Here is a 71,859-nt window from a genome sequence, read left to right as displayed (position 1 = left end):
TTTGTTTTAAAGATTTTATTTACTTATTTGACAGAGATCACAAGTAGAGAGAGAGAGAAGGGGAAGCAGGCTCCCCGCGGAGCAGAGAGCCCGACGAGGGGCTTGATTCCAGGACCCTGGGATCGTGACCTGAGCTGAAGGCAGAGGCTTAACACACTGAGCAACCCAGGCACCCCAAAAAGAGGATTCTGTTTTTAAGTTTCTTTTCAAGGAGTGGAAAGACAAAGAACGGGGTTGTAGGGAGCAGCCCTGAATGACCAAGTACAGATGACATGACACTTGACCAACACAGGTTAGAACTGCATGGGGTCCTAAGCACTGGGTGGCTCAGTCCCTTAGGCGTCTGCCTTCGCTCAGGTCATGAGCAGGCAGTTGAGGCGACAGCTGCTTCTCCCTGCCCTCCACCTGACGCTTCTCCTGCTTCTGCTCCCTCTCATCCTGTCAAATGAATAAATAAAAATCTTAAAAAAAAAAAAAAAGAACTGCATGAGTTCCTTTATACCTGGACTTTTAAAAATAAATACAGTACCTTAAATATATTTTCTCTTCCTTATGATTTCAGTAACATTTTCTTTTCTCTAGCTTAATTTATTGTAAGAATACAATATAAAGGGGCACCTGGATGGCTCTGTGGGTTAAGCTTCTGCTTTCAGCTCGGGTCATGATCTCAGAGTCGTGGGATCGAGCCCCGCACCAGGCTCTCTGCTCAGCGGGGAGCCTGCTTCCCCCCCTCTCTCTGCCTGCCTCTCTGCCTACTTGTGATCTCTCTCTCTCTCTCTCTCTCTGAAATAAAATCTTTTTTAAAAATAAGAATACAATATAAAATACATGGAACATATATGTTATCAGTGAGGCTTCTAGTCAACAGTAGCCTATTAGTTAAGACTTGGGGGAGTCAAAAGTTCTGTGTGGATTCTGAACTCACGGGGTTGGCATCCCTAACTCCTGCATGTTCAAGAGCCAACTGCACAGTGAGGCTGCCGCAGCCCTAATTTGGATGAACGGGGTAAATGAGACTCGCTGCAGCATGCCCTCCCTTTACGGTGAAATCTTCCTGTCAGTGCAGTCTTGGCTCTTTCTCTAGGACACACTAGATGCTCAATCAAAACATTCCTGATTGCTCTCCAGTGAACTGAAAAGCTTGATGGAATCAGAAGAACCCACGGAGATGAATGTAATTCCCTGGAAGGAAGAGGGGTTCAGGATGAAACAGAGGTTCTTAGGAGGCTGATCTAGTTTGCCTCCCAGGCTTCTGTGGATCAGGGATTTTAAAAATGTATTCAACTAGCGGGGGGAAATATAAGAATCATCAGAAACTTTTTCCCCTCAAAGTTTATTTTTAGTAATCTCTATATCCAATGTGGGAATCAAAACCATGACCCCAAGATCAAAAGTCACATGTTCCTCCTACTGAGCTGGTGAGGCGTCGCCACCAGATTTTTCTTAAAAGTAAATGTAATATGAATGCATCTACCTTACCAGATTTTAAATGTGTTACAAATAGTGTACAAATTAGACTTTGATGTGGTGTTCAATGACTCATTAGTTGCATTCTATGCTTCAGTGTCCTCGTATGTAAAATGTGGATGTCAACCTCACGGGACTGCTCTGAAGAGTAAATGTGACAATAAATTCGAGAATGTTTTGTCAGTGCTCTTCAAAAAAAACAGTGTACTTAAGTAACGATGATTAAAATGAAGCACTTTTGGGGGCACCTGGGTGGCTCAGTGGGTTAAAGCCTCTGCCTTCAGCTCAGGTCATGATCCCAGGGTCCTGGGATCGAGCCCCACATTGGGCTCTCTGCTCTGCGGGGAGCCTGCTTCCTCTTCTCTCTCTGCCTGCCTCTCTGCCTACTTGTGATCTCTGTCAAATAAGTAAATAAATAAATAAATAAATAATGAAGCACTTTTGGAGTATCAATGAACTGTGTCAGTCACAGGACTAGCAGGAGCCAGTCTCCCGTGGAACACCCCGAGAAGGAGACCACTGACAGAGAGAGTCTGGGGTGGGGGGCACCTGATGTTCTGGGTAAAGTTCTGTGAAGGACTAAGGGAACATAAACAAGAGGTTGAGCGTGGTTCAGCCACCACTGCCCTCCCGAAAGTAGGCAGGGAACAGGAAAACGGGACCTTCAATTTAAAGCACCTTCCCAGGGGACATTGGAAATGGCTCCTGGTTTTGCTGTGACAGAAACAGTTCAGACTAAGCCCTGCTAAAGGCGTGAAGCCTTTTCTTTCAAAAACTCAGTAAGTCTGACAAGTTGCATCTCCAGCTGGGCATCTTCCAATGGGTCAAAGTGCTGCAGCGTCCTCTTCTGGCTCATGGTCCAGCAGCCCACCAGCGCCGCTGTGGCATGCCTCCATGCTTGAGTCCTCTAGCTTCCTGCCTCCCCATGTCAGGGCAATGACGCAGCAGATGGGGAGCCCACACTCCATGCAGTCTAGATCCTTCTAGACTAGTTCTAGTCTAGAACCTACTATTAAGGTTCAGGCTGTGTTACAGAGCACTTTATCTTCCAAATAAGGCCGGGACAAGGGTGAGGCAAGTGAAGCATAAGCAAATTCCATAATCAAGATAAACAATAATTTAATACAATATTTTTAAAAATATAAGTTAACAATGGAGAATATACAATGAACAAATAAAATTGTTGAAAAAGACGAGATGGGTATTACTGAGTTTTCCTGTGCTTCAGGCTGAGGTGGCTGGGCAGTCGTGCTGTGCTCAATGAGGCCCCTTCACCTGCTACAAACCTTCCTGGCCTCTAGGGGTAGGTTAGGTGGAGCAGAGGTCAGGGACTGGGAGTGCCAGTAATAGTTACATTCCTAATGAGTCTGTCAGGTGGGCATTTTATTGTGGTATAGACTTCTATGGTTTCATTGTATCAAAATTTGTCTATCCATTCAACTGTTGGAAATTTTAACTGTTTGCTCTTCATATATTATCAGTAAAAATGTCATGACTATTTTTTGACATATAATGTATTATTTGTTTCGGGGTAAGGTCTGTGATTCATCAGTCTTACACAGTTCATGGGACTCACCATAGCACATACCTCCCCCAGTGTCCATCACCCAATCGCCGCATCTCTCCCATCACCACCCCTCCAGCAACCCTCAGTTTGTTTCCTGAGATTAAGACTCTCTTACAATTTATCTTCCTCTCTGGTTTCATCTTGTTTCATTTTTCCCTCCCTTCCCCTCTGATACTCTGTGTTGTTTCTCTAATTCCTCATATCAGTGAGGAATACAATTGTCTTTCTCTGATTGAATTATTTTGCTTAACATGATACCGACAGTTCAATCCACATCATTACAAATGGCAAGATTTTTTGGATGGCTGCATAATATTCCATTGTGTTTAACTACCACATCTTCTTTTTTTTAAGATTTTATTTATTTATTTGACAGAGATTACAAGTAGGCAGAGAGGCAGGCAGAGAGGGAGAGGTGGGGGGAAGCAGGCTTCCCGCTGAGCAGAGAGCCCAATATGGGGCTCGATCCCAGGACCCTGGGATCATGACCTGGGCTGAAGGCAGAGGCTTAACCCACTGAGCCACCCAGGAGCCCCTATCTACCACATCTTCTTTATCCATTCATCTGTTGATGGATATCTGGGCTCTTTCCATAGCTTGGCTATTGTGGACATGGCTGCTATAAATATTGGGGTGCACATGCCCCTTCAGATCATTACATTTTTATCTTTGGGGTAAATACTCAGTAGTGCAATCACTGAGGGGTCATAGGGTAGCTCTATTTTCAACTTTCTGAGGAACCGCCATACTGTTTCCCAGAGTGACTACACCAGCTTGCATTCCCACCAACAGTGTAGGAGGGTTCCCCTTTCTCCGCAACGTGGCCAGCATCTGTCATTTCCTGACTTGTTAATTTTACTCATTCTGACTGGTGTGAGGTGGTATATCACTGTAATTTTGATTTGTATTTCCCTGATGCCAAGTGATGTTGAGCACTTTTTCGTGTGTCTGTTGGCCAACTGGATGTCTTCTTTACAGAAATGTGTGTTCATGTCTGCCCGTTTCTTGATGGGATTTTCTTTGGGTGTTGAGTTTGATAAGTTCTTTCTAGATTTTGGATACTAGCCCTTTATCTGATACGTCATTTGCAAATATCTTCTCCCATTCTGTCAGTTGTCTTTTGGTTTTGTTGACTGTTTCCTTTGTTGTGCAAAAGCTATTGATCTTGATGATGTCCCAATAGTTCATTTTTTTGCCCTTGCTTCCCATGCCTTTGGCGATGTTTCTAGGAAGAAGTTTCTGCGGCTCAGGTTGAAGAGGTTGCTGCCTGTGTTCTCCTTAAGGATTTGGATGGATTCCTGTTTCACATTTAGGTCTTCCATCCATTTTGAGTCTACTTTTGTACATGGTGTAAGGAAATGGTTCAGGAAATGGTCCAGGAAATGTTTCGTTCTTCTGCATGTGGCTGTCCAATTTTCCCAACACCATTTGTTGAAGAGACTGTCTTTTTCCTATTGGATGTTCTTTCCTGCTTTGTCAAAGAGTAGTTGACCATAGATTTGAGGGTCCATTTCTGGGCTCTCTATTCTGTTCTATTGATTTATGTGTGCTTTTGTGCCAGTACCATGCTGTCTTGATGATGACAGCTTTGTAATAGAGCTTGAAGTCCAGAATTGTGATGCCACCAGCTTTGGGTTAGGGTTAGGTTTAGGGTTAGGTTGTAATTTGCTCCAATATACCTTTTGCTCCCCTCTCTCTTTCTTCTTGTGGGATCCCAATTGTTCTCATATTATTTCATCTTATGGTATCACTTACCTCTCAAATTTTCCCGTGGTCCAGTAGTTCTTTGTCTCTCTCTTTCTCAGCTTCTTTACAGTCCATCATTTGGTCTTCTGTATCACTAATTCTCTCTCCTGCCTGACTTATCCTAGCAGTGGGAGCCTCCATTTTTTATTGCACTTCATTATTAGCCTTTTTTATTTCAACATGGTTGGATTTTAGTTCTCTTATTTCTCCAGAAAGGGATTCTCTAGTATCTTCTATGCTTTTTTTCAAGCCCAGCTAGTATCTTTAGAATTGTCATTCTGAACTCTAGTTCCAACATCTTACTAATGTCCATATTGATGAGGCCCCTGGCAGTTGGTACTGCTTCTTCTTCTTTCTCTTGAGGTGAGTTTTGCCATTATGTCATTTTGTCCAGAGAAGAACAGATGAATAAGAGAAAAAAATGCTAAAAGTGTAGCAATGACCCCAGAAAAATATACACTAAACAAATCAGAAGAGACCCAAAACCAGGGGGAAAAGAAAGGGGAAAAAGAGAGTATGATCATGTTGGTGAATAGAACAGAGCCACACATTAGATTTTGGGTGTATTTTGGTCTGTTCGAAGAAACTGCCTCCCAAAATTTAAAAAAAAAGAAAACTTTTATATATACAAAAATAAGAGCAAATATGATGAAAGGATGGAATATGACTGTAAAGATTAAAATTTTAAAAGGTTTTTTTTAAAAGAATTGATAAGTTGGTTGAAAAAAATCAAAAAAAAAAATAAAAAGGAGAGAATGTGATCAGGCAAGAGACTAGAACAAAGCTGTACACTAGATTTAGGGTATATTTTGGTCTGTTGGAAGAAATTGTATCCCAAAATTTTAAAGACTTATATATATACAAAAAAAGGTTAAATATAATTGATAGAATATGACTGTTAAAATGAAAATTAGAAAAGATATTTAAAAAGGAATCGATAAGATGTTGACTGAAAAAGGAAAGAAAAAATACCAAAAAAGAAAAAAATAAAGAAAATTTTAAAAATTTAACTTTGAAAAACTAAATCATGGGGAATCATGGGTAAGAAGCCATGAATTCTGTGTTGCTTTCCCCTAGCTCTGGAGTTCCGCAGTTCTCATTGATCAGTGAACTTGGTCTTGGTTGGATGTCCTTACTGATCTTCTGGGGGAGGGGCATGTTGCCGTGATTCTCAAGTGTCTTTGCCGGAGGCGGAACTGCAGCACCCTTGCCAGGGGCCAGGCTAAGTCATCTGCTCGCATTCGCTCTCAGGAGATTTTGTACCCCGGGCGATTTCTGTACCGCTTTGGAGGACGGGAACGAAGATGGCGGCCGCCTAATCTCCCACCCCGAGCCAAGAGCTCAGGGCCCCGCTCCTCAGTGCGCCCTCGGAGAAAAGCGCTCAGTCCCTCCCGTCTCCCTGGTCTCTGGCCGCGCTCCGAGCTCACCTGGCCTGTGACCGAGCATTTCTGTCTCTGGCGCACAACCCCATGTGAAGTCTCCAAACCCAGCAGACTCCTGCAGCATGCTCCTACACTGCTCCTCCTTGAAGCCCGGAATTGTGATGTTGAAGTCTCCCAAGATCTGCCATTTGTGGGGTCCCTGCTCGAAAAGCAGTGGCCCAATTGTGCCTCGGATCACAGTTTAAGGTAAGCCCAAGCTAAGAACCGACTCCTCGGCTCCATCTCTGGAGCTGGCTTCCCCGCTCTGATACCCAGCAGGTCTGCCACCCTCAGACGCCCCCAGTCTTTAGGTGACCCCAAGAGACCCGAGAGCACACTGTCCCTGCAAGGGCTCAACACCCTGCTGAGCCACTGGAGCAACGGCCCTCAGTGGAGCAGACTTCTAGAAGTTCTGATTCTGTGCTGCACTGTTGTCACTTGCTGGAGCCAGCTGATGGAGGCCCTCCGTCCCCACCCCTGCCCCCATGGTCTATCTTTCCATAGATTGCCTCAGATTCACTATTCCGCATGTCCTACCTTCCAGAAAGTGGTCGCATTTCTGTTCATAGAATTGCTGCTCTTCCTTTCTTCAACCTCCCATTGAGTCTGGAGGTGTTCAGAATGGTTTGATAACTATCTGGCTGAATTCCAGGGACCAGATGGAATTTAGATCTCCTACTCCTCTGCCATCTTGCTCCTCTCCCTGCCATGAATATTCTTGTGACATTTTGGAGTGAACACATGCTCTCACTTCTCTTGGGTATACAGCTAGGAGAGGAAAAGCAGAGTTATAGTCATATGTTTAGTTTTCTTTTTTTTTTTTTTTAAGATTTTTATGTATTTATTTGACAGAGAGAGATCACAAGTAGACGGAGAGGCAGGCAGAGAGAGAGAGAGGGAAGCAGGCTCCCTGCTGAGCAGAGAGCCCAATGTGGGACTCGATCCCAGGACCCTGAGATCATGACCCGAGCCGAAGGCAGCGGCTTAACCCACTGAGCCACCCAGGCGCCCATATGTTTAGTTTTCAAAGCCGCCAGCTTTCAAAACTGTGCGAACTACCACCTTGACTCACTTGGAGCTGGACAGCTTTGTGGGTTGGTGAGGTCTCTTTGCATTCCAATTCCTATCATTTCCAAACTCCTAGAGATGTTTCAGTGCTACTTCTAGTCTCTGGCTCATCTGAGGACAGTACCCCAGCCCTGCTTCTCTCTCACCCTCTGCCTACAATGCTGTGGAGTCTCTCAGTTCTCCTGACCCTTCTCCCATCTTTTCTAGTAGAATGATCTGAGTGCCTGTGATGGTTCTCTTATGGGGGGGGGGGCGCATAGGGAAGGGATAGTGTGTTCCCAGTTCTCTATCCCTCCCTCAGCCAAAAGTCCAGAGGGCTTCTAAGGGATATCCCTCAACTATTGCCCTGTCCACCTTCCTGCCTTCAGTAGTATCCACCTTAAAGGAGGACCTTGACATGATTTTTTTAAAGTTTTCTCTACCAAAGCTTCCATGAAGACCCATGGCAAAGAGTTGGCTGCACACTCCTTCAGAGCGGGGGCTTTGGGATTCTTTTTTTTTTTTTCTCCTTTCTTTTAGGATTTTATTTATTTGACAGCAAGGGGATTGGAGAGAGCACAAGCTCAGGGAACAGCAGGCAGAGAGAAAAGGAGTAGAACCCCCAATTACCAAGGATCCCTATGCGGGGCTCAATCCCAGGACCCTGGGATCACAATGCCAAGCCAAAGGCAGATGCCTAACCAACTGAGCCACCCAGGTGTTCCCAAGAGGCTTCAGGATTCTAATGTGTCACCCCAGTCCATAGACAACCATCTGCTTGTCTCACCCCCATATGCCATGCTGGCCCTCTTCTCTTCCTGCATTTCACTGAGAATGAGAGCAGCAACTCTCCTTTTCTTACATAAAGTGTTCCCTACTCTCTACTGCTATGTTCATTTGGGCTTGGGTTCTGTTTTCTAGGAGGCTGTAGATTATCCAGTTTAACCAGAAGCTGAACAACACAACTGATTCCTGAAAACTGGGTTTATGTCCAGTACAAGTCCTACTCTATTTGTAATTCTAAATATTTGCCTGAAAGTTATTTTAGCTTTCATATAGAGGCAAAATCTCCAAACAATCGAACTTTTCTTTTCTGCCCTTATCTCCAATTCCTTACTTTCTTTTCACATATTGGCTAGAATGTTCATACACTGTTCAAAAAGTCATGAGCACCGGTGTAATTTTCTTAGTATATAATATAAAGTGTGTGTATACACACACACACACACACACACACACACATATACCATTAAGTGCAACATTTGTCAGTTTTTGGAACATACTCCTTGCAAAGGTAAAGGACTTAATTTCCATTCCTAACTTAATATTTAAAAATAACCTATGGGTACTAAATTCCATCAAATGTGTTATTTCTACACATTGAGATAATCATATGGCCATCTTTTAAAATCTGGAAGTGTGGATACTTTTATGGAAACATTTTCTATTATTAAATCCCCAAACATCATAATGTATTTTTATAGGGTCACATTCCACTGAATATAACAGAACCAACTCTCTTCCTACCCAACAAAAGAAAAGGAGGATTAAACAAGACAGCTCATTTCCCCTTACAAAGCAGATACTTCAGTGCTGGTGTTAAGGGGCTGGTATACCAGATAGCCCTACAGCAGACGCCTTCTGTCTTCCTGAGGCACCAGGCTCTACAGTGGCTGCTCAAGTTCCAAGCACCATGTGTGCTGTGTATTGAAGCGAGGAATGATTACAGGACACTGAGAGGCTTTCCTCAGCTCTCTTCTTGACAACCTTCCCATTAGACACTGTCAGGAATCTCTAACTCATTACTCAGAATTTAGCAGTAAGATCATACTTTGCTACAAAGACAGTGGAGAAATGTCGCTTTTAGGCTGGGTGCTACTGGCATTATGAAAAGTATAGTGATGGGGCACCTGGGTGGCTCAGTGGGTTAAGCCTCTGCCTTCGGCTCAGGTCATGATCTCAGGGTCCTGGGATCGAGCCCCACGTCGGGCTCTCTGCTCAGCAGGGAGCCTGCTTCTCTCTCGCCCTCTGCTTCCTTCTTTGCCTCCTTGTGATCTCTGTCTGTTATATAAATAAATAAAATCTTGGAAAAAAAAAAAAAGGTCTGCTACACTTACTATTGTCATTACTTTAAAAAAAGAAAACCACCACGTTATTCATTTGTTTTGCTATAATAACATTAAGTTTATTTTCTGTGATGTCCATAAATATGAATTGCATCATTTATCCCCCACATGTCAATTTTTGGGAAAACCTATAAAAAGCTAGTTATTGTTCCTTGACTTTTCCTGAGAATTAACAACTATTGCTAGAAGTCTCTGGAATTTCTTTCTGTTCTGCAACTGGGGGAGGGTTAGAAAGACTGAGTAGATTTTCAAGCCAGGGATTCGAATCTTTACTTTTCCTTTTTGTTCACTAGTTATGGGTCTATTCATTTTGTTAAATTTCAAACTTTTTCTTTTCTTTACCCAAGGCAGGGCTCAAACCCACAACCCTGAGATCAAGAGTTGCACACTCAAAAGACTGAGGTAGCCAGGAGCCCTAAATTTTCTTTTTCACTTCAGATTAAGACCTTAATGTTAGCATTAGCCTTTCCCACAATATTTCATTTCTGTCTTCAACATTATGTCACCATTTCTGGCATCTACTGGGTAACATGTTGCATGTGGATTTGCCTCACACAATCAGAAACCTTTAAAATCTAACTGACACGGGGTAGTAGTACACTGAATGTAGACTTCCTCTTAGGTATTCACTCTTTATTATGTGTGAATCTTCCTCAGAACATGTATGACAAAACACATATTCATGTTTTCCAGATTTGGGGGATATACTTTACAAATACTGGCATTCTTTCTTTATACAACTTTCTCTTCCCTTCTGTGAACCATCCTTCTACACTCTACGTATCTTTAGACAGGCTCTTGTATAATGAACTGAACATAATAAGGACCAGACATTCAGAAATCACTAAATATCTCCTCCAAAGAAGCAACAGTCTCTTTGGGTAAAAGATGGGATTCCCTCCTGAAGTACAGAGTAGAAAGTGGAGGGTGTTTTCAGATATACTTGTGGTTTGGAACAGTCGTATTCCTCCAAAACAGTCCTAAATGCTATGGCCTCAACTCTTTTTAGGTAAATGCTCTTTCATGTACACAAACTGGTGAGGAAAACGGACTTTGTAAGAAGGCAAGTGGCAGAATGACTTTTTACTACCCTGACTCTCCAGCTATACAAACAGGCATTGATTACCTTGGAGATGCCACAGGGCCGCTCCAGACCACCATGATGAAGCAAATGAAGCAATAAACTGAGGCAAATGAATTTTTTTTTTGTTACTCAATGCATACAAGTTATGTTTACACTACACTGTAGTACTGTAGTGTATTGGGAGTGCAAAAGCATTATGTCTTCCAAAAAAAAAAAAAAAAGCAACGTACACACCTTATTTAGGAATATTGCTAAAACATGCTGAGCTTTCAGCAAATCACAAGCAGTAATGAGAGGTCAACATAAGAAGTAATGAAAAGTGAGGAATATTGCCAGAATTACTACCATGTGACACAGAGGCATGAAGTAACAAATGCTGTTGGAAAACTAACCCACTGGGTCAATGCAGGGTTGCCACAAGCCTTCAGGTTGGGGGTAAAAAGCATTCCCTGCAAAGCACAGCCAATGAGGTGTGCCTGTACACATCTCCACGGCATCACGTACATGTCTGCCTGAGACACATACCGGGGACTCAAATAAAAAGACAAGTGCGCTAGAGTTGTAAAGTGACAATAACTAAAGCTACCATGGGTAGTCTATATAAAAGGAACTAATTAATAATTGCAGGAAAATGTTATCAGAAAACAAAAGTTGTTTTCTTTCTGGTACTTAAGGAGTCCATCAGAAATCTGAAATCTGGAATGAATATCTTAGCCTACCTTAATGATCATGCCGACTCCTTCGCAGGGCACCACGAGTGATGAAACCACCATGACCCCCTACGCTCAGAGATTATCTTAAAGAAAATCAAGATGTTCTAACTGCTGGGGGCAGAACACATTCCAGCTACACAAGCACCCGATTTGGCACTATACCCACGTATGTAACTAAAGAAGTCACTGCCAGGCCCACTTACAAAGGCTACAAAGTAGTAGGGAAGGTTTGTAGTATTGAAATGGATTTTTAATAAATCATATCATTCTAGTAGCAAGTTGTATTTGTTAAAAACAATGTTGCTATGCAAAGTACAAGTTCCCGGACAATGGCGTGTATCTACCTAACTTACCTCTCATATGTGACATTCATAGGTAAAATGCCAAACTACACAAAACTCACACAGTACCAAGGAAGATAACATCTAAATATCCCTGTAGGTCTTTCAATGTATTTCTGGTTATTGTGATTGCATTTATTTACTTGGAAAAATATATATATTCCATTTTGGACATGCCTATCATTTATAGTTGAGGTTTTCTCCAACCTTTTCCTAACAATTTGGAACATGTGGAACACAATTTCCCTCACAATAATTTGTAAAGGAAATTGTTTTCCAAATTAATCAAAATAACAGTAAGGGGAACCTTTCTATTGAGACTTTTGTTACCACCACATATTATTAATTTTTTCATGGAAGTTAGACTTTCCTATATCAAGAACTCCCCTAATTGATAGTATAGTTTCTCCAAAGTATGAGCTTCTGATACATAAAGTATGTGTGATTTTGATAATTCTGCCATTCGTTGGTTTCCATTTTTCTCATTAAAATACTGTTTCAAAAAATCCTCCTGTTTAATACAAATTTCAAAGCAGTGTGTTCCATATTTACTTGTTTTATGAAACTTCCTCTTTGCAAATTTATCACAGTAAAAAATTTATCATAGTAAAAAAAATAACTTTCCAATATTCACTTCATTGTTATGGTTCCTCATCTGTACAAGCTTTAAAAAGCATATGACTTAGGGCACCTGGGTGGCTCCGTGGGTTAAAGCCTCTGCCTTTGGCTCAGGTCATGATCTTGGGGTCCTGGGATCAAGCCCTACATCAGGTTCTCTGCTCGGCGGGGAGCCTGCTCCCCCCGCCCCGCCTGTCTACTTGTGATCTGTGTCAAATAAATAAATAAAATCTTAAAAAAAAAAAAAAAGGTATGACTTGCTGCTGAAAACTTCCATGGGGTTCACTTTCATAACATTCCTGTGTGCATTTACTGGGGGTGGGGTGGGGAGGGATGTGTAAAAAGCAGCTTTCTGTGGGTGTCCCTGTCCATGCTGTGCATTCACAGGTTTCTATTCAGTATTAGTTTCCTGGTGTACAATGAGATGATCTCATGGAGTTTCTCTTCTATATGAATTTGCTGGTATTTCCTATGAGTTGACTTTTGGAAGAAAATTTCTTACATTTAACTCATCAACACGTTTTTCGTCTACATGAGTTCTCTGATGCATAATGAGCTGTGACTTCCAACAAAAGGCTTTTCCACATTCAGTGCATTTACAGGGTTTCTCTCCTGTGTGAGTCCTCTGATGCGCACTGAGGATAGACTTCTGAGAGAAGGTTTTCCCACATTCATCGCATCCATAGGGCTTCTCCCCTGAATGAGTTCTCTGATGTACAATGAGCTGAGATTTCCTAATGAAAGCCTTCTCACATTCACTGCATTCATAGGGTTTATCTCTTGTGTGCATTCTCTGATGTACAATGAGCCGTAACTTTCCACTGAAGGATTTCTCACACTGGCTACATTTATAAGGGCTTTCCCCTGCGTGAGTTCGCTCATGTACAATGAGTAGTGACTTCCAAATGAAGGCCTTCCCACATTTGTTACATTCATATGGTTTCTCTCCTGAATGAGTTCGCATGTGTATAATGAGATAGGACTTGCTACTAAAGGCTTTCCCACAGTCACTGCATCCATAAGGTTTTTCCCCTGCATGAGTTCGCTGATGAGAAATGAGCTGATCTTTCCTGTTGAAGGCTTTTCCACACTCGCTGCATTCATAGGGATTTTCCCCTGTGTGGATTCTCTGATGCACAATGAGCTGTGAATTGAAACTGAAGGATTTCCCGCATTCACTGCACTCATGTGGTTTCTCTCCTGTGTGAGTTCTCATATGGATAATGAGGTATGACTTGCTCCTGAAGGCTTTGCCACACTCACTGCATCCATAGGGTTTCACTCCAGTGTGACTTCTCTGATGCACAATGAGCTGCGACTTCAAGCTGAAGGCTTTCCCACACTGATTACATCCATATGGTTTTACGCCAGTGTGTGCTCCCTGATGTACAATGAGCTGCGACTTGAAAGTGAAGGCTTTTCCACATTCAGTACAACCATACGGTTTCTCCCCTGTATGGGTTCTCTGGTGTACAATAAGGTTTGACTTTGTATTAAAGGCTTTGCTACAGTTGCTGCATTCAAAGGGTTTCTCTCCCGTGTGAGTTCTCTGATGTATAATGAGCTGCGACTTCAAACCGAAAGTCTTCCCACAGTCACTGCATTCATAGGGCTTCTCCCCAGCATGGGTTCTCTGGTGTGAAATGAGCTGGTATTTCCGACTGAAGGCTTTCCCACATTCATGGCACTCATACGGACTCTCTCCTGTGTGGATTCTCTGATGTATAATGAGTTGTGAATTGAAACTAAAGGCTTTCCCACAGTCACTGCACTCATGGAGTTTCTCGCCTGTGTGAGTTCTCATATGGATAATGAGGTACGACTTGCTCCTGAAGGCTTTGCCACACTCACTGCATACATAGGGTTTCATTCCTGTGTGACTTCTCTGATGCACAATGAGCTGCGACTTCAAGCTGAAGGCTTTCCCACACTGGACGCACCCATAGGGCTTTACTCCTGTGTGAAGCCCCTGATGTACAATGAGCTGCGACTTGAAAGTGAAGGCTTTTCCACATTCACTACAACCATAGGGCTTCTCCCCTGTATGGGTCCTCTGATGTACCATAAGGTTTGACTTTGTATTAAAAGCTTTCTGACATTCACTACATTCAAAGGGTTTCTCTCCTGTATGAATTCTCTGATGTATAATGAGCTGTGACTTCAAACCAAAAGTTTTCCCACATTCACTACAACCATAGGGTTTCTGTCCTGAATGAGTTCTCTGGTGTGAAACAAGCTGGTCTTTCCTACTGAATACTTTCCCACACTCGCAGCACTCATAGGGACTCTCTCCTGTGTGGATTCTCTGATGTATAACAAGTTGTGAACTGAAACTGAAGGCTTTCCCACAGTCACTGCACTCATGGAGTTTCTCTCCTGTGTGAGTTCTCTGATGGACAGTGAGGTAGGACTTGCTGCTGAAGTCTTTCCCACATCCCTCACATTTGTAGGGTTTCTCTTCTACATGAGTTCGTTGATGCACTGCAAGGTAGGACTTACTGCTGAAGGTCTTCCCACAAAAACTGCATTTGAAAGGTTTTCCTTCTACATACGTTTGTTGGCATATGAGTTGTGACTTCTTGTTGACAATTTTTCCAGATTCATTACTTTCACTGTATTTTATTCCAATAACAGTTTGCTCATGTTTAGAATGGGGGAATGATTCCCTATATGCATGAAACTCATTAGGATCATTCTTTCCAGTGTGATTACTATTGAAATCTGTATTATATTTAAAACTCATTCCGCGTGTGACGTATTTATGAAGGTTTTGTCCTGAAGAAACATAATTTGTACTAAGAAGGCACAGTTTTCCAAATGTAGTACATTCGTAGCCTTTTGCCATACTTTCCAGCTTGCCTTGATTTTCCTGATGCCATTCCATACGATCAATTTCCCCGACTTTTTCTAGCAATGAAAACAGTTGTCTGTTAGAAATAACATGAACATTGCAGAGCATAAAATTACCTTAAAAATGCCATGTCAAGAGAGTATACTTTTAGTTTCATATATCGGCTCTGAATATAAGTAAAATCTCAAGTGTAAATGTGCCAAAACTCCTGGCCAGGGAGAACAAATAAAACGAAAAATGAAGATAGACACAGAAATCTGACAATGACTCGGGATGGGTTTTAAGTTTTAAAATGTTGGTAAAGAAGGTAACATAGGCACAAGTAAAAATAAGAAAGATAAACCAGTTGGAAGGCATCTCAGCATTATACTCTTTCAACAAATAATTGCTGAATCCCTATTATGTGCCAAACACTGTGCTGAACTTAGAAGAAACTCAGAAAACAATGCAAACCAATTTACAGTCCTCTTGGGAATGAAGTTCTACTGCATACCCAAATACGTGAAAATAAACGCACAAGAAAAAAATCAGTGTGATGTTTCAGAACACTGAGGACAAGCAGCAGGGAATAAAGTTTCCAGAGAAACCCCAAAAACTGTTTTGTATAAAGGATCAAAGTGAGAACAGCATCTGTCTTTAATCTAATGACATCAGCATCATTAGGGAACAAAACACAGAGCATTCAGAAGCATAAACCTCTTCAGAGACACAGGTCTCCAATTCTATGTTACATGCACTTTCACAGGAAGCTTCTCAAAGAGGTGCTCCAAAAAAACAAACTAAGAAAAAAGATGACACAGAATAAATACGGAAAATAAAATCTAAAAGGAGACTCCAGGATAAAACACTGTAGTACAGCCTGGGTATGAGGTCAACTAGGGTCGCTGAAGCACATCAAGGGACAACAAAGTGACCTCATCAGGAAGAGACAGAATCATTAATGCAGCTGAACATAGCACAGGGGTTCGACAAATACACGAATGGTAAGAAGAGAGAAAACTCAGCAGGCAAATAGAACTCAAAAGAAAAAGATGATGTGTGAACAAAAATTAGCCATTGCATAGCTGCATGATTCACCTGTGAATAGGAATGACATAGTCATAAAGATGTAAAAACTGAAGACTGATCTAACAGGAGTCCCCATTCTGGGAGAGCAGCCACAGCGAATGCCACGTAGCAGGCTCCAGCTCACAGTGCACGGACACCCTGGTTGGGCAAGCTGTGCAAGGACTTCCTGCTGTGGCAGTGGCCTGGTAAGCCCTCGGTTCTGCTCTCTGAGCACAGTTCCCTTTTCCGTTGTCTTCTGCGGCTACACTCAAGATGGTTGTTTGGGGCAGGGAGGCGCCTGGGTGGCTCAGTAGGTTAAAGCCTCTGCCTCAGGCTCGGGTCATAATCTCAGGGTCCTGGGATCGAGCCCCATATCGGCCTCTCTGCTCAGCAGGGAGCGCGCTTCCCCCTCCCCTCTCTCTCTGCCTGCCTCTCTGACTACTGTGCTCTCTGGCTGTCAAATAAATAAATAAATAAAATCTTAAAAAAAAAAAAAGGATGGTTGTTTGGGAGAATACTATTCTATAGCTTCACAATCTGAATTCTGTCAGTACAAATGGAATTTCCAGGGATTACTGTTGAACCACAGCCAGTAATCATCTTCAATCATGGTTAAATAATATTTAAGCATAGAAAATTCTGTCTTCCATTCATTGGCTTTGGTATCATTTCCTGATTTCTATAATTCTCTGAAATTTCCCTTAAGATACCAACCATAATATCATTATCTGCCATTATTGTTGCAAAGAGAATGCTCAACAGAAAATGTGTTAAGGTTTCCTAGGAAATCAAGATGTCAGAGCTGTGGCTAACCAGGGGAAGTAGGAGGGTTATGGTTCCAGCCACAGAAGGGTTACCGGGTAGAGTGTTAGGACAGATTTAGTGTCCATGAGCTCTGAAAGTCTACAGGGATAAGACTATTAGCCAAACACATGAGCAAATCTGATTTCCAGGCAAAGATTTATTGCTCTCTGGCCTATTTTCTTCTTGATGGAAACATCTCTGAGTTTAGAACCACAGAACAGCCAGTAACACTCCCTCTCAGGCTATCATGATAACCCAAAGTTCCCATGAAAGTCCAGAGTTCCCAATGTTCATTTCTCAGGGCATCTAGGAGAAGGTAACTCCCCCACTTGGGAACTTGTGCTTGGGAAAATACAATTTGGAGACTGTTCACAAAATGAAGAGGGATCTGATTTGAGAGGCAGGAAAACCTGGAATGAGATATCAAGGTCCTCTGATCTGCCATCTCCAAGCCCGACTTGCTGCCACGTTCTGTTCATGCTCTTTCCCATCTGATGCTTTGGTCAGCATATTATACTTGAGGACGTCTAGATTGGGTCTACCATTCTCTCCTGGTCAGCCTCCAAATACTTGACATTGTGCCCGAGGACCGAGTCCTGGGTCTTGTTGCTGCTCCACTGTCTCATTCTGGCTTTTGGGTTCTGTCGTCAGCAGGGTTCTGTTCACCCTGCCCCCCTCGGTGTTCTATTCCCCAGGAAAAAGCCCCTTCATCCCTTTTGGCTCTTTTTTATGGTATCCGCTTCCGTATTTCAAAATAACCAGCTTATTCTACTGCACAGTGATTTTTCCCCCAGTGATGATTATTCAGAATAACAGCAGGGCGAGTTCATTCTCCTTCACCACCCCCTTCTTCCACACTCCCCAGGATACACACACTGTCTCTTCTTATACTACTGAAAGTTATTTCATTGGGGTTAGCTCAGTCTTCAGGTTTTTTTCAGTGTTTTCTACACTACACGTGTCTCTCCCACTCTGGACTTGTCTGGCTGGTTGTACATAAATAACTTATCTTTAACTGCACGTTACCAGATGTTACCTGTGAACGAGGATCCAAGACTTCCACTAATATAGCACAAAAGGGAAACAGGAATGGTGGAATATGTTTGAAGATGTACAGACTGGAAGGAGAGTCTGACTGGAAGCCGCCCGGCCAAAGAGGCAGATGAAGGCCGCCAGCGCCGCCTCCTGACTGGCAGAAACCTGACTTTTCCTCCAAACCCATCCTTAAGGCCATGTGCTTCACTCAGGGAAATGGGGACCCTTCTCCATTGCTACCTCTACCCCCACCCCAGAAGATGAAGCACCACTTATCTGAGCCAACAGTGCCGGGCCCATTTCCCTTGCCAGAGTCTTCTGCAGACAGGGACCTGGGATAAAAACCTAGCCCACCAAGCACAAGTTTGCTGAGACTTCCTGGAATAGGCTTTACCACCTGATTGGAAAGAAAGAGCCATGTGGGAAAAGCAGTTCTTCTTGTTCTCCCGGCCACTGGCGTATCTGCAGGTGTTGGCTGGAATGGTCACAGCCACCAGTGCCCAGGAGGGGAGTGAACCTGAAGAAAATGCTGGGGTACGCAGAACGGCAGGGCAGAGATGGCCCTTCGGTGACTTACCGCATCGCTTAGTCAACCCTACAGCTGCCCCACTTCAGGACTTTCTGTGATGTGTCGTAATAAATAACTGCTGTTTCATAGGCTGATTTAGGAATAATCAGAAATGCAGCTGAAGCAATCCTAATACAAATCCTAATACAAAGACTAACGGATCCATTACGCCTGTGACAGAGCAGCCACGTCAGGGAAACCTATCCTACAGCAGTATCAAGACGAACAAAAGGAGGAAGATGTGTACGTTTGGTTAATAAATAGAATGATCAAGAAATGAGATACTGGGGCGCCTGGGTGGCTCAGTGGGTTGGGCCTCTGCCTTCGGCTCGGGTCATGATCTCGGGGTCCTGGGATCGAGCCCCGCATCGGGCTCTCTGTTCGGCAGGGAGCCTGCTTCCTCCTCTCTCTCTGCCTGCCTCTCTGCCTACTTGTGATCTCTGTCTATCAAATAAATAAATAAAATCTTTAAAAAAAAAAAAAAGAAATGAGATACTGGCCTTGTTCTGGGTGGGAACTGGGACCATGGGGGCCTTAAAAGACTTCTTCTTAGAAAACCAAAATATTAAGAGATATCAACAACCCTAGTGAAGAAAATTGTGTATAAAGGAGATTTACGCTGACTCTCCAGTGCCAAGAGAAAGAGCTAGAAGCAGAGCAGAAAGAATGAAGAATGAGAGAGGTGAGAAGAAAGTTCGATGTAGCTACTGAGCAATGCAACAAACAATTCCAGTTTCTGAAAATGAGACAAAGGAGTGGCACATGCAGGGAAGATGCCCGGTACCAAAGGCCAGATGAAACAGGGACAGGCTTCCAATTACCAAAAGAGAAAAATAGCTCAAATCTTCAGAATGGATGTCTTCCAAGGTTACAATATGTAGAAAAGTAGTGACTATGAAAAGTGCCTTTGGACTGGACTCGAAGGGGAGAACAAGAGAAGCCAGTAAAGCATGGAAAGAACATGCACTTGGTCATGCAGTGTGTGAGTGGGTTCCGTGGGTGTCCCATGAGGGAGGCGGAGGGCTCGAGAGAGGGTAACTAATAACCAGGGGGCAGGAGTGCACTTGGAAGGGACAGTGATGACTTCTAGTAGATCTGAAGGACAGGGAAGGACACTGGGACTATGGTTGTTGATTGTAAGTGTAAAAGATTTTAAAAATATAGTTTAAAAGAAAGAAGGTAGAAGGAAGAGTGAAAGTCACACCAAGAGAAATACAGAGAAAAAGCCTGTTCAACTGCATAACAAAATGAGTCTACTCTCCTGGGAAAGTATGCAGGAAACAGAGAATGCCACAGAGAAAGAGATGAACTATGAAAGAATGGTTATGAACAAGACAGAAAGTACAAACATGAGGTGAATGTCACGTCAGAATTCACATCAATTCTGAAAAGGAAGAAAAGATCTAAATATCCTCATTGCTCACCTGGATGGCCTTGACTTGGGATTTGGGCCAGCATCATCCACGGTTCTTCTTGTTCCAACGTGAAGATGATGTCAGGTTTGCTGTCTTGATACCCTATGAATGGAAAATCACAAACAACCTGGACCAAAACTACCTCGAACCCTGTTCACGAAGGGAGAAAAGTCACGAAGTTCACGAAGGGGATAGAGTTTTGAGGCAGCATGATAAAGCTGCCCTTCTGTCCCATGGCAAAGTTTTCAACTAGCATATTCCGATGCCAAAAGGGGACTAAGAAAATCTGGCCTTGAAATATAAATCCCAAATCACTAAGAATTGCAAAAGCCAAAAGCCACCCAGCTTTCAGCAACCAAGAAGGGGAAGCCTGGAGGTTAGACACAGTCCTTTCGGGGAGGGAGTTCCTACCCAGGGACACCAGGTTGCTGTAGTTCTCCAGCATCACACTCCGGTACAGGTGCTTCTGGGAGCGGTCCAGCAGCCGCCACTCTTCCCAGGTGAAGTCCACAAACACATCCACGAATGACAATGGTCCCTGAAAGAGCATATTCCTATTCAATCTCCAATTCTTTCCTGAGTTTCTGGGAAACAACAAGCTACCTAGGATGTCCATTGTTTATATTCTACTTTGTGAAGAAAGCAAAAATTTATTGAAAACATTCCATCAATGTATATTCAATCAGTCAGCCTTTCGCTGAACATGCGAGAAGAGCAGGCGCCAGAGAGTGAGCGAGGTCCAGGTGACAGAACTTGAATGAAGGGACATCTGGGTGGCTCAGTCATTTAAGTGTCCATCACTTGATTTCACTCATGTCATGATCTCGGGGTTCTGGGATCAAGCCTCGTGTCAGGCTTCACGCTCAGTGGGGAGTGTGCTTGAGGATTCTCTCTCCCCATCTCCCTCTGCCTCTCCCCCTGCTTGTGGGCTCTGTCTCTCTCGCAAATAAATCCTTAAAAAAAAACTTGAATGAAACACAATCCTGTCCACAAGAAGTGTTCACCACTGCAGAGAAAAGCGAACTTAAACATCTGTGAATGCAACTGGGACTCAAAGAAGCTAAGACAAAAGAACACACAGAGTATAACAAGGGCACAAAGACGGAAGCAGCGATGCTACTCATTATAGAGACGTCTTCGAATGTTTATCCTAGGAACCATCTACACACAATAACCAACTGTCCCAGGTTACCCAGGACTAAGGGATTTCCCTAGACTTGGGACCTTCGGTGCTAAAGGCAGACCAGCTACAGGCCAACAGGAACGGTGGGTCACCCTCCTTCTGCAACATGGCCTTAGCTCCAGCTGCCCAGTATTCAAAAAGTGCAGGTGACATAAAAAAGGATGAAAGACACTCCTGCCCGAGAGAAGCATTTAGCATTGCAGAAGAAAGAAAAGTTTAAAACATACAAACACAACAGGAGATTAGAGAAGCCAAGATGAACAACAGAGAGAGTAAGACAGGGGCACAAAGGAGGAAGCCAGCAATGCCTCGGGACGTGTCAGGCTGAGTCTGTGAAGGTACTGCGAGAGCAGCCACTGTGAGAGAAGACGTGCCAAACCTTCAGTGGCAAGAAAGCGCAAAAGCTCTAAGCAGGAGCCAATTTGTGGGGCAAATGATCTGAATAAGAAGATAAACAGATGGCAAATAAGCATATGAAAGGCATTCAACATCATATATCATTAGAGAATTGCAAATGAATCACACACCATTACACGCTTATTAGAATGGCTGACATTGTAAAAATAGTAATACCACCACCAAATTTCATGAAAGACATGAACATAAACATCCAAGAAACTCAAAAGAATCCAACAAAGATGGGCGCCTGGGTGGCTCAGTAGGTTAAGGCCCTGCCTTCGGCTCAGGTCATGATCTCAGGGTCCTGGGATCGAGTCCCACATCGGGCTCTCTGCTCAGCGGGGAGCCTGCTTCCCTCTCTCTCTGCCTGCCTCTCTGTCTACTTGTGATCTCTGTCAAATAAATAAATAAAATCTTTAAAAAAAAAAAAGTCAGAACTACAACATTTAAAAAAAAAAAAAAAAGAATCCAACAAAGATGAACTCAAAGGAATCCATGCCAAGACCTACCAATTTTTCGACAAAGACAAAGAGAAGATCTTGAAAGCATCAAAGAAACAATTTGTCACACACAAGGGATCCTCAGTAAGTTTATAATCAGATTTCTCATCAGAATCTTTGGATGCCTGAAGGCAATGGACCCATATATTCAAAGAGCTAAAAAAACCAAAATTGTCAACCAAAAATCCTGTGCCTGTCAAAACTGTCCTTCAGAAGAAGGGGGGGAAATTAAGACATTGCCTGAAAAACAAATGGGAGTTTATTACCCCTAGACTTGCCTGAAAGAAATGTTCAAGGGAGTCTTACAGGTGAAACAGAAGGACACTATAAAATAATTCAAAGCTGTATGAGGATATAAAGATCTTAATAAAGGTAGATACATGGACAATGATAAAAGACAGTATTACTTTAACTTTGGTTTCTAACCCCACATTTTGTCTTCTTACATAACTATATGAGACTAAGGCATTTAAAATAATTTATTAGCTTGTGTTTAGGGGCATGCAATGTACAAAGATGTAATTTTGTGACATCAGTCACCAAAATGAGTGGGGTTAGAACTGTAGAGGAGCAGAATCTTTGTAGAGTAACAAAGTTAAGCTGGTATAATTTCAAATAAGAATGCTATAATTTGGGACGCCTGGGTGGCTCAGTTGGTTAAGCGGCTGCCTTCGGCTCAGGTCATGATCCCAGCGTCCTGGGATCGAGTCCCACATCAGGCTCCTTGCTCGGCAGGGAGCCTGCTTCTCCCTCTGCTTCTGCCTGCCTCTCTGTCTGCCTGTGCTTGCTCACTCTCTCTCCCTCTGTCTCTGACAAATAAAAAAAAAAAAAAAAAAAAGAATGCTATAATTTCAGGAAGCTGAACATAATCCCTGATAACCACAAAGAAAATATCTATATAATTTACACAAAAGGAAATAAGAAAGGAATTTAGATATTTAACTACAAAAAGGAAATTAAACACAAAAGAAGACAGTAATATAGGGACTGAGATACCAAAAAAAGCTATAAGGTATAGAGGATTCAGATAGAATGAAAGAAATAAGTCCCTCCTTATCAGTAATTACTTTAAGTGTAAATTGATGAAACTCTCATATCAAATACAGAGATTGGCAGAATGCCTTAAAAACCATGACCCAACTATAAGTTGTCTAAAAGAGACTCACTTCAGATCCAAAGATAAAAAAAACAGATTGAAAGTGAAAGAATGGATAAAGATCTTTCACACGAACAGTAACCAAAAGACAGCAGGGAGGGTAATACCACCATCAGACACAAGAGACTTCAAATCAGAAAAGGTTACAAGATGGGGTGTCTGGGTGGCTCAGTTGGTGAAGCATCCACCTTGCGCTCAGGTCACGATTCCAGAGTCCCAGGATTGAGCCCCACATTGGAATCCCTGGTCAGCAGGGAGTCTGCCTCTCCCTCTTCCCCTCACCCCATCATATCCTCTCTCTTACACTCTCTCTTTCAAATAAATAAAATCTTGAAAATTAAAAAATGGTTATGACACCAAAAGAGACATTATATATTAAAGATTTAACACCACAAGAAGCTATAACAATTATAAAGTTATACATGTAATAACAGATTACTGAATTATATGAAGCAAAAACTGACATAATTGAAGGGAGAAAGTTTTATAATGATAATTGGAAATGTCAACATCCCACTCTCAATAATGGATAGAACAATTAGACAGAAGATAAGAAAACAAAACACTAAACACAGCAACTAGATCTAAGAGACATATGCAAAATATTCTACCCAACAAGAGCATATACATATTCTTCAAGTGCACATGGGACATTGTACAGGATACACTATGTGTCAGCCCATAAATGAAGTCCCAACAGATTCTAAAGACTAAAGATCAGGGCACCTAAGTGTCTCAGTCGGTTAACCATCTGACTCTTGACTTTGGCTTAGGTCATGATCTCAGGATTGTGCAGCTGAGTCCTGTGTTGGGTCCACGCTGGGCACGGAGCCTGCTTAACATTCTCTCTTCTACTCCCTCTGCCCTTCCCTTACCACTCATGTGTGCTCACTCTCTCATTTAAAAAAAAAAAAAAAAAAAAAAAAAGATAAAGATCATACAAAGTATTTTCTCTGACCAAGTAGGATAAAGTTAGAACTCAGTAACAGAAGGGAAAACATTGAAAAATCACAAAATCAGAGAAATTAAACGTATCTTAACCAACAGATCAAAGAAGAAATCAAAAGGTAAATTAGTAAATACTTATTAGATCTGAATGAAAACAAAACCCAACATACCAAAATTCATAGGATGCAACAAAAAGCAGTGTTAAGGAGAAATTTTACTAGATGAATAAAGAGTACACTAGAGGAAGCAAAAAACAGATTGGTGATCTGGAGGACAGAGTAATGGAAATCAAGCTGAACAGCAAAGAGAAAGAAGAATAATGCAAAATGAAAGAAGACAGGGAACTCAGCAACACCATCAAGAGTAGTTAACATTTGCATTATATGGATCCCAGAAGGAAAACACAGAGAAAAGGAAGCAGAAAATTTATTTGAAGAAATAATAGCTGAAAACTTCCTGAATCTGGAGAAAGGAACAGAAATCCAGATCCAGGAGGCACAGAGAACCCCCAACAAAATCAACCCAAGGAGGTCCACACCAAGATGTGTAGTAACTAAAATGGTAAAAAAGCAATAGTAAAGCAGCAAGAGGAAAGAAAGCAGTTAAATACAAGGGAAACCCATTAGACTATCAGCGGATTTTTCAGCAGAAACTTTGCAGACCAGAAGAGTGTGCCATGATGGGCGCCTGGGTGGCTCAGTGGGTTGAGCCTCTGCCTTCAGCTCAGGTCATGATCTCAGGGTCCTGGGATTGAGTCCCACATTGGGCTCTCCACTCAGCAGGGAGCCTGCTTCCCCCTCTCTCTGCCTGCCTCTCTGCCTACTTGTGATCTCTCTGTCACATAAATAAATAAAATCTTTAAAAAAAAATAAAAAAAGGAGAGAGAGAGTGCCATGGTATATTCAAAGTGCTAAAAGAAAAAACCTCCAGCCAAGAATACTCTATCCAGCAAGCCTATCATTCAAAAAAAGAAAGATAATGAGTTTTCCAAACAAAAGTTGAAGGAATTTGTGAACACTAAACCAACCCTACAAGAAATACTAAAGAGGACACTTGAGTGGAAAGGAAAGACCTAAGAAGGAGTAAGAAAAGCAGGAAGCAAAAAAGCAGTATAAATAACCATCTCTATAAAATCTGTGAAGGAACTCACGAAACAAAAGGATGTGAAGTATGACACCATATACCTAAAATGTGTGGACAGGGGGGAGGGAAGCAAGGGTTCAAACTTAAGCAACCATCAACTTAATACAGACTGCCATATGCGTAAGATGTTATATTCAAACCTAATGGTAACCACAAATCAAAAACCACTAATACGAGAAAAAAAAAATAAAGAGAAAGGAATCTAAGCAGTATCACTAAAGAAAGCCAACAAGCCATGAAAGACAGCAAGAAAAGGAACAGAAAAGAACTATATACAAGTGAGAAATGATGGTAAGTACAAATCTAACAATAATTACTTCCAACGTAAACAGACTAAATGCTTGAACCCAAAGACACAGAGTGACGGAACGGGTAAGAAAGCAGTCCCCATCTATGTGTTGCCAGTAAGAGGCTCATTTTTAACCTGAAGACACAGACTGAAAAGGAAGGGCTGGAAAAGCATTTCTCATGCAAACGGACATCAAAAGGCCAGGGTACCAATACTTACATCCAGACAAAACAGATTTTAAAACAAAGACAGTAATAAAAAAAAATAATAATAATAATGACCGCATATAAGCACAAAGGGAACAGCCCAACAGGAAGATGTAGCTACTGTAAACACGCACACGGCAGAGTGGCACCCAAAGGCACACAACCGTGAGGAACGAACAAGCAGAGTCATCAACAAAAACACGGTGACAGGAGGAGGTAACTTGCATCAACAGACAGAATATCCAACAAAAAATCAACAAGGAAACAGTGGCTTTGAATGACATGTTGGATCACACGGATCTAACACATATATTCAGAACATTCCATCATAAAACAGCAGAAAACACATTCTTTTCAAATATACATGGAACATTCCTCAGATAGAGAACATATAAGGCCAAAAAACAAATCTCAACAAATTAAAAAAGATCAAAGTCATACCATGCATCTTTTCTTTTCTTTTTTCTTTTTTTCTTGAGAGAGAGAGCACAAGAGAGTGCATGAGCTAGGAGGGGCAGAGGGAGACAGACTGTTTTTGTGGGGTTTTTTTAAAGATTTTTTATTTATTTATTTGACATAGAGAGATCAGAAGTAGGCAGAGAGGCAGGCAGAGAGTGGAGAGGGGAGCCGGCTCCCTGCTGGACAGAGAGCCTGATGCGGGACTCGATCCCAGGACCCTGAGATCATGACCTGAGCCGAAGGCAGCGGCTTGAGCCACCCAAGCGCCCCAAGACAGAGACTCTTAAACAGGCTCTACACCCAGCACACAAGCCCAATGCAGGACTCAATCTCACGACCCTGAGATCAAGACCTGAGCCAAAATCAGGAGGTGAACACTCCACTGACTGAGCCACCCAGGCACCCCATCAAGCATCTTCTCCAACTACAACGCTATGAGACTAAAAACCAACCACAAGAAAAAATCTGGAAAAAAAAAAAAAAAAGATACATGGATGTTAAATAACATACGAGTATGCAATGAATGTGTCATCCAAGAAATCAAAGAGAAAATTTAAAAATATATGGAGAAAAATGAAAGTGAAAACACAATGGTCCAAAATCTTTGGGATGTACCAGTGTTGTTCTAAGAGGGAAGTGTATATCAATACAGGCCCCACAAGAAACAAGAAAAATCTCAAATAAGCAACCAAACCTTACACAGAACAGAACTAGAAAAAGAAAAAAACAAAATCCAAAACCAGTAGAAGATGGAAAGTAATACAGATTAGAGCAGAAATAAATGAAATAGAAACTAAAAGAGAAAGAGAGAGGACTCAAATAAAATAAGAAATGAAAAAGGAAAAATAATAACCAACAACCTAGAAGAAATGGATAAATTCCTAGAGATATATAACCTTCCAAAACTGAATCAGGAAGGGATAGAAAATTTGAACAAAAAACTCCCAAGAAGCAAAAGTCAAATGTCATTCTCAATGGCCAAAGACTGAAAGCTTTTCCTCAAGATAAGGAACACGGCAGGAATGCTGGCTTTCACCACTTCTATTCAACATAGAACTGAAAGTTCTAGCCAGAGCCATCTGGCAAGGAAAAAAAATAAGTCTTACAAACTGGAAAGGAAGAAGCAAAATTATCTCTGTTCACAGATGATATGATCCTATATGTAGAAAACTTTAAAGATTAAACACACACAAATGAGTTCAGCAAAGTAGCAGGCAGCATACAATGTCAAAAATCAGTTGCCTTTCTACACTTGAACAATGATCATTCTGAAAAGCAAATTATGAAAACAATTCCATTTATAATAGCATCAAACAGAATAAATGCTTATCCAAGGAAGTAAATGACACAGAATGAAAACTAGAGGGAGCCTGGGTGGCTCAGTGGGTTAATAAGCCTCTGCCTTCGGCTCAGGTCATGGTCTCAGGGTCCTGGGATTGAGTCCCACATCAGGCTCTCTGTTCAGCATGGAGCCTGCTTCCCCTTCTCTCTTTCTCTGCCTGCCTCTCTGCCTACTTGTGATCTCTCTCTCTTGCTCTCTCTCTCTCTCTGTCAAATAAATAAATAAATAATCTTTAAAAAAAAAAGAAGAAAACTAGAAAACTTTGCTCAAAGAAATTTTAAAAGATATAAATAAATGGAAACATTGTATGTTCATGGACTGGAAGGCTTATCATTAAGATGTCAATGCTACTCACAGTGATCTACATATTAGTATAATCCCTATCAAAATCCCACTGACACTTATTTTTTGCAGAAACAGAAAAGCCCATCCTAAAACTCACATGGAATCTCAAGGAACCCTGAAGAGCCAAAACAATATAGAAAAAGAACAAAGCTGAAGGACTCATGTTTCCCTATTTCAACACTTACGACAAAGCTCCAGTAACAATAGCAAAGTAATACTGGCATAAAGACTGACATACAGATCAATGGAATAGAATAGAGAACCCAGAAATAAACCCATGCATATATGATCAAATGACTTTTTTTTTATTTTAAAATATTTTACTCAACAGTTAATACTGATAATAGAAAATAAAACCCCTTGTCAGAAGAGTGATTTTAGTTTTCACATCCATAATTATTCAATGGTCAAATGATTTCGAAATGGTGTCAGTACCACACGATGAAGAAGGAAAACATCTCAACAAATGCTGCTGGGAAAACTCAATACCCACAACAAGAATGAAATGCAGCTGGATCCTTACCTAATATCATACGTAAAAACAAACTCTAAAATCTTAGCAAGGTTTTCTGTAGCTATCCACAAGCTCTTTTATAGTTAACATGGAAAGGCCGAGGGAAAAAAATTAGCCAAAACAATTCTGAAGAACAAAGACGAAGTATCCCCAGTAGCCCATTTTAAGATTTCCTATGAACTCAAGACAGTGTGGTGCTGGTGGAAGATCAGACACAAGATGAATGAAACAGCAAGCAGAGCCTAGAAACAGACCCATACAAACCTTGTCTCCTGTTTTTTGTTTTGCTTTTTTTTTTTTTAAACAAAGACATAAAAGCAATTCAATGTATAGAGGAAAATCTTTTCAACAAATGGTGCAGGAACACTTGCACATCCATAGACATAAAAAATAAACCTCAGGGGCACCTGGGTGGCTCAGCTGGTTAAGAGTCTGCCTTTGGGGGCGCCTGGGTGGCTCAGTGGGTTAAAGCCTCTGCCTTTGGCTCAGGTCATGATCCCAGGGTCCTGGGGTCAAGCCCTGTGTCGGGCTCTCTGCTCAGCAGGGAGTCTGCTTCCTCCTCTCTCTCTCTCTCTGCCTGCCTCTTTGCCTACCTGTGATCTCTGTCAAATAAAATAAATTTTAAAATCTTAAAAAAAAAAAAAAAAAGAGTCTGCCTTTGGCTCAGATCATGATCCCGGGGTCCTGGGATCGAGCTCCGCCATCGGGCTCCTTGCTCAGCGGGTAGCCTGCTTCTGCCTCACCCTCTGCCCACCACTCCCCCTACTTGTGCTCGCTCCCTGTCAAATAAATGAATGAAATCATTTTTAAAAATTTTTAAAAAGTAAACCTCAACACATAACCCAACCCTATACAAAATTTAACTAAAAATGGATCATAGACTTAAATGTAAAAGCTAAAACTATAAAAGTCTAGAGAAATACAAGAGAAAATTTGTGTATTTTGGTCTGGGTAATAAGATTTTATTTTTATTTATTCATTTTGTTCAGCAGACTTCACTCCCAATGTGGGGCTTAAATTCATGACCCAGAGATCAAGAGTTGCATGTTCTACCAACTGAGCCAAACAGGTACCTGGGCAATGAGATTTCAGATATAAACTCAATCCATTCCAAAAAATAAAACTGAGAAAACAGAATTTATCAAAATCAAAATACTTGGTCTGTGAAAGTCGGTGTTACAAAAATGAAAAGACAAGCCAGAGACTGGGAGAAAACATTTACACATACTTTTCTGATGAAACACTTGAATCTCAAATAGGTAAAGAACTCTTAAAAATCAATGGCAAGAAAACAACCCAAGTAAAAATTGGGGAAAAGATCAGGCACAGAACAGATACTTCACCAAAGATATTCAGAGAGCAAAATATTAAAGACACTCAATAATACTAGGTATAGGGAAATGCAATTTAAAACCAAAATGTAAAACCACCTCACATGTACGAGTATGACAAGTTTCACAGACCTGACAATACCAAGCCCTGGCCAGGACGAGGAGCAATAGGAACCCTCATTCACTGCTGCTAAGAGCACAGAATCGCAAAGCCACTTTGGCAGACAGTTTTTTACAAAGATAACTACACTGTTACCATACAACCCAGCAACCATGCTCCTAGGTATTTACCCAGCTGATGGGAAAACTCATGTTTACATAAAAACCCACATGACTGGACCCTGGGGAGGGTGTGTGCTATGGTGAGTGCTGTGACGTGTGTAAGCCTGATGACTCAAAGACCTGTACCCCGGGGCAAATAATACATTCTATGTTAATAAAAATAATTTTTAAAATAATAAAATTTTAAAAACCCATAGATGAATGTTCACAGCATTTGTAATCACCAAAAACTGGAAGCATGTGGATATCAAGACTTACTATAAATAAAGACAGTGTGAGGCCGGCACAAGGCCAGAAAAGCAGACCCTGGAGGGCACGGTGGGATCGCTCGCGTCCAATGGCAACACAAGCAGCCAGGGGCACTGCCGGGAAGACCAGTTACCACGGAAACCAGCGTCCAGAACCGAAAACCATCAGAACAAGAAGAGGCCTGCAGAGGTCTAAGGCTGATTAAACTCCTTTAACGATTCATAATACATATTCGAGAGCGAGAGAGAACATGGAGTAGAGGGAGGGGCGCAGGAGGGAGAGAGAATCTTAAGCAGCTTCCGTGCTGAGCGTGGAGCCTGACGCAGGGCTCAATCCCACCACCCTGAGATTGTGACCTGAGCCAAACCTGAGTCACTTAACCTGCTGAACCACCCGGGCACCCCTGGTTAAAGTGCTTGACAAGGGAAGATTTTGCCACACACCGCCAGACTCCTCAGATGCTGACTCGTTCATGTCCGAACCTATCAGAAAGGCAACTGCCTCCGCAGGCTCTGCCCAAGTGACCTCTGAGCGGAACAGCCTCTCCACAGCTTGAACACAGTCAGAAGCACGTGGCAAGAGAGACCAGACCGGACCATGTCCTCAGCCCAACTCATGGACGCTCGTGGACAGACTTCGCATTTGGTTTGTTCAGCTCTTACCCCTTGCTACCTCTTGTTTGTTGAGGGACTTTGTACGATGCTTTGCTCTGTGTGATGTGTCCAAAGCCACATTAAGTGAAATAGCATTGAGTTTGAAATCCTGAACTGCTTCACGATTTTGTTAACCTTGTTCTGTAACTGAAGAAACCAGACACAGCTCATGCGTACCTTCACAGCACGCTCGTGACACCGACAGAATGGAAGAAAGAGTTAGGAAACCAAACCATACATATGGACGCCTGACACATGACAAAGGCGGCACTGCTGGGCCAGAGGAAGAAACCAATCGCTTCACTGGAATCAGGACAGGTGGACAGCTCTGTGAAAAAAATAAATCTTGACTTCTACTCACACGAACATAAAAATTCACTCTAGATATATTATAAATCTCAATGTGAAAGGTAAAATAATAACAAAGAAAAACATCTTCCTGAGCTTCAGATAAGAAAAAAGCACTTAAATTGGACACAAAAAGCACACGCAATAAAAAATGTATAAATCAGAGTAAGTTAAAATGAGAAATATCTGTTCATCAAAAGAGTACTAACAGAATGAAAAGGGAAGCAAAACAAAAAAATATTGAACAAGAGTTAATGCTATTCATACTGAAATATTTAGATGAAGCATGATGATATCTGAAATATATTAAGAAATGCACCAAAAATAAGATGGCTTAAAGGATGCAAAGAGAGACAGAGACAAAGGCAGATACTGTGATAGTGCAGGTACAGGAAAATGTCAATGGCAGATTCTGGGTGACGGGTACACAGAGGACCACCAACATCCTTTCAACCTTGCCCTCTGTTTGAAAATTTCTGTAACACAGTATTAGAGGTAAAAGAAACACCCCGAGTAAAATTTGAAAATGGATTTGGTATCAAGTAAGTTTTGAACTTTCATGTGCATGAATCACTGAATCCTATGAAAATGAAAAGTCAATTATAACAGGATTGAGGTGGGACATGGTATTCTGCATTTCTTTCTTTTTTTTTTTAAATTTTATTTATTTATTTGACAGACAGAGACACAGCAAGAGGGAACACAAGCAGGGGAATTGGGAGAGGGAGAAGCAGGCTTCCCACAGAGCAGGGAGCCCGATGCGGGGCTGGATCCCAGGACCCTGGGATCATGACCTGAGCCATACCCAGCCACTTACTGACTGAGCCACCCAGGTGCCCCGATATTCTGCATTTCTAACAAGCTTCCAGAACACAAAAAAATCCATGTAAACCAGTAAGAAAAAGACAGAAAAACCAAAGGCAACTAAATGTCACATAAGAATGACAAAAGGTATTCATTCTCTTTAGCTAGCAGGAAATGCAAATTAAACCCATAAAGAGACACCACCACCATACCACCACAACAATGGCTCAAATGCAAAAGACTAACAATAGAAATTGTTGGCCAAGAACTTGAAGCAAGGGGAACCCCCGAATACTGCTCTCCTAGCATGAGTTGTAAATAGAAGAGGACGGGTATTTAACGAAACAAAGTGCTTACTGAGGAACAGAAGCAGTAAACCAAGACAAACCTGCCACACCCGGGTGGCTCAGCAGGTTAAGTGTTTGCCTTTGGCTCAGCTCATCATCCCAGGGTCCTGGGACAGAGCCATGGAGCCTGCTTCTCCCTCTGCTGCCCCCCCTGCTTGTGTTCTCTTTCTCTCTCTCTGACAAATAAATAAATAAAATCTTAAAAAAAAAAAAAAAAAAGACAGAGGTGTCACACCATTAACATCAACTAAAAATGCATATATAGCAATAACAATACATATTTTGTGAACACATACAAACAAAAGAAATCCATGGAAAACAAAGTAATCTGGGGGGTGGGGGGGGACTGAAATTGACTACGGGAAATCAGAAAATATGTAAATAAAGACAGATAGGGACCTTATACAGACCTCGATGATAAACAGACTTCAAACTAAAAAGTGATTAACTTAGCCCTCTGACGTAAGGAACCCCATCCCTCCCCAACCAAAAAAAAAAAGAGAGAGAGAGAGAGAGAGAGAACTAAAGAATAGCAGGAGTAAACAAGCCGACAACTCACCCGAGGCTGGGTGGTTTTTGGCTGCTCCTGGGAAATAAACAGCCACTCTAGAACCTGCTCTGTCCTGTGATTCTTGTGTCTTTGCCAGGGTCCTCCAGGGAGAGGCCGGTGGTCAGGGGTCTCTTGACCCAGGACGGCTTCCTGACCTTGCAGCTCTCCGGCTCTGAGGCATGAACTCTCTTGTTCCTGGAGAGGTGGGACCTGCGGGCACAAGAGCAAACTCACGTTAACGACCAGAACTGCCCTAGGCCCCAACCTCAGTCTCCTGTGCTGGAGAACACACTCACAAGAGGCCGGGCTGGATGTTCTGCCCGCTGTGCTCACCGTCACTGTGGGGCGGACCCCAGTGCAGTGACGACAGTCCTTGCCCCACTTCTGCACACAGGCACCCAGGAGCCCCGAGGTTGCAGCAGCCCCCCTAGGAGTTGAACAACCACAGGCGGTCACTCAAATAGAGAGCAACGACCGCGCTTAGGCCGGGCGTATGCAAGCCACAGATTTCAAATGAGCCACACTGCGTTAGAGTCTCTTCCCTCGTTATTTAAATGCCCATCAACAAGTCACTTCCTCTCTCACGCGGAGTCTTACTTTTTGCTGCGGTGAGAACACTGGCACAGGGTGGCATGAGGTAGCAGGGCAGTTTTTTATTCTTCCGAAAATTCCCAACGAATGCAGACGAGCCCAATCACAGTGGTGCAGGAAAAAGCCCACAGACGTCCACACCAAACCAACACAGTCTAGGCGACAAAGTTCTCCTCACAAACATCAAGATATAGGCAGAGGTGACCTCAGAGCACAGGACAGATCCCAGGAGAAAAGAGTGAACGATGAGGAAGATTCTGATGGGCCACACACTGCAGATCCCCAAAGTCACCAATAATGTGTGCCCCCAATCGGAAGACAATCCCGAAGTCACTAAGTGACCAATAGCACTGTAGCCACCTAAGCACATGGGAATTTGAAAAATGATTTGCAAACAGTCCTTTCCAGACACAAAGATCTTCGCTCTGAGGGAAAAGTGCTAAAAATCACGCCCAAATTGCTCAACACAGAAGATTAAGGTAGTGAGGGGAATGACAGAGAGACAGAGACAGAAGAGGGGAGGGGAGGAGAGGGGAGGGGAGGGGAGAGGAAAGGAGCAAAGGGGGAAGGAGGGGAGAAGAGAGGAGAGGTCCAAACAACTAGAGGGAAAAGACAGAGAAGGGAAAAGGCTACCAGACAGTAAGAGGGAAGGATTCAGATCTTATTCCAGAAATTAACCACAAAATACGTAAATGTGAAAGAAATACATTAGAAGACAAGGCATGCTGAAGGAAGCAGAGGGCTGGAGGCCAAATAAAGGGCTTCCTGACAAGGCGTAGCACTGAAGTATGAGTTTGTTTCTGTCTGCAAAAGAATCACTGAGAAGATGAAGTGGAACAGTAAAAATGGTGACTTCTGCAGGAGGGACAGAACGGGGCAGAAGGGGTAGAAGCAAGTCAGTTTCCACTTCTGAATCATGTATAAATATCTTACATAATCAAAAAGAGGCAGGCGATCCCTAAAGCTGCAAGTAAGTGTCAACAAATATGTATTTATCAAACTGAAAACAAAACTACAAAAGAATAATTTTTCTAACTGATCTTTAGATAAAACAAGCTACCAAGACAGACTGAACTTCATTCAGCATCCTTGTTAGTAAAAACAAATTATAATTTTAAAACCATTCTACGGACACTGTAGGGTATGACAGTTCTATTACCATTATTAAGAACAAAGATATCTGGATTTAACAGATACATTCATCACATCCCATCGTAAACAGCAGATACACACTCTCTTCATATGCACATGGTACAGTCTCCCGAGCAGATCACACAGTCGGCCATAAAACAAATCTCAACAAACTCAGAAACACTGAAGTCATTCCAAGCATCTTTTCTGACCACAATGCTATGAAACTAAGAATCAACCAAGAAAAAAATTTGGAAAAAACACAAATATATAGAGATTAAGTAACATATTACCAAACAAGGAATATGTCATCCAGGAAATCAAAGAGAAAATCAAGAAAACACATGTAGAAAAAAGGAAAATGAAAACACGGTAGTCCCAAAGGTCTGGAATGTTTTAAGAGGAACGTTCATAGCATTACAGGCCCACCTCAAGAAACAAGAAAAATCTCAACTAACCAACCATACACCTAAAGGAACCAGAAAAAGAACAAACAAAACCCAAAACCAGGAGAAGGAAGGAAATAATAAAGATCAGAGCTGAAATAAATGTAAGAGAAACTAAAACAAACAATGGAACGGACCAGTGAGACAAGGAGCTGGTTCTTTGAAAAGATCAACCAAATTGATGAACTTTTCACTAGACTCACCAAGAGCGACAGAGAGAGTGACAGAGAGAGGCCTCAAATAAAATTAGAAAAGAAAGGAGAAATAATAATACTACAGAAATACAAAGGCTTATAAGAGAATACTATGAATACGTGAATATGAACATTATGCCAACAAACTGGACAACCTGGAAGAAATGGATAAAATCCTAGAGACATACAACCTCCCAAAACTGAATCAGGAAGACACAGAGAATCTGAGCAGACTGATTACCGGCAATGACACTGAATCAGTGAGCAAAAAACTCACAACGAACAGAAGTCACCTCACCAGCAGCCTCACGGGTTAAGTTCTACCAAACATTTGAAGGAGAGTTAATATCTGTTCTTCTCAAAGTATTCCAAAAAAGAGAAGAACAAAAACTTCCAAATTCATTCCATGAGGGCTGCATTACCCTGATCCCAAAACCAAATAAAGACACTACAAAATAACAGGAACTTGGGGCGCCTGGGTGGCTCAGTCTGTTAAGCATCTGTCTTTGGCTCAGGTCATGATCCCGGAGTCCTGGGAGTCCCTGCTCAGAGGAAAGCCTGCTTCTCACTCTTTCACTCTGCCTGCCTGTGCTCTCTTTCTCTCAAATAAATAAATAAAATCTTAAAAAAAAAAAAAAAAAACCAACAACCCAGGAACTACAGGCCCAGGAATACAGATGCAAAAATCCTCAAGAAAATATCGGCAAACCAAATCCAACAATACTCTAAAAACATCTTTCACTACGATCAAGTGGGATTTATTCCTAGGTTGCAAGGGTGGTTCAATTTTCACAAATCAATCATCAATCAACACGAAAAGATCGCATCAACAACAGAAAGAATAAAAACCATATGATCATTTCCACAGATGCAGAAAAAGCATTTCACAGAGTATAACAGACATTCATGATTAAAAAAAAAAATCACGGCGCCTGGGTGGCTCAGTGGTTAAAGCCTCTGCCTTCGGCTCAGGTCATGATCCCAGGGTCCTGGGATCGAGTCCCGCATCGGGCTCTCTGCTCAGCAGGGAGCCTGCCTCCTCCTCCTCTCTCTCTCTGCCTGCCTCTCTGCCTACCTGTGATCTGTCTGTCAAATAAATAAATAAATAAATAAAATCACAAAGTAGATTTAGAGGGAACATACCTTAACATAAGAAAGCCATATTTGAAAAACCCATAGCTACCGTCATACTCAAAGGTGAGAGAGCGAGAGTTTTCCTCCTAATATCCGGCACACGACAAGGATGTCCACCTTCACTACTTGTATTTGAAGATTTTATTTATTTATTTGACAGACAGAGATCACAAGTAGGCAGAGAGGCAGGCAGAAGGGGGTGGGGAAAGCAGGCTCCCCGCTGAGGAGAGAGAGCCCGATGTGGGGCTCGATCCCAGGACTCTGGGATCATGACCTGAGCCGAAGGCAGAGGCTTGACCCACTGAGCCCTCCAGGCGCCCTCACTACTTATATTTAACACGGCACTCAAAGTCCCACCACAGCAATCAGGCAAGAAAATGGAGTAAGAGGCTTCCAGACTGGTAAGGAAAAAGTAAAGCTTTCACTATTTGCAGACGCCATAATACCATGTAGAGAAATCCTAAAGACCGCACCAAACACCACTGGAACTGATAAAGGAATTCAGAGAGAAATCCACTGCATTTCTGTACACTAATAATAAAGCAGCAGAAAGAGAAATTAGAAAAACAATCCATTTACAATTGTACCAAAAAGAATAAAACACCTGGGAATAAACTTAAAAAAGGAGGAGAAAGACTTGTACACTGTAAACTATAAAACGCTGATGAAAGAAACTGAAGACGACACAAATGAAAAAGTGTTTCACACCCACGGACTGAAAGAACAGATGCCGTTAAAATGGCCACATGACCTGAAGCGATCTACAGATTTCATGCAATCCCAATCAACGTACCAACAGCATTTCTCCCAGACCGAGAACAAATAACCCTACAATTTGTATGGAACCACAAAAGGCTCCAAATAGCCGAACAGTCTTGAAAAAGAAAAACCAAGCTGGAAGTATCACAATTCCAGACTCACGTTCTACTACAAGCTGCAGCAATCCAAATGGTGTAGTACTGGCCCCAAAACAGAATAGATCAACAGAAAAGGACTGTAAGCCAAAAACAAACCCAAGGTTACATGGTCAATTAATCTCTGATATAAGAGGCAAGAATATGTAATGGAGGGGCGCCTGGGTGGCTCAGTGGGTTAAAGCCTCTGCCTTCAGCTCGGGTCATGATCCCAGGGTCCCGGGATTGAGCCCTGCATTGGGCTCTCTGCTCAGCAGGGAGCCTACTTCCCTTCCTCTCACTCTCTCTGCCTGCCTCTCTGCCTACTTGTGACCTCTGTCAAATAAATAAATAAAATCTTAAAAAAAAAAAGAATATGCAATGGAAAAAGAAACTCTGTGACAAATGGTATTGGGAAGACTGGAGGGCAACATGCAGAAGAATGAAACTGAACCACTTTCTTACACCACACACAAAAACAAACGCAAAATGGATGAGCGACCTAAATGTGCACCTGAAACCTCAAAAATCCTAGAAGAGAACACAGGTAGTAATTTCTCCAATATCAGCCAGAGCAACATTTTTCTAGTATGTCTATCGAAGCAAGAAAAACAAAAGCAAAAACATACTGCTGGGACGTCAGCAGAATAAAAAGCTTCTGCACAGTGAAGGAACAGTCACAAAATAAAAGACAACCTGCGGAATGGGACAAGATATTTGCAAATGACATATCCAGTAAAGTGTTAGTACCCAAATATATAAGGAACTGATATAACTCAACACCCAAAAACAAATAATCCAATTAAAAAATGGGCAGAAGACATGAACAGACATTTTTCCAAAGAAGACATGTGGATGGCCAACAGAGAGAGGAAAACATGTTCAACAGCACTCATCAGTAGGGAAATGAAAGTCAAAATCACAAGAGATCACCTCACACCTGTCCGAATGGCTAAAATCAACACAAGAAATAACAGGTGTCGGCAAGCATGCGTGCGGTAATTACACTATGAGGTATCTACCCAAAGAATACAAAAACACTAATTTGATAGGATACATGCACCCCTGAATTGATAGCAGCAGTATCTACAATAGTCAAAGTATGGAAACAGCCCACGTGGCCATCAACCGATGAAATGGATAAAGATACGGTGTATGTACACACACACACACACACACACACACACACAGGAATATTCATCAGCCATCAAAAAGAATGGAATTGGGCGCCTGGGTGGCTCAGTGGGCTAAGCCTCTGCCTTCAGCTAGGGTCATGCATGATCTCAAGGTCTTGGGATCAAGCCCCCATCGGGCTCACTGCTCAGCGGGGAGCCTGCTTCTCCCTCTCTCTCTCTGCCTGCCTCTCTGCCTACTTGTGATCTGTCTCTGTCAGATAAATAAGTAAAATCTTTAAAAAAAAAAAAAAGAATGAGATCATGCCATGTGCAATGAGACGGATGGAGCTGGTGAGGATGATGGTAAGCGAAATAAGGCAGAGAAAGACAAATACCGTATGATTTCTGTCATATGTGGAATTTAAGAAACAAAACAAAGGAAGAAAAAAAAAGAGACAAGCCAAGAAAGAGTGTCTTAGCTACAGAGAGCCCATGGTCAAGAGAGGGGGCGGTGAACCAGGTCAGGGGACTAGGCGTACACTTCCGCGAGGAGCGTGCAGCGATGTGTGGGAGTGCCAAATCACCACCCTGCACGCCCGAAACCAACGCAACATTGCACGCTAACTACACTGGAATTAAAACGGTAACTTCATCAAATAAAAACAAGATACCTAGCATGGGACAAAAAAGATGCAACAGTAAGTTAAACACTTGTACACAAATGTTTGTTGCAGTAGCTCATTACTGGAAACAACCCAGATGTCCACCATTGATGATCGGATAAACGAGATGTGGCCTGCCCAGCAGAGGCCACGGAGCCACACCGAGGAATTAAGTACTGATAAACGGTACTTAATTGATGAACCCTCGGAGAGGAAGTGCCCAGCAATTAGCTTTTTTTTACTGTAATTTAAGTGTCTGAGGCAAGCTTTTCATTGTCAAGCCATCCAGTTTGAAGACACTCATCTTGGACCAACACATCGCCAGCTACACCAAAAGGCGAAGAACAGGGCTGCCCCTCCCAATGACATCCCCCTTTTGGAAAGCACTGGGTGACCTAGATAAGTGCTCGACGGAGTGACCCTGGTTTTCCCTTTCTGAGCTCTAATTCCCACCCATATATTTTAAATTCACCAATAAAAAGTGAACCTGCAAAACACAAGGCACCCCACCCTCAACTCCAATAAAGGCACAAGCCCAGGCCTGAGTGCACACTTCCCCGCCCCACAACCTTGCTGTCTGGCATACCATGCGCCCTCCAGGGCTTATGAACCTCCAGGACTTATAAACCTTGTTTTTCCGACATTCCCTGACGGTTGCTGACAAAACGCATCTTGCCATCATAGGACGAACCTCAAACACCAGTCCAGCCGCAACTCTGCCTCCAGTCGGAAGTGTCTGGATGCTCACATGGGCCTAGGGAAGTGCCGCAGGCCTTCCTACTCTCTAGCATCACGACTGACAGGTGGAAACCAATGCAAAGCAACCCTTGAAAACATCATGCCCAAAGAGGCCAGACAGAAAAGGCCACATACAGTATAACTCTACGAAATTGGTAAATTCAGAAAAACACAAAGTAGATTAATGGTTGCCAAGGAAAAGGGGGAAGAGGGAAGAGAGAGGGACTACAGTTGGGGACAGTTTCTTATTGGAGTGATGATAATGTTTAGAATTAGACAGCGGTGACATGTGTACAACTCTAAACACTAAAGGTGACCAAGTTGTACATTTTAAGAGTGAATTTTCCAGTACATAAATTATGCTGCAATGAAACTTTTATAGAGAGTCTGTAACTTCAGTGACTTTTATTAAATTGAAGGCCTTGCGGGAACCCTCTCTGTCCGGCTGGCGCCGACGCGCCCTGGATACTCTGCGCGCTCCTCTGAGCCGTCTGCAGCTCCCACGCGGCTCTCACCCTGTTTCTGTGTCTAAGGAACTGCCTCTCCTGGCGGCTCCTATAAATGGGGCCATACCCTGAACTGTGTCTGGCTTGTTTCACTTAGTAGAATGCCTTTGAGGGTTATTCTCGTCATAACACAGACCCACAGTGTCCCCTTTCCTGCTAACAGTAGCCCATTTGGCTATGCATTCCCCAGTGACTCGACACTGACAGTTCTGAGCTCCTAAGAATAACCCTGCTACGTACATTTACCTCCAAGTCTCATATAAACATCTCTTCCTTTATCTTAGATAAATTCCTAGAGGTCAAATGGCTGCACCGTATGACAGATTTGTAGATCACATTTTCAAGAAATTGCCAAAATCTTTTCAAAGTGACTCAACCACTTTATATCCCCACCAAGTCTATAAAGACCCCAATTTCTCTACTTTACCTTTCAGCTTAAAGCCATTCCACTGGGTACAGATGGCACCTCGTTGTGATGAAATCTGTATTTCCCTGATGACTAAGGATGGAAAGCATCTTTTCGTGTCTTACTTGCCATCTACAGATCTTTGGTGAAGTGTCTTTTCTGATCCTTTGGCCATTTTTACTGAGTTGTAAGTGTTCTTTATATATTCTGAATACAGTCCTGTACTAGATAGACGATTTGCAAATATTATGTCAGAGTCTGTGAATTGCCTTTTCATTTTCTGAATGAAATGACTTTGAAGCACAAAAGTTTTTATTTTGATGTAATAGTCCAATTCACAACTTCAAAAGCAGAATCTACATACAAGCTTTCTCTTTTCTTTTGGAGACTGATGGTATTGGAGGTATATCTAAGAACTTTGGCTTGACCCAAAGTCACAAATATTTTCCTACATGTTTTCTTCCAGAAGTGTTACAGCTTTAGCTCTTAAATTTTAAGTCTATGTTCCATTCTGAGTTCATTTTTTTGTACTGTGTGAGGTAAGAGTCAAAGCTCATCTTCTTGAAAAATTTTTAATTTTGGTAAAATACACATAACATAAAACTTATCTTAAGCATTTTTAAATGTACAGTTCAGTGGAATTAAATACATTCACAGTGTTACAACATCATAACCACCTCTGACCTCCAGAAGCCTTTTCATATGTAAAACTGCATCTTCTGGGCAATAAACCCTCATTGTCCCCTCCCCCCACCCCCATCTCTGGCAACATCACTCTACTTTCTATGAATCTGACAACACTGAAAAACTCCTATCAGTAGAATATCTGTCCTTTTGTCACTAGCTCATTGCACCAAAGATAATGTCCTCAAGGTTCATCCATGCTGCGGCACATAGCAGAATTTCTTTTTAAGGCTGAATTGTATGTCGTGCATATCCGTATCAGCACACATAGAGACATACACATTTTGTTTATCCATTTATCTTTCAGTAAACACTGGGTTACTTCCACCAAAAAAAAGTAATTTTAGAACAGTGAAAACTCCATAATTTGAACTGGAAATACCAATATGAACCATACTTTTTCTCCTTTCAAAGATTCCTAGGTCTGCCTGGTGAAACCACCTAGAAGCAACAACATTCTGGTCTTCATTGTGGTCTTTGAGCACATTAACCTACTAAAAGGGATCAGATTTCCAGGAGGAAAACCTGATTCCAGATTTGGACAGGAAATAATCAGATGAACCTAGAATATCCTGCTTGGACCAAAAGCCAGGAAGCCAGGAAGCCAGCTAAGACTGAAAGAGTCACCTCAAGAGAGCTCAGGACCGCGCAGAAGAGGCTCCTCCGGCCACAGCTGGGACACCGGAAGCCTCTGGAAGAATAAGGACTGCAAATGGCTGAAACTAACGGAACACCACAAGATTTAGGAATTTCTTAATCATACTCAAGTTAAAAAAGGAAAAAATCCTATAAAATCTCACTGCTGTCACCAGCAGAGGTAACTAAGGCACCAGCTCCCTGGTGGCCCCTGGCGCTTAATGAGGAGGACTTGAGCATGCACCCTGCTGTCCCGACACGGGTTCACGTGTAAGCCAGCCTCTGGCCGTCCTGCAGCCGGGGCTCACATCCAACCCCTACAATGGGAATACACCTGTCCTCAGCCGTACTCAAAAGCAGATGGGAAAAAAGCAAAACTATATGCACATCTAGAGTAAAATACCTTCATTCTAGGCCTTAACTTTTTCCTTCAAAGAACTTGTTTCTTCTTTTTTTTACTTTTCAAGACAGAGCGTGTGTACATGTGTGAGCAGGGGAAGGGGCAGAGGGAGTGAGAGAATCTCAAGCAGACTCCAGACCCCAGACTGCCCAGCGCAGAGTCCCACGCGGGGCTCAATCTCGAGACCCTGACATCATGGCCTGACCCGAAATCCAGAGTCAGTCGCTTAACTGACTGAGCCACCCAGGCACCCCACTTGAGAATTTCCAAGTACAGTGACCAGCACTAAGATAACGAAACTTTGAAAAAACAAGAGGATATAAACAAACTAATGAAAGTCAACACACAACAGCGAGAATACCTCAAAGACAACAGCCAATGAACGGGCTCCACGGCCACTGATCATAGAGCGTGCACCTTATTACATTCAAGATGAAGGCAAACTTTATCATTTGGCCAAGAATTAGACAAATGACTTAACAAGCATATTTGAAAAAGGAAAAGAATTAATAAAAATGGATGGGGCGCCTGGCTGGCTCAGTCGGTTAAGCGTCCCTTGATTTCTGCTCAGGTCATGATCTCAGGGTCCTGAGATGGAAGCTGTGCGCAGGGCCCCACGCTCAGTGGGCAGTCTGCTGGAGCGTCTCTCCCTCTCTCCCTCTGTCCCTCCCTCGCCGTGTGGATGCACACTCACTCTCTAACAAATAAATCTTAAAAAAAATAAATAAATAAATGGAAAAAACTTTTAACCAAAATATTTTTAATAGCATGTCAGAAATAATTAATTAAAAGACAAATTATAGGAAATTATCCAGAAGGCACCCATTAAGTTAAAAAAAAATGTTAAAGCAATAAACAATGTGTATAATGGCCAAACCTCTGTGAGAGAAAAAATACAAAGGCAAGAGAGAAGAAAAAACAAACACAAAACCCCAGATCAAGTACAGCAGATAGAAAGCACACAGTGAGATGGCAGATTTAAACCGAGACATATCGGTAACTGCATTGATCATAAACAAAGTGCATCGTTTAAAATAAAAAGAATGACTGATGAAAAACAAATTTATGCTGTTTTAAAAAGGCACATCCATGGGGCGCCTGGGTGGCTCAGTGGGTTAAGCCGCTGCCTTCGGCTCGGGTCATAATCTCAGAGTCCTGGGATCAAGCCCCGCATCGGGCTCTCTGCTCAGCAGGGAGCCTGCTTCCTCCTCTCTCTCTGCCTGCCTCTCTCCTGCTTGTGATCTCTCTCTGTCAAATAAATAAATAAAATCTTAAAAAAAAAAAAAAAAGGCACATCCAAAATACAAAGACTGAAAAAAGATACAAAAGTGAAAGTAAATAGGATAACTTCGTTCATGGAACTTCCTAAACAGATTAACCACTTGTAAGTAGGAAACCTATTGATTTCTAGACTAATTTTGTACCAAGGTACCTTACTGGATTCTCCTCAAACTCTTCCCACTGCAACAGAACAACTTCCTTAATTCTCCATCACGGTCCTCCTGCCTCCTTCCCATTTCTGCAGCCGACTGCCGTTCCCATCGCTCTACTCGTCATCTTCTTTCCCTCCCTAACACACGTACACACCCACACTCTGTTCTGGAAATGTTACCAGTAACACCCACCACCACAATCATCACTAAATCCAATTTCAACTTCTATGACCTAATGTTACTTGACCTCTGTGGGACATCTCACATGGCAACGGGTTTTGAGGTTTCCTTTTCTTAAACTCTGGAACACAAGTCTCTTCTTTACTCTCATCTCTACTGGGCTCTCAGTATTCAGCCCCTCTTCTGCAGCCTTCCCTTGCCAGTTCTCTGAGAACTATCCCCAGTCCTCTTCTCATTCTACACACTCTCCTTGAGCTAATCTGGCCACACCTGATCAGTGTGGCCTGTCCAGATCCTGCTCTTGAGACACATGCTTACTCTTCTGCCCACCAACAAGTACTGGGTCCAATCCATCTAAAGCAGAAATCTCCACCCACCTCCCTCCCACCAAAAATAACTCTGATAGACTTCCCTGACTCGGGGACTGCTACCACTCCCAACCCAGGCCCACAGAGCAGAATTCCAACAGTCACACCCGCTCTTCCATCTCCCTCACAACCAGCACCCAACTAGTTACCAAACCCAGTTGCTTCTGCCCCCCACCCTTTTTTAAATTAATGTTTTCTATATATTTGACTACCTTATTCACTTATCTTATTAAGGTATAGTTGATACCCAATGTTCCATTAATTTCAGGAGTACAACACAGGGATCTATCATGTCATGCTCACCATAAGCCCAGCTACCATCTACCACCTTACAACATTTTTACAATACCACCGAGAACATTCCCTATGCTGTACCTTTCATCCCAGCGACTTGCTTCTGCCTCTCTACCATCTCTCTTTTCTCAAAACTACTAATTTATTTAAACCCTTATCTTCTCCTGCCTACTTCAGACTATTCCAACCAGAAGTCCTTCAGGAAATCACTTCAATAAATCTCTCTTCCCTAGAGAATAAAATCCAAGAGGTTTTTTTAAGATTTTATTTCTTTATTTATTAGACAGATCACAATAAGCAGAGAGGCAGGCAAAGAGAGAGGAGGGGAAGCAGGCTCCCCGCTGAGCAGAGAGCCCAATGCGGGGCTCCATCCCAGGACCCTGAGATCATGACCTGAGCTGAAGGCAGAGGCTTAACCTACTGAGCCACCCAGGCGCCCCTAAAATCCAAGTTTTTAAGGTAATCCTCAAACCCCTCTATGATCTGGTCAGCCTGTGGCTCTGGCCTCCTTTCTTATCATACATTCCACCATCACCTACAAACCTTCAAACTCCACATTTCAGCAACCCTAAAATGATCGAAGTTCACCAACAGACCGAGGCATTTCAAGACTCTCAGATTTGCACGTTGCTTCCTTTTCCCAGGCTGACCTTCAGTCCCTTATTCACACTCACCTTCCAAACCTCAGTTAAGAGTGTCTTATTAATCACCCAAGCATTTCTTGAAGGACCCTCATCTCCAAAACTGACCCTGTGCTGTGCGTCCCCATGTACTTCCGCAGCCTGTTCGGAGTACCTACTGTCATTGTCCCTATGGGTTTCCTTGTCCACCGGTCCCACCAGACCTCTGCTCTCACAAAACAAGGGCAGGAACAACTGATCTTTGCACTCTTAGCACCTGCCCCAGGACCCAGCAAGCACAAGACAGTAAAAACTGTTGAATAATGGAATAAACGAGTTCAGGGTACAAAATTGGCAGAAAAGAGACGGAAAGTTTAAATTAAAAGTCTGATGACAAGAAGTACTTCTGGACGGTCAAACACGCTCTACAGGAGTGTCTTGAGGCGGAGTGGGGAGCGGGGACGCACGAGAAACTCCCACCCCGCGGAAAATGGAATGTGTACACCTTGGGGCTCAGGAAGAGCTTTTCAGAAAGGAGAGAAAAAGCGCTACTCACCCAGATGGCCGCTGTCCGGACCCTGGTGGCCATCCCCACGTTCGGGTCTATGCGTCCCGCGGGTGGCGGCAGGACCCTAGGGCTGCCGGAGGGGCAAGAAACGTGAAGGAGGCGGTCTCCCCGCCGCTCCCACCCTCACGCCGGGGAAAGCCTCCCGCCCCCACGGAGGGAGCCCGGCGGAGACGCCTTCCCTCTCGGAGCCCCGGGGCTCCCTGTCTCCCACGCCGCCCCCTTCCCAACACCTGCGCAACCGGGTCAGGAAACTGTTCCAAGTCCGGGCAGGGGGATGTGAGGTCAGAAGAGTTTCTACCGTCCCGCCGCCCTGAAGCTGAAGCGACTGGGCGCGTCGGGCTCCACTAACCCCTCAGCCGCTGGCCGGGGGGACTTGGGGGGACGGGCCGCCTCTACCTCCCGGATCTGCAGTCCCATCGGCTCTGGTCTCCCTTTTGAGTTGGCGGCGCCCGCCGCGGGTGTTTCGGCCACGGCTGTCGAGGCAGATGTGGTCAGCCACCTTCTGCTCGGGTCACCGCAACGGGAAACTAACACACACCACGAACCGAGGTTCTCTAGGCCGGGCCCAGCCAATGGCGGCCGTTAGGGACGCGCAGGAAACGCGTCGGTGCGACCTCAGGGCCGAGCGAACTACAACTCCCAGAAGTCCCTGCGGGAGCTCCCCTGGCACGGGGCGGGTGGGCGCCCTCCCAGGGCCGCGGGCACCCAGAACGCTGCGGAGAGAAGCTCGGGTTCTTGGCGTCCTGGCGGTGGACGCCCCGGCCGAGTCTCTCAAGGCGGCGGAGAATTGCAGTCGTGGGCAGCATTAGCGCAAGGAGGGAGTGGTATCAGCGGAGGTGAAAATGTTCTAGGTATGGACATTGGGGAACGTTTGTGCTATGGTGAGTGCTATGAAGTGTGTAAACATGGCGATTTACGGACCTGTACCCCTGGGGCTAATAATACATTATATGTTAATAAAAAGATAAAAAAAATTTTTTTTAAATGTTCTTCGTTCTCTGCTTTCCCGAAATGGGGACTGTCCAGATTTACACGATAAAAACTCAGAAATTCATAATAACAGGTTAACATAAATGACACTTTAATGAATATTAGTTAAAAATAAATAAATAAATAGGGGCACCTGGGTGGCTCAGTGGGTTAAAGCCTCTGCCTTGCCTCCCTGCCTGCTTGTGATCTCTCTCTGTCAAATGAATAAATAAAATCTTAAAAAAAAAAAAAATGGAAAAAGGGGCGCCTGGGTGGCTCAGTGGGTTAAAGCCTCTGCCTTTAGCTCAGGTCATGATCTCAGGGTCCTGGGATCGAGCCCCACATGGTGCTCTCTGCTCGGCAGGGAGCCTGCTTCCCCCTCTCTCTCTCTGCCTGCCTCTCTGGCTGCTTGTGATCTCTGTCAAATAAATAAATAAAATCTTTAAAAAAAAAAAAAGTAGTGAAGCGACATTGTTTGACATTTTTCTCCGGTGAAAAAAATCTTTTAAATGTCTGGCTTCACAGAAAATAGCTGGGTTCTCAGGTCTGCCCCTGCATTCAATCTGTCGCAGATGTTTCTGTGGAAGTATTTAGAGAAGAACCCGCCTCACAGGTTTGTGGCTGGAAGAGAACCGAGTATTTTGAAATGCTTCTCAGATAATTATGGATACCCTTGGATAGCAACTAAGCAAGGGATACTTTAGTTGCAGTGTACAGTCTGAAACCAGATAGGTGAACTTCCACTCTGTTACATTAAAATCTGTTTGTCTGGATACAGATGTAGTGAAAAGAAGGACCATCTGTACCCCAATGTTTATAGCAGCAATGGCCATGGTCGCCAAACTGTGGAAAGAACCGAGATGCCCTTCAACGGACGAATGGATAAGGAAGATGTGGTCCATATACACTATGGAGTATTATGTCTCCATCAGAAAGGATGAACACCCAACTTTTGTAGCAACATGGACGGGACTGGAAGAGATTATGCTCAGTGAAATAAGTCAAGCAGAGAGAGTCAATTATCATATGGTTTCACTTATTTGTGGAGCATAACAAATAACATGGAGGACATGGGGAGATGGAGAGAAGGGAGTTGAGGGAAATTGGAAGGGGAGGTGAACCATGAGAGACTATGGACTCTGAAAAACAACCTGAGGGTCTTGAAGGGGTGGGGGGGTGGGGGTGGGAGGTTGGGGGAACAAGGTGGTGGGTATTAGGGAGGGCACGTATTGCTTGGAGCACTGAGTGTAGTGCAAAACCAATGAATGCTGCTCCGCTGAAAAGAAATTAAAAAAAAAATCTGTCTTGCACTTCAGATAGTTTTATTATCATGCTTCTCTACGATCATGAATTAGTCGTGTGTAAATATCAGGTAACTGACTTATGCAGATATTCCAAATGACACATTTCGCTTTACAATATGAAAAATCCTATTTAATATTGTCATTGATCTTAAGTATTGGAAAACTGTGAGAATCAGTGGCAGATACAAGTTTCCCAAAATTGCACTCTTAATGTGAAAAGTTAAAATTTAAACGTTAATTTTGGCAGGCACCTGGGCGGCAGTCCAATGGGCTTTTGATCTCAATTCAGGTTTTCATCTCAAGGTCGTGATTTCAAGCCCTGCCTTAGGCTCCACACCTAGAAAACTTGAATTTTATGTTGCCAATAAATAAATACGGTCATTTGTTTCCCTTGAAGTGACAAGCTCACTCAATTTTGGGGACAATGTCTGCCACATCCATGAGTGCCTTGTCTTCAGTCCTTTTTTAGCAAGGTGAAGCCCCCAGATCAAACCACCACACAAGTGCTTTTTCTGGAGATAACTGTGGAACTTCAGTACAGAGTATCTGTTGCACAGATATTAAAAAGATAAGCACTTGAGTTGATTTAACACTTTTACTGCTCTATCAAGGACTTCATAAAGTGAAATAAATTCTAAATACTAAATGTGGAAAGGAAGAGTCTAAAAGTTTTACACTGAAATGGAGAGTTAGCATCTTTTGCCCACTACTGATTGGTTAAAATAATTTCAATCATATACTAGTTACTCATATGCTATTAATTTTCTAAGCTTCTGTAACAGGCTACCACAAACTTGGTGGCTTAAAACGATACAAATGTATCTTACTGTTCTGTAGGTCAAAAGTTCCACACAAGTCTTACTGGGATAAATCAAAGTGTTGGCAGGGATCCTTCACTTCTGGAGGCTCTTGGGAAAGGATTGTTTCCCTTGTCTTTTCCAGATTTTAGAGGCTACATGCATTTCTTGGATCATGGCCCATTTCCTCTGCATCCAAAACCAGCTACAGAGTTGAGTACTGTTCACATCTCTCTGGCCTCCTTGGTCTCCCTCTTCCTCTTTGAAGCATGTATGGATTACATGGGCGATATTTGGATAATACTGGATTGGCATACTTCATTCTCCTTTGCCATGTAATATATTCAGAGATTCTAGGGTTAGGATGTGGACATCGTTCAGGAGCCGTTATTTTGCCTACCATGTATATGTGGGTCTATCTATAGTCTTTATTTCATTCCGCTACAATGGAACTACATTGAGGTGCCTACAATGAGGGTCTGCAAACTTTTTCTGTAAAAGTCCAGTGTATTAGTATGATATGATACAGTACCACAGACTAGGTAGCTTGAACAACAGATTTATTTCCTCACAGTTCTGGAGGCTGGAAGTCAGAGATCAAGGTGTCAAGAGAGTTGGTTTCTTCTAATCCCTCTTCTCATATCCCCTGTCCCCACATGGTTGTCCCTCTGTGTGTGTGTGTGCCTGTCCCCACCTCCTAAAAGGACACTAGTCAGACTGGATTAGGGCCCACCCTAGTATCATTATTTTAACTTGTAATGTTTAAACTTGAAAGACCCCAGTCAACATTCTGAGTTACCGGGGATTAGGACTTCCAGCATAGGAATGTGGGGAGGGAGATAACTCATCTGATAATAATGAGTAAATGTTTTAGGTTTTGTGTACCACAATTACTGAACCTTGCCATTGTAACACAAAAGCAACCACAGATAACACATGCGTGAATGAGCCTGGCCATGTTCCAGTAAAATTTTAATTACAAAAGTAGACAGAATGCCAGATTTGTCCTATGTCCATTGTTCGCTAATTCCTGGTCACCACCATGCCGGTGCACCAGTCTTCTTATTCTATTAGAGTAAGCCTTGATAAGTAATAGATCAAAACCTTTTTGTTGTTCTTTAAAATTATCTGTTACTTTTATTCCTTTGGTCTTGCATGCATATTTTAAGCTTCAATTACCGAGTTTCATGTAAAACCCTTTATAACAAATTATGATCTATTAGGGTGTCATCTCCATGTGGCACACACGGTTGCTTCACTGTCCGATAACTATCCTCTCTCCTTCTTTGCTAGAACTTTGTATGTTTACGTACTGGTTGGCCCTAAGTTTATGGCATTTCCCCTTTCTAGATTCAATGAATGAATGCTGAGTTCCTCAATTCATTCAACAAGTATTTATTGAATGCCTACTCCGAGCTAGCCAGTGTATTAGGCACAGAGGATACATCAGTAATTAAAACTAGACTCCTTGGGGAGGGGCAGCTGGGTGGCAGTCAGTTGAGCATCCGACTTATGATTTCAGCTCAGGTCATGATCTCAGGGTCATGAGATTGAGCCCTGGCTCAGGCTCTGTGCCCAGCATGGAGTCTGCTTAAGATTCTCTCTCCCTCTCCTGCTAATGTACTCTCAAATTAATTAATTAATTTGTTAATCTTTAAAACAAACAAACTAGGATCCTTAGGGCATCTGGGTGGCTCTATTGGCTCAGTGTCCAACCCTTGACTTCAGCACAGGTCATCTTAGGCTGGTGAGATCTAGCCCTGCGTTGGGCTCCATACACTGCAGGGAGACCAAGACCTCTCTCTCCCTTCATCTGCCCCTCACCCCTGCTGTCTCTAAAATAAGTAAATCTTTCAAAAAAGAAAACCCACTAGGATCCTTTGTGAAGCATTTATTTTGGCAAGGGAAGACAGATGATTGATTGGTTGATAAACAGGAAAGGAATACTACTGATAACATGAAAAGAATAGGATTAAGGGATTAGCAATACCAGCAGGGTGGCTGCAATTTTAAATAAAGCAATGCTGCAGTCCTAGGTCACTGGTAACAAACTACCACAGAGTGTGGCCTTCAACAACAGATATTTGACGTATAGTTCTGGGGGCTAGAGGTCCAAAATCAAGTTGTTGGTAGGGACTGGTTCCTTCTGAGGGCTGTCAAGGAAGGATCTGTTACAGGCCTCTGTCCTTTAACCTGTAGACCCACCTTCTCTCTGTGCTCCCCACATCATCTTCCCTTTATATGCATCTCTGTATCCAAATGTCCCCCCCCTTTTTTAAATAGAAGTGCACCACTGATCCTGGATTATAGCTTCACTAATGACTTAACTTGATGACCTCCATGAAGACCCTTTCTTCATGTAAAACCACATTCTGGTAATAGGAATGGCTTCAACACAGAAAATTTGGGAGCATAAAGTTCTATCCAGAACAGATACAGTAGAACTTGTTTGTAAGGTAATGCACCCTAAATCTTTTTTCACAGGGCTGTATGATAAGAGAACTTTGTCAATAAAATATCTAAAGCTAACGGCTGAATTTCTAATGTGTAGAGCAGAAAGCAGTGGGGTCTTTCCAACTCCCTGAAGCCACAAATCTATGGACCCTTGCCATCTCCTCCTAAATTGATCTCATTTCTGGGATATCTTGCCAACCTCAACCAACACCCATTTACACACACCCTTTCTTTCAACCAATTCCTATACAGCTGCCAAAACACTGGGCATGTGGTCACCTTGCAATTTATTTAACAGCAAAGTTAACAAAATAAAAATTTTCACCTTTTTGCCATCTAACAGGAAAGGCAATTCCACAGACTGATCGGTGTATGCTTAATTCATGGATGAATGTTAAGAAAATACTTTCTGGGGCACCTGAGTGGCTCAATCAGGTAAGCTGAGCTGATCTTGGTTTCCGCTCAGGTCACAGTCTTGGGGTCGTGGGATCAAACGCTGTGTCAGGGAGTCTGCTTGAGATTCCCTTTCGCTCTTCCTCCTCCTTCTGCTCCCCCACCCCCGCAACATGCTCTCTCTCAATAAATAAAATCTGTTTAAAAAAAGGAAAAAAAGAAGAAAGAAAATGCTTTCTGAATCCTTATGAGCCTCTAACAGTGGTGAGCAGGGCCTTTAAAATTTTAAATTTTAAATTTTTAGGGCCTTTAAAATTCCTGTGTTTTCCCATTACCCTTAGGATAGCACCAGGATCCTTAGCCAGATGTGCAGGCAGCAAGTAGTGGAAACACCGTGTGTGCTGGAGCCAAAGGGATCTGGGTTTCAACCTTGGCTCTTCCACTTCTTACTGTGCAACTTAGGGCAGTCACTGTGAACTCAAAGCGGCATTAATGTGAAAACTAAGTAAGACAGTACATACAACTCAGAGGCCACTACTCGTTTCCACAGTTATCTACTTTCTTACCTTCAGATCCTAATTTCCACTCAATGTCCTGTCTCCCTGTATAGTGTCATGTGCCTGTCTTAAAATGATGCAGGTATTAATTCAGTGAATTTGTCTCTGGAGAAAATAAATCACAATGGCAGTGTCTATTTTTCATATTGGACTGGCTAATTTTGTAAGATCCTCTACAAAGCCCCAGACACTACCTTGCTTGAGATCCGCCCCACACTTGCTAGTTACTTTTTTTTTTTTTAAGATTTTATTTATTTATTGGCCAGAAAGAGAGAGCACAAACAGAGGAAATGACAGGCAGAGGGAAAGAAGTAGGCTCCCGTTGAGCAGAGAGCCCAATGCGGGACCCAATCCCAGGACCCCGAGACCATGACCCGAGCCGAAGGCGGAGGCCCAACCCTCTGAGCCACCCAGGTGCCCCGCTAGTTACTTTTAATATGAAGCTTCACTAGCTATGTAATTGGGGGCAAATTACCTAAAATTTCCAAACTCTAGTTTCCTTAAACATACGGGTGAGAAAATGTTCCTCATAGGGCTATAGGTAGAAATAATCTATTGTATTAAAGGGCTTAGCAGATTGGTTACCTTGTATTAAGCTGTCTATAAATGAAGATGAATTATAAAATCAGCAAATACTACTACTGTTATTAGCTTTCACTTGAAGCTGCGGATTTTCTCGGATTTCCCAGAAATTCCTGTTCTGAATATTTTCAAAAAAAAGCAATTTTACTGAAGTAAAACTTACATACAACAAACTGGATCCACTTCAAATGTATAGTGTGATGAGTGTGGAGGCCAAGAAAAACAAGGCTGTACCCACCTCGAGTCTAGCCCAATTTCCAGAGACAAATAACTCAGTTCCTTAAGCCCTAATGTTACCCTCCCCTCCATAATCAAAACTGAAGGAGGCTGAGGTAGAAGGAAAAGTAAATAAAGTTAAACTTCTTCTAAACCCAAATCTCACTAACAAGGACGCGTGATAGCAAGAATGTGACATTCCACCAGGAAACTCCCAATTGTCTTCATGCTAGTGCCTCATTAAAGGGAAAAACGGCCTTGGCTTGATAGTAACCAGGCCTTCAAAATCCTGACAGTCTTCTTTACCCTGATAGCCCTTCTGAACAACCCCCTTGTCCTCCTCACCCACCGCCGAGTCCACCCCTACTCAGCTTTTAAAAACTCGGACTGTAATCTGGCTCGGGGTCCAAGTCCCTACTCCGCTGTGTCGGGTATACTTGGGCCCAGGCTTAAGCTTGTCAAATAAACCCTTGTGTGATTCCATCGGTGCTTGGCTCCTTGGTGGTCTCTCGGACGCAAAAACTCGGGCATAACAATGAGTTTAACAGACAAGGGCAGTCATGGAACCAGCACCAGTCAAGACACAGATCATCCTTGGCGGTTCCCTGGCGGTCCCATCTGCTGTCCGTTCTCTCCCATCCCAGACCACCAGCAACCTCTGAGTTATCTGCTGTCGAATTCCCTTATTAAGGTTCTAGTAGTTTATCTGTATATGAAAACTTTGGAAGAGAAAATATTTCCTAACTGAAGAGACTGTTTTCCTGATCCTAGAAGTGATATGTATTTGTTGAGGAGACTTTGGAAAAAGTAGAAAAGTACAAAAAAGAAAGAAAGGACGAAAGAAGGAGAAAGAGAAAAAAAGTAGGTTAACTGTTACTAATCTTTTGGGAAAAATTTCCTTAAGAGTTTTGAGCAAGATCCATTTATTTACAATTCATTTATTTTTACATCTGAGTTTACTCCATATTAACACTTATTTATCATGCTTTCTTCAAAACACATGACAGCATCAACATTTCTGTTAACTTTGTCTGCATAATTTTAATGTCTGCATAATATTCCATGACAATGGATATGCTATAAATAACCATTTTGCTACTATACATTTTATACTGCAAATTTCTGGACTATTATAAGTAATATTTCAGTGATCATCCACAGACATTTCTCTCTTCCTACACTCCTTAGTGTGTTAGTGTTAGTAATAGTAGTAGTAGCTAACACATACAGTACTTGCGTGCCAGGCACTGTTTTAAATACTTTATACACATTATCTCACTTAATCCATGCAACAACCTTCTGAGGTAGGTACTAGAAGTACCTCCATTACACAGTTGAGGAAAATTGAGCCACAGGTTAACAGAAACCAAGCTAAGGGGCTACTCTTCCACTCCCATAAAGAACCGCTGCTTATCATGAAAACTCCTGACAGGAGCGTATTATACGTATCACTGGTATAAATGCACCAAGGACAGCAGTAGTAACTGAGGGACCAGAGGTCTAGTTCTGGGCCTGACTTCACTCAAAATGTAAGACCTGCACCAACTCACCTTTTCTCAACTGTATGATGAAGAGTACGAGTTAGATGGTCTTATGTTCCCTGTGGATCCCAAGTCTCATGACACTAGCAATCATTTCTAGATCTTTCCTGCGAGACAGACATCAAGATCTTTGTCCTCTTGCTCTCAAAAATATTTAGCTTTCAACCCTCAATCATTAAGCACCTAAGATATATCCTGTTATATGCAAATGGAAGATAATGGCTAGTCCCTACACACAGGAGATCCATTTACAGAATGAAAGAATTTAAACAAGTTCTCTTGCTAGCATGAACTTTTTAGCATGAACTTTTAGCATGAACTTACCACAGAATCTGAAGATTAGGCTCCTCTCCCTAGAAAAGAAAACCTCTCTACAAACAAGATGATTTTGCATACAATACTACAAGTTGTTTACTGCTCCTCAGAAATGAGTCTACACACCCACTACAGGCAGGGCTTTCCTCAGGCTAAGGGCTGACGGAGATAAGAGGGAAATATGTGGCTGGGAGGGAAGCGAGAGCACTATGAGCTCTTACACTCAGGCAGGTTAAAGTTCAATGGCACACACCACGGTGGGGCCAGGACAGCAACACCAAGCACCATAGCTAGCAATCATAAAGCACTTAATATACATCAGGCATTGTTCTAAGCTGCTTATGTGTTTACCCACTTAATACCCACCACATCCTACCAGGTAAGTAATATCCCTAATTTACAGCAGCAGATTCTGTAAGTTAGGCACAGAGACATTAGGCAGCATGCCAGAGCTCACTCAGCAAGATAAGGACAGAGGTGAAATTTCAACTTGGGTAGTCTACCTCAAGCTTATGCTATTTAACCACTATGTTCCCTTTATAAAGATGAAGGACTACCTTGGAAGGAGGGGGCTTTGGGCAGAGCTGTTTATTTCATGATCATAGTTGCTCTAAGTATGGCCCAAGTACCTGCTCCCGCTCAAATGGGGACCTTCCCTGGTGTGCTCAAATACCTAATCTTCCTCTAGATCCCAATGTCCACAGAATCACTGTTTCTAAATTCCCAGAAGCATTTAGCACCCTGTCTCAAAGAGTGCAACTCTAACTATGTCCCAGAACAACACAGAATGGGAAAGTCTGCTAACAGATGATTCTAGAGCATCCCTGATGATAGACTAGAGAAGCTGGATATCCTTTTCTTACTATTTAAAAATATCTTCAAATAATTATCAGAGTAACATGGAATAAACTATAAAACTCACTCAATCCCATTACCTAACAAATCATTCCTGGTCATTTATCCATGAATACTTTTCCAATTCTTGCCCCCATGCAAATATATTTAAAGTAAGTACCATTACTAGTAAATGTGTTCTTTTTCTGCTTTACATTATAAACATTTTCCCTGCTGCTAACCAAAATGTGGTTTAAATCAGACACATAAAACAGAGTAAACACTACTAAATATCCCAGAAGAGGACAATTAAGTAAAAAAAGGGGAGGGGGGCGCTGGAATACTATTTTTCCACTTTTGTGTATCAATTTTTGTGTATCAATTTTTTTATTCGTTGCAGTAGCAACACTCATTGATTTACCTTTTTGAAGAAGGTAACAAAGTTGGTTAATCTCTCAACAACTCACCTAATTAATGGTTTCCTCTCAGATTTTAGCATTTTAAGGCTTGATCAAGAATGCTCCAAGGAGGGGCGCCTGGGTGGCTCAGTGGGTTAAAGCCTCTGCCTTCGGCTCAGGTCATGATCCCAGGGTCCTGGGATCAAGCCCCACGTCCGGCTCTCTGCTCAGCAGTGAGCCTGCTTCCCTTCCTCTCTCTCTGCCTGCCTCTCTGCCTACCTGTGATCTCTGTCAAATAAATAAAAATAAAATCTTAAAAAAAAAAAAAAAGAATGCTCCAAGGATAACTGCTTTTGTAGGAATTTGTGGAAAGAAAGGCTGATGTACTTGTGTACTAAAATGAAATCTGTGGGTTAGTTCCCCTTCTAGGACCAGTTCTCTAGTGCACAAAAGGATAACAAGACTGACAGCATTTCTGCACAGATTACATCTACACAGCTTCTTTCCAGAGTTTCCAATGCAAAATAAAGTTATTGCTCTTTGTAAAGAACTCTCCACATTCACTATACTAATAAGCATTTCCTCTAATATGACTGGTCTGGTATCGAGCAAGGTTAGGGCTACTGACGAGCGCTGTCCCACACTGGTTACATGTTGAGAACTGCTCTCCAGTGTGGGCTATCTGATGTACGATCAGTGGAGAGTTCTGGCTGAAGATAATCCCACACTGATTACACTTATAGGTCTCTTCCCCAACATGAACCCTCTGATGCTTAATAAGGTCGTTCTTCCGGATGAAGGCTTTTCCACACTGGCAACATTCATATGGCTTTTCTCCAGTATGAATTCTTTGATGCACAATGAGGGCAGAACTCTGGCTGAAAGATTTCCCGCAATCGTGGCATTCATATGGTTTCTCTCCAGTGTGGGTTCTCTGATGGGAGAACAGGTGAGAGCTTCTACTGAAGCATTTCCCACAGTCTTTACACTCGAAGGGCTTCAGTCCCGTGTGAGTTCTGTGGTGCACCACAAGGTGAGATCTCTGGCTGTAAGATTTCCCACACTCATTACATTCATAGGGCCTCACTCTCACGTGAGTTCTCTGATGCAGAATGAGATGTGTGCTCTGTCTGAAAGACTTCCCACACTCAGGACATTCATAAGGTTTCTCTCCAGTATGAGTTCTCTGGTGCCTAATAAGCCTGGAACTGTGAACAAAAGATTTCCCACACTGGCTACACGTGTACAGTTTGTCTCCTGTGTGAGTTCTCTGATGCGTGACAAGGTGAGAAAACCAGCTGAAGGACTTTCCACACTCTTTACATTCATAGGGTTCTTCACCAGTGTGAGTCTTCTGATGTCCAATGAGGTGAGAACTCCGGCTGAAAGATTTTCCACATTCTTTACACTCATAGGGTTTTTCTCCAGTATGAATAAGCCGGTGCCTGGTAAGATTAGAGCGCCAGCTGAAGAATTTTCCACACTCCTTACATTCATAGGGTTTCTCCCTATGTACACCCTTTGATATACCAAGGGATGTACCACCGGTAAGAGAGTTCACAGGATCAGGGCATTTGTAGGACTTATCTCCTGGCTGGGTTCTTGCAAACTGAATAAGGTGAATGTTTTGACAGAAGGTTGGACCACATTCACTGCTACCTGCATAGCTTTCCTGCTGACCGCTAAAAACTAAATTCTGTTTTAAACTTTTAGTATGTGAGTCATGTTTGTGGAAATATTCTCTCAGTACCAGCTGGGTAGGAAGAAGACAGTTTCCCCCATATTTACCATTTTCACAGACTCTCTCCTGAGTAAGTACTTTCTTTTGGGTGAATGCCACTTGCCTCAAATGTCTCTCCTGGTTTTCCTGATACTTGTCCAACTGGTCTTCACATCTCCAGACTTCTTCTAATGACAAGTACCAGAGATCATTTTTTGCAATTCCTTCCATTTTAATGCCACAGGACTGTTTACTTTTAGAAATGCTCTTACTGGAAATTGATTTAATTTCAACTGCAGTCTCCAAATCTGGAAGAAAAAAAAAAAAAAAGGAGAGAGAGAGAGAGAAGCCTCTGAGTAAGTAAAACAACATTGAGGTCTGATTGGTGGGATGTGGAAACAAGTATGTAGGCCATATAGAGCTGCCTTCATGGACAGTGAGAAAGGGCAGAAAAGAGCAGCAAACAGGGAAGGCACTGGGCTGTGTAAGAGCAGCAATGAGAGCAAAAAGACACAGTACTGGGTAGGACACATGGGATCAGACATTCAGTGCTGCGGGGCAACAGGGAAATCCCACAGAAAGGCCTACACTCCCATGATCTGATCTACTAATGACACAAGAACCTTACATGACTGACTGTTGTCAGGTCCTTCTCCTGGTGTTGGGGTCCATTCCACGTTAAAACATGTTAACCCCCTAGGGCCTGCCTGGGCCTACTTAGCCATAATGACTCCGTGTTGCCTAGGTAGACATTTTGTTGTTTAATAAATGCCTCAACAGTTACTGATATCAGCTCCAGGTAACTGTTACTAAAACACACACCTAAAACAAGGCCATTTTGTTTATATCCGTTCCAGGTAACTATTACTAAAACACATACCAAAAACAAGGCCATTTTGTTGTTTAATAAACGCCTCAACAGTTACTAGTATCGGTTCCAGGTAACCGTTACTAAAACACACAGGTAGGAGACATCCAATCAGCCAAAGCCATGTATGTAGATGCCTGCGATTGTGCCCTATAAAAACTAGCCTGTAAGACCAAGGGGCGTCGCTCTCTTCAGAGGCGGCCCTGGCCGGTCAGTCTGACTTCTAATGTTTGGCATAGAATAGACTTTGCGTAACTTTGTCTCAGTCTCGTTCCTTTGATAACGGAACCAACACTGGCATGCATTCTTCCCAGCTACAGCCAATCTCACATTCCTAAGCCATGAGTCCAATCATATGCTGAGCCACTCCCTGTTCTTGACACCACTAAAGGACTACAGAATAATGTCCAGATAACTGGCACAGGAACCCCTCAGAAAGGCCGTGCAGCAGGTTGGAAAAGCAAATGGATATACAGGTTCTAAAGCTTTAATTTCAAGTTTAAAGCTTTAATTTCAAGTTTAAAGCTTTAGTGCTACTAGTGGTGAATTTAGACAAGTTGTTAAACTTTTCAAATATTACTTTGCTTATCTGTAATCCAAGAGACACAGTATTTGTGGTGTAAGATTATTATGAAGTATTATAAGATGTGAGTTCGTCACAGACTCACACATGTATGGTCAAAGCAATACCACAGTAATCATTATTAATATTCTCCTGGTCTTGTATTTTGATTCCTTTGTTGTGAAACATCAAGACTTAACAACTGGGACCCCTGGGTGGCTTAGTCAGTTAAGCGTCTGCCTTCAGCTTTGGTCATGATCTCAGGGTCCTAGGACCGAGCCCCATACTGAGTGGCCTGTTTCTCCCTCTGCCCTCTCCCCTATTCACATTCTCTTTTTCTCTATCCCAAATAAATAAATAAAATCTTTAAAAAGAAAAAGGACTTAACAACTGATAGGTACTCGTACCACAGGATACTATATCACAACCTAGCCCCTAACTCATATTCTCCTGGACTTTCCTGCCCTTTTGCGTATATCTGTGTGTATTATTGCACATTATTTCTCCTAGTTAAAAGCTTGTTTGTCTCTCAATGCCTTTTAGGTAAAATGTTAGGTTCTTAAGATTTTATTTATTAAAGAACACGCATGCACAAAAGCGGGCAGGGGCAACAGGCAGAGGGAGAGGGAGAAGCAGGCTCCCCACAGAGCAGGGAGCCCAATGCAGGACTCAGTCCCAGGACCCTGGGATCACAACCTGAGCTGAAGGCAGATGCTTAACTGACTGAGCCACCGAGGAGCCAAAAATGTTAGGTCTTAACCTGGGGGGGGGGGGGAAGCCATGTTTTTTAAATGATCAATATGCCTAACATGGGGCTTGAATCCACAACCCCAACTTCAAGAGCTGCATGCTCCATCGACTGAGCCAGCTGGGCACTTCTGAAAAACACTCTCTACAAAGTACCACCACTCCTACAAAGTACCATCACTCACTACAAGTGAGGTGATATTCTATTCTTACCTGGAATGTGGGTGAATTTTGTGCCCCAAATAAGACACATTGAAGTCCTAACCTCCAAGATCTCAGAATGCAACCTTATTTGGAAACAGGATCATTGGCAGATGTCGTTAGTTAAATGAAGCAGTACTGGTGCAGACTGGGCCCTCCCATCCAATATGAATGGTGTCCTTACAAGAGGAGAGGAGACACAAAGACGCACTGGGAAGACAGCCATGTGCAGGGGGGGCGCTGACTGGAATGATGTGCTCATAAGCCACAGAACACCTAGGACTCCCAGAGCCACGAGAGACCAAGAAGGATCTTCTCCTAAGGGCAGCAGAGGGCATGTGGCCCTACTGACACCTTGATCTCAGATTTGTGACCTCTGGAGCTTTAAGAGGGCACACTTACATCACCCAGTTTGTGGAACTTTATCTCAGCAGCACCAGGAGAGTAACTCACCTGACAATGATCCCCGTGCCAGGCTCCTGACTCCTGCCTTCTTTGTGGGAACCCCATCATTCCCAATCTTCTTTTATTACTGAGTCACTAGCTTCTTCCCCAGCCTGATCTCTTTTTCTGTTCTAATCTTAAATGTTTTTGAAAGAAATTTGCGGGGGGCAGATGGAGAGGCAGAGAGAGAATCCTAAGCAGACTCCCTGCTGAGCACAGAGCCGGACACGGGGGTCAATCCCACAATCCTGAGATCATAACTTGAGCCAAAATCAAGAGTTGGACACTCAACCAACTGAGTCACCCAGGAGCCCCTTTTTTCTATTTTAAATTGTGATAGAATAGGCATAACATAAAATTTACCATCCTAACCATTTTTAAGGGCATACCTCAGGTACTCCACACATTCACATGGTAGTGCAGCTGTCCCCGCATCTCTTCTCATCTGTAGAACTGAAACTTGGTACCTCTTAAAAAGTAAGGCCCTGTTCTCCCCTCCCGCCAGTACCTGCTAAGCACCATTACACTTTGTCTTCACGATTCTGACAACTTTAGGGGTGCCTGGGTGGCTCAGTGGGTTAAGCTTCTGCCTTCGGCTCAGGTCATGATCTCAGGGTCCTGGAGTCAAGCCCCACATTGGGGTCTCTGCTCGGCAGAGAGCCTGCTTCCTCCTCCCTCCGCCTGCCTTTCTGCCTACTTGTGATCCCTGTCAAATAAATAAATAAATAAACAAGCAAACAAACAAAAAAAAAAACGATTTTGAAGACTTTAAGTAACCTCGTGTACTTGTCCTTTTGCGTCTGGCTGATTTCACTAACATCCTCAATGCTGATCCATGCTGTAGCAGATGCAGAATCTCCTTCCTTCTTAAGGCTGAACACCAGCCTGGTGCATGTGTGCGTGTGCACTGCCATCATGATTTCAGACAGGAAATACACCATCCTTTCCCTCTCTTCCCCTCCACTCAAGGCATCAAAATCCCATGGAAAGTTCTGCAAACCACAAATGCCAACTGGAAAATTTTAAAATGAACACGTGTGAGGAAGAGTGAGGGCTGGGTACCAAAGGAGAACAACCCTGAGTGGCATGTTTAAACATATGAACATGCTGCTTTCCTTCATCAATCCTAATCCACGTATTATGTAGTACAACACTCGAGTGAGTAATACTTAAAACATACAATATCCATTCATCAACTCAAAATCTGCATTTTTTTAGAGATTTTATTTTAAGTAACCTCTACACCCAATGTGGGGCTTGAACCTACAACCCCAAGATTAAGAGTCACACGTTCCTCCAACTGAGCCAGCCAGCTGGCCCCGCATTTGCACTCTTAGAGCCACCACTCATTATCCTTTCCGCTTTGACCCTGAGGCTCCTGCAGCCATGTGTTTAACCACATGGAGCTTCGGTACTTCTTTTGACAACAAAGTCTCAGTAGAAATCTAAACTGCTGCTCTAGTTAGTTTTAGACAGTTGTCAAGAGAGTCTAGGAAAGCTTCCTAGATGAATGAACATAGGAATGGAAAAAATGAAAGAAATAATGAAGAAATGAAAGAAAACAGAACAATCTTTCCTCCCAAGGCCCCAAAGCCAGCTGGCTGATCAAATTCTTAACGGTGTATTGAAGGACTTGCCTTTGAGGCAGTCACCTATAAGACCAAATGTAAAACAGTAAAAAATAGTTTATGATATTTAAAAATACACTGCAAGTGGAAGCTCGGAAAAGGAAGGAACCTGCACCTGACGAGGAGCCATAAGAGGTTTCACAGAGGACAACTAGGACTGACAGACTTTATTCACATCATACTCAAAGCTCAAGATGCAGGGAAGCACCAGACACGTGTGCACGCGGACACGGGGGATCAGACAGAGGCAACACAGGTCCTCCTAGCATGACTAGGCCACACTAGAGTCACATGGAGTCACATGCCTCCCCACACACCAAGAAGGCTACCTGCAGTATGACCCAGCAGCACCCGAGATGCCTGGGGAGGAAGATGCCAGATGGCCTGAGCCAAAGGCAGAGGCTTAAACACTGAGCCACCCGGGCACCCCGACCAGCTGCTCTTCTGAGTTTGCAGAAGGCTTGCGACTTCCTGCTGGCTGAATTCCTCTCTCCAGAACTGCTGTTCCCAAAACGCCTTTTTCTTACTGTATTCTAGCTCTTTATTTCACGTTTTCTTAAGTTATTCCTACTTTGTTTTCATCTTAATATCTCTAAAATGCAAATTATGTGGATTCAGAACATCCTTTCTGCAGCCTCCCTGTGCATTGAAAATCTGCTTCCTAGAGGTTAAGAAACAGAAGGTTGAAGCAGCACCTGGGGGGCTCAGTCCACAGAGCATCTAACTTCAGCTCACATCATGATCCCAGGGTCCTGGCACTGAGCCCTGCATCAGGCTCCCTGCTCAGTAGGAAGCCTGCTTCTCCCTCTCTCACTCCCCCTGCTTGTGTTCTCTCTCTCACTGTCTTTCTGTCAAATAAATAAATAAAATCTTTAAAAAAAGAAGTCTTGAGTGTGTAATGCACTGCAAAAAAAAAAAAAAAAAAAAAAAGTAAAGAAGAAGAAGCAGGAGTGGCCGGTGACCAAGCCCTGCTGCATGGCTCACAGATGGAAGAAACAGAAAGCCACAGGGAAGGGGCCACAGGAAAGGGAAAAGGCAGGCAAGGAGGAAAGAAAAGACTGTATGACGAATGAGAGAATGGGGATGTGAGAATCAGTGTGAGAATCAGGAAAGCAAGACCAACAGAGCGGAAACCAAGCACATCAACAAAAGGTAATTTTCATGAAGAACACATCATTGTCTCCAAATGCAAATGGCGTGTGACATGACTACAGAAAACTGGTCACGGGGAAACGGAAGGTAAATAAACTCAGTGTTCTCTACAAAAATGCACACAGCTAGTGACCACTATGGCCAGGGATTCCCGCCCCTAACAGCTCATCTGGGACACTGCCTGGAATGTCTCTTGACGGGTGCTCACCTGGCTGGGTCTCCCGGTGAATCCCTCTCTCCACCAGCCACGGCTCTTCCCCTTTCTCCAACTGGAGGATCACGTGTGGTTTAGGAAGCTGATGCCCTGTGCACAGCAAAAGATAAAGAACTGGACAGGGGTTGGGGAACTCTGGGCTGGACACAAAGAGCAGCCCAGATTCAGCCCCAAGCCCTAACCCCTTCTTAGTCCTGAGGGGACTATGAAGAGTGGACAAGGGGAGGCTAAAGAGGCAACAAAATGTGCATTTTTAAAAATTCAACAAATCAAAACAAAAACACCTTTTTTTCACAAAAGCAGAATTGAGTACAAAACCCCCTTCTATGCTCAAAAGAAATTAGGTCGCTAACCCCAAGCTCACACTCTGATATATGTCTCCATACCTTTTGATCAATGAAGAACCAAAATCGTCGCAGGGGTTATCTCTGAGAACAGAAGTTAGTCTTACCCAAGGAAACCAGGTTCTTATAGTTCTCCAGCATCACATCTTTGTACATGATCTGCTGAGAAGAGTCCAGCAGCTTCCACTCCTCCCTGGTGAAGTTCACAAGTATATCCCTGAAGGTCACCAGTGACTACAATGTGGAACAAATCTATAATAAGCCAGAAGTAGAGCTCGGCCCTTCCCTTCTTGAGTACTGACAGAAAGAGAGATTAGGCAGGCAGCATTGGTGTAGGAAAAGAGGATGGACCAGAATTTATTTCAAAAGTGAGTAGTACTTATTTGGGTTCTGGTCAAGTCCTAAAAGGAATGGCTACTAGATACCTACTGTCCAAAAACCAGTTCCATGTTATGCTCTAGGTTTAGAAACTGTCAGAACATTTTTTTTTGTCTATTTATTTATTTTAGTGGGGAGGGGCAGAGGGAGAGAGAGAAAGAGAATCCATAAGAAGACTCCCCACTAAGCAGAGCCCAATATGGGGCTCGATCCCAGGACCCTGAGATCACAACCTGAGCCAAAACCAAGAGTTGGACACCCAAATGACTGAGTGGCACCACCCAGGCACCCCAAAAGAAGTTTTATTTAAATCAAGTTTGTTATGAACAGCTATAGCAAGGAGTATCAGACACCAAAGTTACTCTACATTTATATTCTGCAAAATAAAGAACCTAATTTAAGGCAGTAAAAAAGTCTTCAGTCCAAGTACAACTTAATGCTTAAAAGACTAATGTCAGGGCACCCAGGTGGCTCAGTAGATTCATCTTCCAACTCTTAGTTTTAGCTCAGGCATGATCTCAGGGTCATGAGACTGAGCCCCGTGTCAGGCTCCACACTCAGCGGGGCATCTGCTTCCCTCCTTCTCCCTCTCCCCCTGGCCCCCACTCACACACACATGCTCTAAAATAAATAAATCTTAAAAAAAAAAAGAGACCAACTTCACCATGTTTTCTGATCTAAAATAATTATCCAAGACATTTTTCCTAAATGATGAATGGCATTTTTTAAAAATGTAGATAATATTTTAATAGTAACAAAGTAATTTGACAAAGAAACAATAGATAAAAGAAGCAAAGCCTTCTTAGTTACATCAAACAGAGATGCTGATTACACACAGAAACACCTACTTGAATGAGGATTTTTCTTCAAAGACTACGAAGGTCAGACAAGAGTGGAATAATAATTTTTTTAATACTGAAAAAAAGAACTGTCAAGCCACTTCTATATCCAGTGAAAACATATTTCAGGAATGGATGCAAAATTCACTCTCAAATGAAGTAAAAGAATTTGTTACCAGCATACCTGCTCTAAAAGAAATACTAAAAGCAGTTATTCAAGCAAAAAGGAAATGTTACCGAAGAGAATTTAAAGAGTCCTTTAAATCTCAGGACTGAAGGATGAGCAACAAAAACAGTAAATTATCTGGGTAAATATAATGGGCTAGTTTTCTTAAGTCCTTAAAAACAGGTAGCACTGCTAAAAGCAAAAACCAAACACTTTCTGGTGGGATTTTTCAATATACCAGAGGTAATACATGCAGGCTGCTCCAGCAGAAGCTGGGCCCACACGGGACCCAGTCTCCCTGCCTGGACACTCCCAGAGGCTCCGCCGTCCTCCAAGCTCCTCATGGCTGGGCGGCAACTACCCCTGAACAAGTCTATAACTTGTGCCCGAGCTCCCCATGGAGGCCTCACATAGCCAGCTCTACAGCTAGGACAACCAGGGACCAGAGAGACCCTCAAGGCACAACATTCCCAGTTTCCACAACATTTCTGTGGGAGGAAGTATGCACTTCATTCCCTAGTGTGGATCAAAGCATTTTCTCAGAGTGCTCAATATTACCCTGCTTGACTCCTGCCCACATCACTGTTAAACCTGCACTTCTTTTTATAAAAAAGGTATATGAATAGTATGTATTTTATGAATAAAACTACATCTACAAATAAAGCAAATGAAATAGTGCTAGTCTCCCAGAGGAGAGTGCCCAAGATATAATTTCTGAAGTTCCTAGGCAAAGGAACTCCAGAACTTAAGTAAAAAGGAATTCTCAATTGGAAAACAAAGAAGGCAGAGCAACTTACATGGGACCCGGCAGGTGCTGACTCGGCTTCCATCCCCTTCTTGTTCTTGATGATGCTTTTTTGAGTAACGGAGATCCTGAGAAGAGGAAGCTGGAGAAAAGAAAGAATCATGAGGGAAGGCGGCCGTGACAGGGAGGTTTTATAAATCATCAACCTAGACTCCCTTACACCTGGCTGGGTATAATGCAATACCCACCACACAACGAGGAACATCAGAGATAGTCCAAAAATACATCTACAAAGTCCCAGGAGTATGAAATCCCCAGGAGTATGAAGAACTATATAGATTGCCATTTCCCCCCTAGTCTCTAGAGTTCCATGCAAAATCTCATTTGCAATTTAATGGTGCTGCTGCTACAAATCCTCTTTTTTGAGAAAAACAAACCAAGACACAAAACCTGCCTCAATCAAACTCCCTTACATTACAGATAAGAAAACAAGTGTTTTCTCCAGCTGACCAGAGAATGGAAGTCAGAGATTGGAAGCACAAGAAACATGTGATACGCCATTACTGGCCTGCAGGTGGATGGTGTCACAGGGCAAGGAATGGGGGCAGTCTCTGGGAGCCAAGAGCAACACCCAGCTGACAGCCAGTCCTATCATGGTCCCACAGCCACAAGCAACTGAATTCTGCCAACAGTCAGAGCCTCCAAATGAGAACCCAGGGCAGCCAACACCTTGAAAGCAGATGTTGCATATCTGAGCAGAAAACCCAGCCAGAGAGGCTCAGACTTCCACCTACAGAATTGTGAGCTAGTGAGTGAGTGCTGTTTGAAGCTACTAAGTTTGTGATAGTTTGTTACCCAGCAATAGGTATTATCATTAAACAATAAAGAAAAATATCATATATTTACCTACGTAGTTACCATTGCCACTGCTTTTCATTCTTTCCTGTAGATCCAGATTTCCACTTGGTTTCATTTCCTTTCTCCCTGAAGGCCATCTCTTAACATTTCCTGCAATGTGGGTCTGCTGATAATGAATTCTTTCAGCTTTTTAAGTCTGACAATGTCTTCATTTGCCTTTTTTTTCCCCAAACAGCTTTACTAAGATATAATTCACATACCATACAATTCATCCACTCAGAGTATACAATCCAATGGTTTTTGGCAATTAAATTATCTTTAAAATTCTAGTAAAAAATTAACTTTGCTATCTTACTGTTAAGCATACAATTCAGTGGCATTAATTACATTCACAATAGTGTACAACCATCACTAATAATTCCAGAACTTTCTCATCACCCCAATGGAAACTCTGAAACATTAACCAAACTCCCCACTCCTGGATCCTCTCAGACGCCAATAACCTATAATCTACTTTGTCTCTCTGAATTTGCCAATTCTAGAAAATGCATATAAATGGAATCATACAATGTTTGTCCTTTTGTGTCTAGCTTATGTGACTCCACATCATGTCTTCAAGGTACATCCATGCTGTAGCATGAATCAGAACTTCATTCCTTCTAATGGCCAAATAATATTCCATTGTATGGAGAGACCACATCCTGCTTGTCCCTCCATCTGCTGATGGACCCCTGGGTTGTTTCCATCTACTGGCTCTTGTGCACATGCTGCTGTGAACACTGGCATACAAGTACCAGCTTGAGTCCCTGCTTTCAATTCCTTCCAGGCTATACCTAGAAGTAGGAAGTGCTGGGTCATACGGTAATTGTATGTTTAACTTTTTGAGGACCCCACAACTGTTTTCCACAGTGGCAGTGTCACTGTGAGTTGTGATGCTGAGATCCAATTTCCCCACATGCTTGCCAAAACTTGTTATTCCATTTTTCAAATCATTATAGCCATCCTAGTTGGTGTGAAGTGGTATTTCATGGTAGTTTTGATTTACATTATTTTCATGTACTTAGTAGCATTTGCATATCCTCCTTGGAGAAATGTCTGTTCAAGTCCTTTGCCCATTTTTAAATTGGATAGTTTGTGCTTTTGTTATTGAGTTGTAGTTCTTCACATATTCTACATGTGGGCACATACGTGTATTTATGTATCTTATATACATTAAACCCTTATCAGATATATAATTTCCAAATATTTTCTCCCATTCTGTCGTCTTGACTTTGTTGTTGAAATATACTTTTGCTGAATTTAGAATTCTAAGTAGAGTTAATTTTCCTTTCAGTGCTTTACATAAATAGTTCCACTCCCAATGTTCCAGGAATTACAAGAGTTTTCCAGTCTGGCTAGTGGTAATAGGCAGTATTCCCCATGCAAATATCAGGACTATTCCCTCCAGCCCTGTAGAGGATTCTTTCCCTGGCCTTGTGGAGTTTCCTTACACATATGTGCTGCTCTGTGCTCTTGAGTACTCGTGGGAGACCCTCTGCAGACCTCTCCTCCCTGGTGGTCTGTCCTATGAACTCCAGCTGCTTTGCTCTCCCCAGATCGGATTCTCAGATCCATCCTTGACTCAGGAAGTCTGCTGGGCTCCACCTCAGTTTCACCTTCCTCTGCTGTAAACGGGAAACCCTCTCAAGGCAATAAACCGAAGCAATCAGAAGGCTTACCTCGTTGATTTTCCATCTCCCAGGGATGACTGTCCTTTGTCATCTGATGGCCAGGGTCTTAGAACAATTGTTTCATGTATTTTTTCTGTCTGTCTGTTGTTGTTGTTGCCGTTGTCCCTGTTATTCCATGTTGGCCAGAAACAGAAGTCTATAAACATTGCATTTTTAAGTTGTTTTAAATTTAGATTGTATTTTTAATTTCCACCTTTTGAATACCAAGCTTGAGTATTTCCCATGCTTGTATTTACAGTTCTTTTGAATCTGTTTTCTTTTCTATTGTTTTCCCCTTTGTCTTCTGGAGATCTTATGGATTTCCATCTCAGTTCTATGCAAATTTACATGAATAAAAGCAGTATGGCTTCTGCCCTGCCACACCACTAAAACGGTTCTCACCAATGACATCTAATACAGAGGACACTGTAGGCCCTTTGATTGTTCTTGAAGCTCTTTATTTACTTGGTTTCCTTCCTCACCTAGCTTCCCCCTGTATATCTTGGTTCTCAGTCTTCTCTCCGATTTACACAATGATGATAAACCTTAATGTAGGTTTCCCCTCGCTGCATCTCTCGGTCTCCATTTTCAAACCCCACCCCACCCCCGGGCACTTTCAGGACACACAGTATACCTACTTGTTTTATCCTCACTGTCTATCCCACTGCCAGGCACACAACAGAACTATGTTTCAGCTACAGTGAGGAGAACACTGTCTTCTATCCCAAGCTTGCTCCTCGCTGTCAAGTGTGTATTTCCAACCATGGCTAACAGCATGGATTCTGCAGCCAGCCTCCCCAGATTCCAGTTCCTGCTCCAATACTTACTAGGAAGTTTCTTAACCTTTCCTGGAACTTACTTTTCAGTGTCACATGAATAAAGGCTGAAATAACGAGGGATGTTAAACTATATAAGAAATTACTTTATGCAACCAAGAGAATGGTTTTCATGTGTCTACGGGTCCTGTGGAACAGGGATATTTATTTTGCATTATTCCAGAGGGCAGAATTAGAGGAGTAATGAGTGTAGTCACAAAAAAATCTATTACAAGTCAATATTATAATAATATGACACCTGGAAATAGATCAGGTTGTCTAACAAAGCAGGAAATTCTGGCCACCAGTAAATTTTCAATTGGATCTCACTTAAAAAACAACTACAGTACAGCCTCTACTTTATGTTAGTATCTAAGGTCCATTCCATTAACTCCCATTTAGGATTACATAAAATACAACAAGCCTGCAATTAGTATCACGTCATCTTAATTTCCCTTTACCTCCACTTTTGAAAACTTACTCAAACCTTTATCTAAACAAGTGGTTTTCAGCCCCAACTGAACACTGGAAATGCCAGGTATATTAATAAATTATGAGACCTGGGTCCCATGCCATCCTTCTCTGAGAGATGCTGACTTAAGTGTATGGGGAGTGGCCAGGCTTTGTTTCTTTTCAACAGCTCCTTGGGTGACTCAACTGTGCAGCCATGTTTGAGAATCACTGATCTAAGCCATTATTTAATCTATGCAACTATTCAAATCTATTTGAACTAGTCAATTAAATTATACCACTTCTTAGGGATAATCAGATTCTTTTTATTTAAGATTTTATTTATTTATTTGATAGAGAAAGATGGCAAGAGAGGGAATACAAGCATAGGAGTGGGAGAGGGAGAAGCAAGCTTTCTGCTGAGCAGGGAGCCCGACCTGGGACTCAATCCCAGACCCCTGGGACCACGACATGAGCTGTAGGCAGACACCTAACAACTGAGCCACCCAGGCACCCCAATTCTTTTTTTTTTTTTAAGATTTTATTTATTTTGGAGAGAAAAGCATGCACGCGTGCACGAGCAGGAGATAAGCCAAGGGAGAGGAAGAGGGAGATAATGTCCAGCAGACTCTAAGCAGAGCCCGACATGGAGCTGAATCCCAAGACCCTGAGATCATGACCTAAACTGAAATGCTTAACTGGATGTTTAACTGACTGAGCCATTCAGGCACCCTGGAATAATCAGATTCTTTTATGAGTCACCAGAAACACAAAGAATCTTTCTGTGCAACTGGCCAAAACTGATTTCTCTTAAGTAACAACTGTCACTACCATGTGGGAACACTGGGATGAGTTTTACTTGTGTTTAGGGAAACAGCTGGTAAGTTGACTACTATCTTAATGTTATAGATTTGGATCTCCTTCTGTAATTTTAATACATAATTAGTGGTCACTTACTATGTGCCTGGCTCTGTAAAAGGCCCAGGAGATAAAAACATGAATAAAGTATTTATTCTTGACATCAAGCAGCTGGGTCTAGCTGAAGACACTGAAAATGGACACCTTAGTCCACTATGATTACAGCTCTGAGCAACAGCATGCCCAAGGGGTCATGGAGCACAGAAATGCACCCAGCACCACCTGGTGGTTTCAAGGCTGGGCCCTAGACCTAATCAGATGGACAAAGAAGGGTGGGGACCTATGTAAACAAAGGCAGAGATGAAGATAATGATTTTTCTATAAGGCAGGGAGCTCAGGGCAGCTGGCATATACTGTGCCAGGCAGGGAACAGCCTGAAAGGAGCCCATAGACGCACATGATCAGACCTAGGTCACAAAAGGAAAAAAAAAGCCATTTTCAGAAAAATGCCATTTTCAGAGACTCTCTCCTACATGTTACAAACCCAGAAATGATACTAGATTTGCATCTTAAAAATGGATCCTCTGCATTTGGGGAGGTTGTGTGATGGAAGAAACAACAGCAGCAAAGGAACAAGGAAGGAAGCTAATACCATAATCCAGAGGATGGGAATACAAATTAGGGCTGTTAGGGGTAGAAATGCAGAGCAGGTAGACTTTGGAAAGATTGGTATATCCTGGAAATCAAATGGATACAGATGTGAAGATGGGTTAGGGGTTAAAGATGACTCCCAGTTTCCTGGGTGACTTAATCACCCAGTGATTAAGTGATTAATCACCAATGTATCAGGAGGAGTAGGCACTAGAGGAATGATGGGACTGGGTTTTTGTTTTGTTTTGTTTTG

The 71,859-nt window shown here is 42.7% G+C and overlaps 2 protein-coding genes across 5 annotated transcripts; both read right to left on the bottom strand.

The window, feature by feature from the left end:
* Positions 1–12,550: 12,550 nt before the first annotated feature.
* LOC116862091 (zinc finger protein 268-like) lies at positions 12,551–46,309 on the bottom strand. 2 transcript variants are annotated; one of them, XM_032849208.1, is made up of 6 exons: positions 46,294–46,309; positions 45,886–45,967; positions 32,908–33,108; positions 20,262–20,388; positions 19,860–19,952; positions 12,551–15,037 (listed from the first exon to the last, which is right to left on the bottom strand). In XM_032849208.1, exons 2-6 carry the CDS (start codon positions 45,916–45,918, stop codon positions 12,600–12,602), a joined length of 2,892 nt encoding a protein of 963 aa, XP_032705099.1. In that variant the 5' UTR covers positions 45,919–45,967; positions 46,294–46,309; the 3' UTR covers positions 12,551–12,599. The 2 variants fall into 2 exon arrangements, with proteins under 2 accessions (XP_032705099.1, XP_032705100.1); XM_032849209.1 differs by lacking the exons at positions 32,908–33,108; positions 45,886–45,967; positions 46,294–46,309 and adding an exon at positions 26,116–26,131.
* A 10,293-nt stretch (positions 46,310–56,602) lies between these two features.
* ZNF10 (zinc finger protein 10) lies at positions 56,603–69,428 on the bottom strand. 3 transcript variants are annotated; one of them, XM_032849210.1, is made up of 6 exons: positions 66,318–66,554; positions 64,245–64,371; positions 63,788–63,883; positions 60,777–60,781; positions 59,932–59,935; positions 56,603–58,282 (listed from the first exon to the last, which is right to left on the bottom strand). In XM_032849210.1, exons 1-6 carry the CDS (start codon positions 66,528–66,530, stop codon positions 56,826–56,828), a joined length of 1,902 nt encoding a protein of 633 aa, XP_032705101.1. In that variant the 5' UTR covers positions 66,531–66,554; the 3' UTR covers positions 56,603–56,825. The 3 variants fall into 3 exon arrangements, with proteins under 3 accessions (XP_032705101.1, XP_032705103.1, XP_032705102.1); XM_032849212.1 differs by lacking the exons at positions 59,932–59,935; positions 60,777–60,781; positions 63,788–63,883; positions 64,245–64,371 and adding exons at positions 67,172–67,273; positions 68,842–69,428 and having other exon boundaries at positions 56,603–58,285; positions 66,318–66,407; XM_032849211.1 differs by lacking the exons at positions 59,932–59,935; positions 60,777–60,781 and having other exon boundaries at positions 56,603–58,285; positions 66,318–66,552.
* Between the last annotated feature and the right edge of the window lie 2,431 nt (positions 69,429–71,859).

The sequence above is a fragment of the Lontra canadensis genome, unplaced genomic scaffold, assembly GCF_010015895.1.
Source record: "Lontra canadensis isolate GAN:19392208 unplaced genomic scaffold, GSC_riverotter_1.0 scaffold220, whole genome shotgun sequence".
Taxonomy (NCBI): Eukaryota; Metazoa; Chordata; class Mammalia; order Carnivora; family Mustelidae; genus Lontra; species Lontra canadensis.
The sequence above is the reverse complement of the archived record's forward strand: the minus strand, read 5'-3'. Positions and strand labels throughout refer to the sequence as shown.

What these genes read in the sequence shown, in the direction of transcription:
- ZNF10 (XM_032849210.1), bottom strand. Translation starts at nt 66,530, where the DNA reads ATGTTCCTCGTTGTGTGGTGGGTATTGCATTATACCCAGCCAGGTGTA. An exon ending in CAGCACCTGCCGGGTCCCAT is followed by an intron (nt 64,372 to 66,317) that starts GTAAGTTGCTCT and finishes TCCACATTGTAG; the next exon opens with TCACTGGTGACCTTCAGGGA. An exon ending in TAAGAACCTGGTTTCCTTGG is followed by an intron (nt 63,884 to 64,244) that starts GTAAGACTAACT and finishes TGCTGTGCACAG; the next exon opens with GGCATCAGCTTCCTAAACCA.
- LOC116862091 (XM_032849208.1), bottom strand. Translation starts at nt 45,918, where the DNA reads ATGGCCACCAGGGTCCGGACAGCGGCCATCTGG. An exon ending in TCCGGACAGCGGCCATCTGG is followed by an intron (nt 33,109 to 45,885) that starts GTGAGTAGCGCT and finishes TTGTGCCCGCAG; the next exon opens with GTCCCACCTCTCCAGGAACA. An exon ending in CCCAAGTCAAGGCCATCCAG is followed by an intron (nt 15,038 to 19,859) that starts GTGAGCAATGAG and finishes TTTCATTGCTAG; the next exon opens with AAAAAGTCGGGGAAATTGAT.